A 72,089-nucleotide genomic window follows, 5' to 3' on the forward strand; every position below is an offset into this window, starting at 1 on the left:
AAGCCAGCTTGGTTTACGCCATGATAGTTCTACTCCTTATTATCCTCAAGCAAACGGTTTGGTTGAATCCATCAACAAAGTTCTAGTTATCATGATCCGACGAATCATTGGTATTCATCGGTCGAATTGGCATAACATGTTATTTTCAGCGCTTTGGGCGTACCGAACCTCAGTGAAAACATCAGCAGGGTTCACTCCTTTCCAACTAGTTTATGGTTTGGAAGCAGTGTTGCCCATTGAATGCGAAATCCCATCACTTCAAATGGCTATCGAATTCCTCCCAGCTACTTCCGAAGAGGAGAAGCGTCTGTTATACTTAGCTAAATTAGATGAGACTCGACGTGATGATGCTTTACCAATCGAGACTCACGCAAAAAGGATGAAAGCTCAGTATGATCGTAACATGACCCCTCGTAATTTTTCGGAAGGAGACCTAGTGCTATTATATGATCAAGCTAACGATAAGTTAGGTGCTGGAAAATTCGTTCCCATGTGGCATGGGCCCTACATTGTCAAGCGAAAGCTAGCAAAAGGGGCCTATGAGCTGGTAGATTTTGATGGGGACTCTTTGGGTAAGCCCAGAAATGGACTTTACTTAAAGAGGTATTATGCTTAAATGGTGGGTATGGAGATTCAGTTAGTTTAGTTAGGTTAATTTTTCTTTCTAGCTGGTACGTTTGCTTAGTTTAGACAGTGTGCTTAGCTTAGAGAGTGTGTTTTTCGTCGTTATTCTGGCTTATCTTGGTTTTACTCTTGATATTGCAAATGTCGACGCCTCTCCAAACGTACATTGGATTTGCTGATGGTGCTTGTCGTAGTACACGGAATATCTCTTCCGCAGCTTGGGTTATCTATTCGCCCTCTGACGAGTTAGTTTCTATGCATGGGGTGAGCCTCGGTCAAACAACGAACAACATTGCAGAATACAGTGCAGTGATTGAATTATTATCTGAGTCTATTTCATTTGGGATTCGGAGTTTGATAGTGAGGTTAGATTCTGAACTCGTTGTATTACAGCTTAATAGAGTCTATGCCATTAGAAATCCAGTGTTATTAAGATTGTTTTTGAGGGTGCGTCTCTTGGAACGTGAATTTGATTACATTGAATATCAGCATATTCCAAGGTCTTTAAATACATTAGCAGATGCAATGGCGTCTCGAATGTTAAATAGACATTTGTAACAATCATAAATGTAAATTTATAAACATTTCATCACACATGTTTAACAAAATAAGCCGGTAATAATGATATATATAGATAGGAGTGTGTCAAAAAATATACATCGTCTTCGATCATAGGTTGAAAAACACCTTATGATCGGCAAAAATGATAAGTACAAAAAACCAAAAATGTCACATGTGTCTACAAAAGTGACTAGCCAATCACTGGTGGTGCTCTCTATACGAGACCACTGCCCGTGCTACCCTACACAGGAACCTCCTGAAAGGTCCTGGGACTGCGACCACATAGCGTTGAAGTCGAATAGGAATGTCATCTATAGTGGTCTCTGTTATACCCGCCGTCAGACGCTCTAGATCCTGTTCCATCTCGGCTAAGGTCTCTGCGGCTGCATCCTGTGGGGCTGGTGCTGGTATAGCTGGTACTCTTCTCTCAAAGGCCCGGAGGTTGGCTGGACGCCGTGGACCTACATCTGCATTTTGAAAATTTGTCACTGTCAGTTTTGAGACGATATATAAAAAACAAAAAAAAATAGATAATTTGAAAAACTTGTGAAAAATGAAATACCTCTGTCGTCCCATTGTTCTCCCTGTGGAAGAACCATGTTCGGATCATTGCGAAAATCTACTCCGGCATAAGGAAAATCCTGAATCGCAAAGACCTGGCCCTCCAGCCAGTGAAAGTAACCATCAGGAAATCGAACAACTGCTGCTCCCTCATCAGGATGTCGGGCCATTACCGCAACCCATCTCGTCAACTTAGGCTCCCGAGGAGGCCCAACTGGAACTGTAAGATGCTGGGGGATCAGCATTGGAACTCTCTCTAGGGCAAAGCTCACAACTAAAGGCCCATATCCAAAGGTCTTCAGTTGTCCGTTCTTTGCCCTGGTTAGTTGGCCCTTCATATTGGCCAACACAGCATCGTACCAGTTGAAAATGGTGCCTCGGAAGCAATCTATAGCCATCCGCATTTGGGAACCAGTGGCTATGTGCAAAGCGGCAGCACCGCAAAGTCTGGTAACTTTAAAGGCAATTACCATAAGTTCAGGTCGGGATATGTATTTGATTTCTATCCCCTTCTCCTGGTTTTGATTGTTGCACCACTCTAGCCGGAGACTAGCAAGGGATTGGCCACCCAGTCTAGTCCCGAATAGAGAAAGTTGCTCACCCCTGTTAGGCAAGCCAGTGAGAAAATATATGTCAGAGGGCTCTATCTCGAGCTGGTGCTCTCCGATGTAGAAACATTGATCCTGAATATTCCACCTTTCAACCAGCCACTCTAAGAATGGCACCTGGGCCCTCATGCCAGGTATGGCCCAGTACTTGTAGAGACCGCATGCCTTTAAAGCATCAATGGAAGGTTGATGACCTATTGCGGCCAAATCGACATCTTCGTGTTCTCTTTCACGCCAATCTAGCATGGTGGGCAATCTACACACCAAAAAACATTAATTAGAATTCATAAAATAAAATTTTGATGGTTGATTTTTGTGTTTAGGGTTTGAAAGTCCACTTTGCGCGGAGTACGCACCCCGCGTTTAGAAAACAGAGCGGCGGGACGCAACTGTTCTGAAGGTGGGCTGCGTCCCCCGACCATTTTCCCATATACGAAAATGTCGGGGTACGCAGGTCGCCCTTGGGCCACTTGCGTCCCCCGAAAAGCATACCCTAAAACCCAAAACCCTCCAAAAAATCAAATTAGAACTTGAAATGAAATTCTAAACGGATGAAATTGAAGAGGAGGATGTTGTGAAATACCTGAAAGAGATGGCACTCGATTCTGACGGTCGGATTCTCCGCAAAGTCCACGGGAAGTTTCTTGTCAAAAGCCCTTTTCTCGACCTCAACAGTAAAATGGTAAAAATGACATGGTAAAAAGTCTTTTTATAGGTTTTTTGGATGAATGAATGCTAAGTTTGTTTATTTTTCACCATGAAAAGATATTTTTCAATGTATTTTTGCCCATCTTAAACAGGTATGAGTAATGTGTTGTTTTTGTGCAGGACAAAAGGACTTTAGGGTAAAATCATCATTTTTTACGAACCAAGACATCAGAGTCATCTTTTAAGCCCTTTTCTGACTCCTAAAAAATGAAAAGATTGCCGAGCGTTTCTTTTACACTCGTTAAAACGGAATTAAAAGACGGTCCCCTTATAGCTCTTTTCTGACCGTAAAAACTAGAAAAGATTGCCGGGTTTTTGTCGTTTCAAACTCGATACGGAAATAAAACGACGTGTCCTTGATCGCTTTTTACTTTTCAGGTCAGAGGCACTAATCATGAAAGTACTCCTTGGTCGCAAGACTAAGCGATTCTCTCAGGTATTATTTTATACTTTTTTCGGGCTTAGGAGACACAAACTTACGAAAAAGTTCACCTTGGAGTCTTCTTTAGTTTTTTCAGACTCTCTAAAATTGAAAAACGCCGAGTTTCTCCTATACTGGACTTGTTAAAATTTCACTGTAAAGGACCTGTTCGATTACAAACAGGAACGAACCACTCCTTCTTAGGGTCCGAATCTAAACTAAGTTGGACTCATCCGAAGGATGAGCTTATAATCAAGCATATGTTATCCTCCTCAAGCTTGTAAAAAATAAAGAGGTACTTGCCAGAAATGGCGGGGGAAAAGAGAGAAGAATGAACCTATTTGTTATCCTTTATTACAGAAGAACCTTACCACCGCTCTTGAACACGACACTTTTCATTCACCTGGGTTGGGAAATCCTTGCCTTAAAGCTGATAAAACCACTTTGAAAGTCTTCAACCATTTCTGGGTATTAACTTTGGGTCAATCGTCACCAAGCCATCTGTCGTGTTGTTATGTGTTCAAGAGGTCTCTGCAAATAAACCATTCATATGCAAAATACTTGTCATCCATTTGACCATCCCTGAGTCAGTCCTTACAGCAACATTTCTTCAACTTGAACAATGATTTCGTGTTGTGAGCTTCCCTGCAACGGGTCGCTTTCTATCAACATCAGCACATTATCTAGAAAGATGACTTAGAAATCATCAGTACCTTGAAGTCTACATGCATCAATGGCAGGTTTCTCGCCTTTGACGACTGTTTACATCATTGACTTTCGATCAGAGGATTCCGTGACGTGTTCGATATCAAACCATTTATTCACATTTCATGGATTGTACTGGGTACTTTGAGAACCACTGACATCACTGGTGGTTTCTCTCACACTTGTTAACGGTTTACATCATTGACCGATAATCAAGTGGTTTCTACCATGCTCGACATCAACTCATTTTATTCGTATGGATAGAATCGTACCAATTCGGGAAGTAGAAATGAAGACCCTGGATCTAGTTTCCACCATCCAGGCTGCGAGGAGTTTTGTATTCATTATATAGTAGACTAATCATAAACATATGGCTGCGTCCATACTGTGTCTACAAAAGTCTATGATTGTAATGTACTGCAAAATCATTCTTATATCAGAGCAGTAGTTAGATTGTTAGTTAAAGTTTTCAATCTGAGTATGGGAATGCCTACCTCAGCGATGATATCATCTTATATATGTATTTTGTGTTGAATATTTGTAGGTTCTGACCGGGTCCTCCGCAAGATACTCCTTGAAATGATAAAGTACTTCACCCTTCCTAGATCATAAAAACCCTAATCTACTACAGGCTTCGCACTTTAGGGGGCAATCTGTTACACTAAAAAATGTCACCATGACTATTTGCAGTTAGTATGGCTCCATCCACTGTCATACTATCCTCCTTGGCAAGTCTCATGCCTCTGCTCTTCATGTAAAACTTCAAGAAAGAAGAGAAAAGTCATTTAAAGTCAATTATCTCTGGTACGCAGTTTCTCTTAGCCTTACCTGCGTGTACGCGATCCAAGTTCACAATACCTGCGTACTTGTACGCTCTGTATGTAAAGCAATGGGTGTGTACTCCTGTAAAGGTCAAAAGGCGCAAGTTTCACTCCAAAAAGTTACTTGTGGTCATTCCTAAAGCCTTCTAGAAGCTTGTTTGACGTGTATGAAGCGCCTCCAGATGGTTCATGTATCCCTACCAAAGAGGAACTTATCCCATCAATAGGGGGGCTATCACATCCAAAGAGGGGCTTATCCCATTGATGGTGGACTTGAATAACTTCCTCTAGAGCACTATAAATATAGGCATTGGGCCAAAGGGAGGAGAGGTTGAAAGCTGAACATTCCTAAGGGTAGATGCTGCTGGAATTAGGACTTCCTTGTAGAAGCTTGTGAGGAGAGATTACCATCTTTACTTGTTTCCATTGGGAGGTGGGTGAGCTGATCAGAGTAAGGGAGAACTCTTGTGGACCCTGGGAGGAGCTTGCACAACACCAAGGCTCAGGTTGTAATGGTTCCTTTTGTTACCTTTTAATACAAATTAGTCCATTCTTCTCAACAATTTGTTATTTATGAGTTGTTTCATATACTCCTTGGTCTATATGTTAAATATGTTTTATTTTATGTGATATTCAGGTGCTATTTAATCATTTGATTGTTAGTGAATGCAGGTTTCGAAGTGAAGGAGGAGCTCATTCGGATCAACGGAGCTGGACTACTACAACAGCGTTGGATTACAGGTAGGATCTAAACACTTGATTTCTCATATTGTAAAAGCATATTTAGAGAAGGATTGCTCTTATTTGTCTTGTTTGTCATTAGAAAGTCTTAGGCTTCTAGGAAGGTCGGTTGTGTCCGCACTAACGACACTTTCCGTGTGACACCATGTAGCATAGGCTCGGAACTCGCCCAAGGATAAGCGAGCAAGGTTTTGTATGTTTGGATACTTATTGGATGCAATATGTGCACAACAATAGTTCCCTGGCATGAACTAGTCATGGACACTATGAAAGACTGTTGTGAATGTCTATTTCAAGTCGCTTTCATAATGCAGTTATCGAGGAGTAATGGCAAGACTAACTAACCACTTTATCATCTTTCTATACAAGCTTATATTTGAACAAGATCCACCTTGCATGTCCCAAGAAGAAATGGAGGCGATAGTAGACATTGTAGATGGTATGCCTCACCAAGTGGCACCTTCATCAGAGTGTTTGGTGGAGAGAAGCCTTCGCATGTCGTACCAAGGTATGCCACCGACAAACTGATCATGCAAGAAGTATCATACCATCTCGCTACAGGGTTGTTAGTAGCACTGCATATGAAGAAGAAAGCACCATGAACCACTCTTACTTTGCGGATCGGATTATACAAGATAAATAAATTGAAATTCACAGATGTCGAGGCTAAGTAGATAGATAAATTCAAATTCGGTGCTAAGGCCTTGCATATGTATGATCCCCACAGTATTTGCAAGGACCATTGTATGAGAGGTTACTTTCTGTGGATCAGTGGGGCATTTCATTGACCAGAGGAGGATACTTGGAGGTACTGCTATAATGCCTCTAGACTCAATGAGCCATTCAGTATAGCAAGGATTTTAAAGGTTGTTCCATAGACAGTAACAGTTCCGGAAGAAACAACAGCAAAAGGAAGCAATCCCGTGTAGGACAAGGGAAAGAGGAAGATTGCTGACAGTCCAAACAGAGAGAAAAGCTGCAAAATGAAACCATATCCTCTTATCATTAAGGAAACTTTGGTGGAAGAAGAAAAGAGGAAGCAAAGGATGCAGAGAGTGGAGTGGAGGAAGAGATAAAAGTAGAGGTTGCAGGAAGCAAAACTGAAGCTGCATGAGACAGAGAAGAAGTTGAAGGAAGAACAAGAGTTGAGGAGGAGAGAACGAGAAGAGAAGAAGAAGAAGGAAGAAGAAAAAAGGCAAGGAGCGATGATAGAGGAAACAACGTCGATACAGGTTGAAGATCCAGAAGAACCGGCAACTAAGGAAGAGGGTGAACAAATGCAAGATCGAGAGCTTGCTCAATAAATTGAACAATTGATCGAAATGACAGAATGGAGTTGGAACAGCAGTTGCAACATGAAGATGTTGACCTGATGTCAAGAGAACCACAAGTCATCCCTGAGTCTCCACCACCTCCACAGCTGAGCCAACCCTGAGCAAGCAAAGATATGTTGCTCTCCTTGATGATGATCCGGTCATGGATGTGTACAATTTATCATTTGATGAGTTTTAGAAGAGGATTGTACAAGCGCGGAGGAAGCACTTTTTCTGATGATCATGCTTCACCTGCAGTCATAAAAAAAATGGTGATAGTTTCAGATACCAGGAAGAATCCAACTACCATTGTCGAAGCCAAATTGGCCTATGCAAGAGATACAAGATCAAATGTTCAATATTTGACGGTTGAGAATGAGGAACTAGAAAAGAACTTGCAGGCTACCGGGAAAGAGGAAAAACAACTCCGAGAAGCAACACATAATGTAGTTTTCTCATTGGGGGAGATGATAGCAACGATACTTGCTAAAGTATCAACACTTGGAGAAACCATGCCGAAGCTTTATGATGAGTTTGTCATAGTACATAAAGTAATTCTCCATTTGCATGGCCTACAACAACAAAGCAAAGAGTTTTTTAAAACTCTCAAAAACACACATGCTGCCATCGCCTATGTACATGATTGGAAAATGTGGTTCAAAGGGGCCCCTCTTGAATTAGTAAATAAAATGAAGCCACAGGTAGAGCTAGAGAAAGCGAAGGTTCGAATGTTGATTCAAAACAACAAGCAGCTCGCCTCATTCATTAGTAGCACACATGCCTCATATGTGTGGTTTTCTAGTATTTTGGATGTCTTGGTGAGAACACACTAGATCCTATCAATCGGTTCCCTCACCAAAACTAAACCCAAGAACCAAGTTTGGCAAGAGGTCGAAGAGTACTTGGAACAGCTAGGACAGGAGTCCACAAGGGAAGAATTGGAGCTGAGCACACACAACATGTAGAAGTTCATCGATGCTCCTATCCAAGTCAAAAAAATGTTGCTCATGCTTTAGAACGAGTTGGACATAGGTTCCAAGACAATGTACCCAGATGCCATGGAGGCTAGAGTCCGCTTCCAGTAAAACACCATTAAGCATTTTGGGGACACCATCACATAGTACCAATCTTAGCACTAATATGTGACTGAGAAGCAGCAAGTGGAGGTTGTTGAGCTAGACTTCTCCCAAACTCCAACATCATAGTGTTGTGTCTTGTTAGGCTATCAACTTGTCTCTACCCTATTTTTTCTTATATGGGTACAAGTGGACAATGTAATATTATTTGTAATTATGCTATAAGTGTAATTATGTTATGTTATATTGGAATATGAAGAGTCATCATGCAATGTAATTTTCTATTTTGTAAAGAAGTTTAAGAGTCATGAGGGTATTCGAAAGGTCACAAAGGGGAGTTGAAGAGTTAGCCCCTTTTGTTATAAATAGAACATCATAACTCATGTAATAGGATTTTGGGAGCCAAACATTTGGCTAGTCTTAGGCTTAGAAAGAGATTGGGAGTATTTTGAAGAGCCTTGGCTTGTCCATAGCGTACGGTGAGTATACTTATTTGGAGGAGCATGTGTTCTTGACTGTAATGTTCCACTATTGGGGCTAGTGGTCGTCAATGGTGTATGTATGGATGGAACTTTCACTTATAATAATAAAATCATAGACAACATGCTTGCATGCATATGTTGTTAATATAGTAGGACTATTCTTGTTTTATTATAAATGTGTGTTATTTAACTTACACATATGCTTATGAACTATTTTGTTTTCATTTGTATGAATCTTGTTGAATGCGTGTTGTTGGATTAACTCATCACTTTAACTTGTGGAATATTATGCGTCTTATCTTGTGATGTCATTTTTCTCGTGTGTTCCTTTCAAGATGTGTAATATTACAGGCTTCCAAGGGGCACACTTCCTTTTCCCTCCATGTGTTGGAACCTTCATGCATCGCACTTGACTCTCCACAGGGTCACACAATTACTCTTACCCAAAGTTATCATGCTTCCCTTTGCGCGTTTCTATGGTCAAGGCATAACATTACCACCCGCTGTTCAGACTCCTACTACAAACAGTGTGAGTTCTAGTTGGGACTTCATATCGGGGAGATCGCCTGAATGTTGGCGGGTCCAGCCCCGTCAACATTTCTGGTGCTAGAAGGAGGGCTAGATGACAAGCTGAGCCCTTGAAGTCTATTTTTAATTTCTGCACACATTTGATGACTTCTCACCAAATCATAACCCCAACATGTTTTTCTAACTTTGCAAATTTGAAAGTTCTGGCGAGCATTTTAAATGACTTGTCCAAATTTAAGTTCAATGGTGAGGGTGGAACAACCTTGCTCAGGCACACAGTTTCTTTTCTTGGTTTTTGTGACATGCATGACATCCAGTCTAAGGATGTTTCCTGTGGGTTGTTTTCTCTCACGCTCAAAGGGTGTGCAAAGCAATGGTGTTACACATATCACAACCTCCATACACTCCTTCAAACAATTTGTTGTAGAATCATGTCATGCTTTCATTCTCTATGATCGTAAAGCCCTTAATAAGAAAATTTTAAAATTGTGAAAAACACCTAATGAATCCCTTCAGGATTTTCACGATCATTTTATTCATTACTGCTTTGAATTTCCAGAAAATGAAGTTGATTGGGAGTTCTTGGCTGGAAGATTTCAATATCTTGTTCACATTTCTGAAAATACGCATGAGTTAGAATATTTTGAACCTCTCCCAACATACCTCGATGTTAGAGCTTCTAAATCTAAGGAAGACAAGGTTGTTGTTCTAAGTGACCCTCTGTCCCCTTCTCATCAAAAAAATATTGCTCTGCAAGATGAGGTGGGAGAACTTAAGAATTCACTTGTTGATCTACCACGATCTCCTCCTACCCCACTTACTCAAAATTTCATCACAAAGCTGGGTTGTGACTCTGATGGCTGTGATGAAGTGTTATGATCCAGGTGGATATTGGTGGCCACCCGCCTATTCCACTTGGACCCCCACCTTCTTCTTTTTTTCCAGTTTCCTTAATTTTACCACAATTTATTATTTTTGGCAGTTTTTCGGGTCCTGAACTTCTGAAGACGTTTTGAGGCCCTAAACGATGTTTTTTTGGCAATATTCCTCTAGAAAATTTCATTAAAATCCTGTTTTTGGTTGTATTCCTCGGAGAGATCTTTCCAATGAGGTATCATGCGCATCAAATAGAGATAATATGACCAAGTTACGACCCTAGGAAGTTGGTTACCCAACTAACCCCAATGGGGCCCATAAACTCTTGGTGTTACATCTCCTCCTGTTAGGGTTTTATCTTATTGTTCAATAATAAAAAGGCCCTTGAGCCTCATTGTAACTCAGTTCAGAGGCATGTAGCCGCCACATCTCTTCTCAGAGATAAGCTACCATCACCCGAGCTAGTCTCATTTCCATTCTGTTTGTAAGCATATTTCATTATTTGATATTAATGAAAGGAATTGTTATTTATGCTGCATCTTAGTATTTATGTTTATATCTATAATTTTTTGTGTTCCTGCTTAAATTTGGATCAGTGGTATCAGAGCGGTCTACTCTTTCTCTATTTTTCTTTGCATGTCCCCAATGAGGTCGAGATATAAAGAGTTAGGGCTCGAACTGGCTGAACCTTTGCAAGACCAGCCTCGTAAATCCTGATGGCCTCCCATGGGGGGCAAAAAGAAAGACGAGGGAGCAGGAGATCCTATCAAAATATTGCTCGAGAAGGCCCTCGAGAAACAAAGGATAATGACGATGGATAACTTTGCCTAGATCCTTCAACGGTTTCCCACTGGTGGCACATCCACATTCAACAGCCACTCCGGAGGATCCACACCTTTTAAGGTACAAGTAAACTTTGACATTACCATCTTTGAGGGCCAAATAAATGTAGATGTCGTAGATAAATGGTTGAATCTGTTAGAAGGATATTTTTCTTTTCATGATTTTCCCAACCGAGAAAATATTACTTTTTCTCTTCTCAAAGCCGCCCCCCATGTCAAGGATTGGTGGGAAACCTATTGTGAGCAGAAGGATGAAAATACGACCTCACTGTTTTCAACTGCTCCCACTTGGAATTCATTCCAGGATGCCATCAAGGAGAAGTACTACCATGTCAGAAGCTATGAGGACAAATACATAAAGTGGACCATGTTGCAGCAGGGAAGGGACCAAGATGTGCCAGAGTTTACCAATGTTTTTCATAGCCTTCACACAAAGTTGGGTATTAAGGATTCTGAGAAACATTTGGTACTCAAGTACCATGGCTTCCTACATAGATACATCCAGGATGAGATGGAGTTACTGGACATCTCCTCGCTTGGCATGGAAAACTGATACGCCATCAAGATCGAGCATAAGTATAAACAGAAGAAGCGAGACTTTGGATCTACAAATCTGAAGCAAGGGAAAGGTGCCCCTAGACTACAGAACAAAGGACAAAGCCAAGGCGGGATGGCCCAAGACAACCTGCCAAGGCCACAACCAAAGGACAATACTGCAAAGCCAAAGAAGGAGGAAAGTGGTGTGAGTTCCATAAGAGATCCACCCACAACACAAGTGAGTTTCAGGCCAAGCAGTCACTAGTGTTCGAGATGAAGGCTTCAGAATCAGATGCATGTTTCGACTCTGAGTCGGAACCTGAAAAGGGGAATGACAAAGGGAAGCAGATTAATGATGTGGAGCCAACGCCACTTTCGCCACCACAAAGATCTAGAAGGAGGAACCCGAAGATCCAGAGGAGGAGGAGCTTCTCTCCCACTCCCAGATGTGGGTAAAGGGTTGCCCACTACAGTTCATTGTCGACAGCAGGAGCCAAAAGAACCTCATTATAGAAGAGGTCATGAAGCGACTAGGCTTACTGACCACAACACACCCACAACCATACATCATCGGGTGGCTTCACCAAGGATGGGATCTGCGCGTGAGCCAACAATGTCGCCTTCCATACAACATCAAGCCCTTCACAGATGAGGTATTATGTGATGTTGCTCCCCTTGATGTTTCTGATGTATTATTAGGCCAGCCATACTTGTGGAATTGACATGTTGTGTATGATTCAAGGCCTCACGTTGTTATTGTTACATTGGGAAATAAGTTGTACAGGATACCCGAGGTAGCACCCCTATCACCATCTCTCTGGTTACTACAAAACATTGTAGTAAGCTCATTTCAAAGACCGAGAAATTTGTTTTCCTAATGATATTCCCTCAAGGAAAGAAGAAGACGGTGGCCACGACCTCCAGACAGGGCCCCTTCGCATGACAACAATAGATGGACAAGGTCGTGGAGGAGTACGAGGATATCTTCACCTCCCCCGCAGGGGTGCCTCTACACTATCAGGTCAAGCAATCCATCGATCTGACCCCAGGTGCATCATTAGCCAATGGACCATTCTATTGGCACTCTGCTCTGGAGAATGATGAAATCAAGAGGAAAATTCAGGAGCTACTACAGAAAGGTCACATTCGGTTGAGTTCATCACCTTATGGGAGCCCGATCGTGTTGGTACAAAAGACGGATGGGACTTGGAGACTCTATATTGACTATCGAGCATTGAACAAGATGATTGTCCAAAATAGGTACCTGATCCCATGGATTGATGACTTTCAGGACCAACTCAATGGGGAAAAATATTTCAGCAAGATTGACTTGAAGTCCGGATATCACCAAGTACCAATCAAACCCTCTGATGTGTGGAAGACTTCCTTCAAAGCCAAGGAGGGCCTTTTCGAATGGTTGGTTATGCCGAGTTGACAAATGCTCCTGCGACCTTCATAAGGTTGATGGGTGACATCTTGCGACCATTCACCAACTCATTTGTAGTGGTATACTTGGATGACATCCTAATCTTCAGCTAGAGTTGGCAAGAGCACCTCCACCACATCCAACAGGTTCTCCAAACACTGTGGCAACACAAGTTGTGTGCCAATTTGGAGAAATGCACTTTCGACATGACCCAGGTTCAATATCTGGAATACATTATTGATGAACGGGGGGTGCATGTGGATCCAGCCACGATCCAAGTCATTTGGGATTGGCCAGCCCTAACCACTGTGACAGAGCTCTGCATCTTTGTGGGTCTTTCCAATTTCTACCGCAGGTTCATGTTGGGGTTCTCTCATATTCACTTGGTTCTTGAGTCAAGTCACCAAAGGAGGAGTGAAAGCAAAATTCTTTTGGTCTGAATCTCAACAGAAGGCATTCGCAGAGTTGAAAAATCACCTCTGCTCTGCGCCAGTGCTCACATTACTAACAACCATTTGAGATAGAGACAGATACCTTTGACTATGCTATTGGGGTAGTCCTTACTCAATGGCGGCATCCAGTGGCATATCAGAGTGAGACACTTTCAGACAGAGTCCGGAAGTATTTCACTTATGACAAAGAGATGTATTCCATTGTGCAGGCCTGCCCACAATGGAAGCATTACATTTTGGGGAAGAAAATGGTGATCCACACAGACCACCAACCCCTGCAGATCATACATACGCGACAGAAGTTGTAGAATGATCACCATCATAAGTGGTCCACATACCTGCAGCAGTTCCATTTGAGTATCAAGTACAAGAAGGGTGGCACAAATAGTGTTGCAGATTGCCTCAGCCGACCAACGATCATGGTGTTAACCACTGTGCTCAATTCTTGTGGGCACGAGACTTCTGATTGGCCACTTCTCTACAAAATCGACCTAGAATTCGGCCACACATACCATACGCTCTTGGAGGGTCAGCAAGTTCCATATTTTCACCTTCAGGATGCTCTGTTATGCCACCTAGGACACCTTTGGGTTCCTTCAAGTGAGCATGCAAAGATGATTTGGGAAACGCACTACAGTCGGGCTGCTGGGCATTTTGGGGTCGAGAAAACGGTGGCAGTACTACAAAAGTATTTCTATTGGACGAATCTTCGACAGGATGTCGGGAAGTACATCAGATCTTGCACTACTTGTGCCATTGCCAAACCGACCATCAAGAAGCAAGGTCTCTATACTCTGCTGCTTACACCTAGTCAACCTTAGGAATCCATCTCCATGGATTACATGTTAGGCCTTCCTTCTACTAAGCATGGCAACGACTGTGTTTTTGTGGTCGTCGATAGATTCTTGAAGATGGCCATTATGACGGCCTACAAGAAGAGTATCATAGCAGAAGCCACTGCTAAACTCTTCTTTAAACAAGTGTGGATACACTTTGGGATCCCACAATCTGTCATCTAGATCGGGACAAAAGGTTCCTCAGTACATTTTGGTCCAGTCTCTGGTCGATGCTGGACACCAAGCTCACTAAGTCCTCAACTTTCCATCCCGAAACTGATAGCTAGACAGAGGTCGTCAACAGGATTATCGTACACATTTCGCACATGTACAACTCAAAGCATCCATGAACATGGGATGAGAGCCTCCCCTATGTCCAACACAACTACAACTAGGATCTCCACAGCTCAACTGGCCACAACACTTTTCAGGTGGGCTTGGTATTCCAGCCACTATGTCCCAATGATGTGGCCATACCATTTGCAACAACTCAGGAAAATTCAGCTCATGTCGAGTCCAAAGCCGACAAGGCAAATAGCTTCGTTGAGCACATTCAAGACATCCACCAACAGGTCCATGATATATTGGACAAAACCAATGCTAAGTACAAGCAGCAACATGATCAACATCGGGTGCCACACAAGTTCCAGGTGGGTGACAAATTTTGGCTACATTTGCCGAAGGAGTGCCTCGTTAAACCCCACCACAAGATTTTCCTACTTTGATATGGGCCATACACCATCACCAAGGTTGTGGGAGATAATGCTTTTGAGCTCAACATTCCCCCATTCCTTGGCCTGCACCCAGTGTTCAATGTGGATTGCCTTCGGCCATACTTTCCACCATTACTGGACACATCCGACATTGCAGAACAACTCACACCAACAAAGTTAAATCCAAATTGCATGGAACAAGCTACAACTGATCGGATCATGGACATGTAGATCAAGAACACTCGGTAGTAGAAGATCCAACTATATCAAGTTGTCAAAGCCAACCAACTCCTGCACCAAGGAAAATGGCTCACTAGGGACCAAGCTCAGTAGAAATTTCCTCATCTCATGGAGGAACTCAACGGAATGGAGATCGTTGCTTCCTAAGGGGGGAGAAAAGATCTAGGTGGATATTGGTGGCTACCTTACTATTCCACTTGGACCCCTGCCATTGTTTTGTCAGTTTTTTTTTTCAATTTCCTTAATTATAGCACAATTGACTATTTTTGGCAGTTTTTGGAGTCCTGAACTTCTAGAGCCATTTTGAGGCCCTAAACAACGTTTTTTGGCAATAATCCTTTGGGATATTTCATTGAAATTGCATTTTTAGTTGTATTCCTCGAAGAGATCTTTCCAATGAGGTATCATGCACATCAAACAAAGATAATATGACCAAGTTACGACCTTGGGAAGTTGGCTGCCTAACTAACCCCAACGGGGCCCATAAACTCTTTGTGTTACATCTCCTCAAGTTAGGGTTTTGTTTGTTTAGGGTTTTCTCTTATTGTTCAATAATAAAAAGGCCCTTGAGCCTCATTGTAACTCAGTTCAGAGGCATGTAGCCACCGCATATTTTCTCAGAGATAAGCTACCATCACCTGAGCTAGTCTCATTTCCATTATGTTTGTAAGCATATTTCATTATTTGATGTTAATGAAAGGAAGTGTTATTTATGTTGCATCTCTGTATTTATGGTTATATCTATAATTTGTTGCATTCCTTTTTAAATTCGGATCATGTTACCTCCTCATCCTCCATCTATTGGTCCCTCTGATCCTCTGGATTTTGGTGTGTTGTGTTCACCTATTTCAAATCTCTCTTGTGATGTTCATGAGGATCAAGTTCTAGATGGAGTTGGTGTTGAACAACCAACCTGCGATATCATTTTTGATGAGTATGTGTGGGAGTCTGAATAAGAATCTATGACGAAGGATGACCTCCTTCTATCCACACCTCTTCTTCTTTATCCTAACATTTTCCACAACTCTATCATTCCTGTTCAATCTTGTGAAAATTCATTTTCGGATGTTTCTACTTTCGATCATTCACAAAACACATGGAATGTTAGTTTTTCATCTGAATTTGGAGAGGCCAAATCTATTTTCCTTGATCCTCCCAGTCTCTCATCTTACCTTTCTGTGAACATAGAGGGTGAAATTTCTCGTTTTCCATCATCCCCTCTTTATGATTCGTCAGATCATGAGGATGCCCCTGTTCATGATCTTGAACTTTCTGATCGTGGCTATCATGATATTTTCATTCACTCATCTGATCACGATTCTAATTCCTCCACTATTGATCTTTCTAAGCCACTAATATTTCATGATCCATCTTCTGATGAATTGGAACCACCCCAAGTTGTCGAGACACTTCAGCCCAAGCTGATGGTTATGTTAGGTTCCCATAGTCTTGAGTTCAACTCCACTTCTGATCAGAAATGTGTTGGGTGTCTCTAGGCTCCTCATCACTCTGTTGTTCATGTTGAAAATCAATCTATCTTACCATTTTTTCATCCTTCCTCTGTATCACACGATCCTATCACTCAATCATTGGAGGAGTCGTACGTAGCAAGAACTGTTGCAAAACTGAAATTTTCCTCTTTCTTCATGTTTGATCATTTTTCAAGTTCGAAAGTGTGTACCTGCTTGTCTTCGACTTGCAATGTGTTAGGAAACCATGGTACATCCGTAGAATGTCTTTCATGCAATTTTTATTTTTTTCTTTTCTGTGAGTTCATTCAAGCTTCAGACATTCTGGTTTGTATTATCTTATCTTTCTTGTTTTTTGGTTTGCTTGTATATACTTCTTGACATACATGCTCTCGCCTACATGGGCCAACCAATGTGTCGATGCCTGCATTGGAAGTATCACTTTACGTAAGTTGGCCTATATTTTGCTTAGGTTAGGAGTAGGAGAAGTTGTTTGATTTTCTTGTTTGTTTCTTTAATTTGCTTTACCTTGTTTTGATTTTACTCTGCTTCTTTCTGTTTGTTTGTTTTTCATTTCAGTTGTAGGTTAGTTTCGCAAGAAACAATGTTTGGCCTCTTAGACAAGCAGGGTGAAGTTAAAGAGGAACTTGTACTGACATCAACACTTTGTTATATGTCGATTCCCTCTCTATGTCAATCTTGCATTTCTTTTAGTCGATGATACCCTGATGGAAAATACGTTCCTTTCGAAGAGAGTCATGGTGAAATCACGATGTTTTCACTTTTAACTAGTACTGCCTACTCTAATCGGTTTTCTATTTTTGGTTAACCCTTATCAACTAAGTCAAGTAGAGTAAGGAGAGGGGGAAAACCTTAACAAGTATGTATGAGGTGTATATAAATATCCTTCTCTTAAGGGACACCCTCTTCTGCTCTCAATAAGTAGGGATCCCTCTTTTGCTTCATGAAATAAAAAAATGCCTATGCACAGTTCTTTGAACAAATGAAACAAATGAAATAAAGGTTGAAAGAGATAAAGGCTTCCTACACAGATAGGTGACGCAAGTAACTCCCTGAGGTACTATCCAGGGTCGCTGGCAACAGAGCAATGTTTGTTCTCCTGAAGTGACTCAGCTAGGGCACTATCTAGGCCTGTTGGTAGCGGAGCAATGTGAGAGATGAAACTAAAACTCTGACAGTCTATTTTACTTGTGCATCTATATACCCCTCATCCCCAATCGAAACAACTCAGTTTGACCTGGCTTGATGTTGGGTCTTGAAATTTTCATTCATATTCCATTACACTTTCACTATTATGTCCATTATATCACCTTCATTTCACCTTCATTTCACTACCATGTCACTACATTCATCTCACTTTCATTATGATTGGGCCACATTTATGTTTCTCAAAACTTTATTAATTCTTAGCATTTTTAAGTGAATTTGTGGTTAAAAATTAGAAAATAATGTGCATATGTTTATACCTAACAAGTGGTTGAGATTGTTGACATGTGTAGGTCAAAAAGATGCTTCTAGAAGACCTTTATGTGGCACCCTAAGGCCATATTCGAATTTGAGTGGAGAGGATCATGGGATCATGAGGATATGTGTCACATTTCCTATTTGTATTGAAACTCTAAGAAGACATGTGTCTTATCATTTCCTATTTTGATTAGAACTCTAGAGGTATATGGAGAGATTCATGGACTCTCATTAATGAGATGACTTCTCATCTTTTTGTATAAATAGGAGATCTCTCTCCTTCATTTGAAAGCTTTTTAGTTTTGGAAAGTTTTTGGAAAGCCTTGGAGCTTTTGGAAAGCTTTGGAGAGCTTTGTAAACTTTTGTAATTTTGAAGAATTTGAATAAAGCTTTGATGTTCTCAACATGGAAGGAGATGTGAAGTAGATGTCATGGAGCATATTAGAATGTAAGGTAGATTAGATTTTATTTTGTAGTTTTGCTTTGATTTTATTCAAGTATGTCATTTTATTTTTTTTAGGTTTAATAGTTTAGATTTTCCATTCATGCAAGTTTAATTCATGCAAGTGTGTTCAACCGGTTGATTGTAGATTTATCTAACTGTGTAATCTATGCTTAGCAAAATAGTCCAAGGAAGTATTTCCCAATTGGTGATTGGAGCATTAGAGCACATAGTAGATTAGTTTTCCTTTACATGTTTTGTATTTGCTTTCCATTTCAAATTAGATTTGATGTTAGTTTAATAACTCATATTGTAAGTGAATATTTCTGAAAGCCCTTGGTTTATCTTAAAGCTAAGTGGTGAAGTATTTCATTTATGAATGAGTCTTTCTCTGCCTTTTTATGTTTACTTTTTTCTTAGAACAATGAAGTATTGGATCCCTCCAAATGCTATCACAAGGAGGTAGTTCTCCCAAAATTGTATAGTGAAGTGATAAAACACTTCATTTAGTTGTTATAGTAGATTAGTTGCAATTTCAGATTCATGCTTAGTCTTTCATTTAAATTTCATTTTCAGTTTTAGAACAATGAAGTATGGAGTCCCTCAAAAAATGCTATCAAAAGGAGGTAGTTCTCCCAAAATTGTGTAGCAGAGTGACAAAACACTTCATTTAGTTACATGCTTTGTATTTGCTTTCCATTTCAAATAGCATTATCATTTTTTCTTTCATTTCATAGACATTTTTCCGGCTTAGATTTAGTTAACCATTAACATTTAGAGATTTTCACCTAGAAGAATAACTTTTCTTTCTTAGATTAATTTCCTTAAGAATAAGAAACAAAACCCCCCAAAAAAACATAAACTATAAAACAACGAAGTAAGAAAAAGGTTAACTAAGCACATATAGTGCACCACACTTCATCAGTTTACAATACCCGGATTGATAATTTATGTAGAGCAATTTAGGACACTAAATTGACTAGACACTTTGTATGTGTGTTGCCAATAAAGAGAATGGTAGGGACTACATCTTTAACTCAAGCTAAGTGAAGAAGCTATGATAATTGAAGCACTAAACAATACTTCTGAAAGAGTTAGACTTGCTTTGCATGAGACAAGGTCCATACAAAGAGTTGGAGTTCTACTAGTGTGTCACCAGTGTTTTAGCGGCTACACCACCCTCCAAATTTTTTCATATGCTTCAATTTTGGAGCCTCCCTTCTTAACCACAACAACTCACCTCGCACTGATCCAAGTATTCATGCTTCAACTGAGATTCATCTTTTTATTTTAGCTTGTGTTTTCTTACTTAGTTGATTTTCTAACTCATAAGCTGACCTCCTAGGTCCCATAGTAGTTCTAGGCTTGCCCCCAGAAACTGTGCAACCCTTGAAGGCAACCAACCTTGATGATGGGAATTGTGCAGTCCTGACTTGCAGTGAGCCTTGAGCTTAGAAAATGCATAGTCATGAGGAGGTAGCCCAACGCTGAGCACAAAAATTGTGCAACCCTCACTGAGCTCAAAAACTATGTAGTGCACTGAGACGAAAAGTTGTGTAGTTCCTCGGAACTACATAGGCTTTCCCAGCGGTGTGCATGGTAAGTTTCCTCGAAAAATCAAACAAGAAAAAAAATAATCCCTAAAAATAGGTATTAATTTTTAGTATCCTGAAGGAGGCACTTGCGTTACTTTTAGAAACTTCCGCCAAGTGTCGTTATTTCCTTTATTTTAGGCATGCATATCATAAACCCTAATTTGTCTAATCTATTTACTCAATGCTTGTAGAGATAATTTTCACAATCGATCTTGGAGCTCTAGCATTCCCAGGGAGATCAAGGAACCTTCGGTACGATCGTCGTCGCTTTTCCGGGTGAGTTTTTCTTTTGTCGTCTTTTGTTGCTTTTTCTGTCACTTTTTGTCGTTTGGCTTGTGTCAGTGTTGTTTCACTTGTTTCTCTTCATGGTTGTTGGTGTTTTAACATGTAGAAGTGTTGTTTCAAGTTATCGATTTCCTTTCCCAAGTGTTGCATTAGTTTTCTGGTTTTTGCACTATTGGTCATCGTTGCAGAAACTCTCCTCACTTACTTCATTTTCCTTCCATTTGATCAATTTTGCACTTGATTCACATGCATTTACCTACACTTAGTCAAATCTTCACTCAGCTTCACACTATCTCTCAGATCTGCTTATTTTTCACACTTCCTTTGGGCAGATCTGGGTTTCCCTTAGCCAAATCTCACTTTGCACAGCTAGCACTGTGCAATCTAGAGGCTCAAGCCACAAGCTTGGCCTTTGGAATTTCACAGTGCGCAGTTCAAGCTAGCTCCAACTACACACTACGTAGTTCCAAGAGCCATTCTCTCAGCTTCGCCACTGAGACTGCACAATGCATAGTCTATCCTAGGCTAAACTACGCATTACATAGTTTCGACTAGTAGGCTTCCAACTTTGCAGCTAAGACTACGCAGTACATAGTTCCCATAGGTAGCCAGTCCCCCCTATTAGGAAAAATTGAGAAATCCTTCCCATTTAGTGCCCAGTTTGCTTCTTAAACTTGCCTCGTAAATTCTTCTGCTTTAAACTGACATTTGCTTGCCATGAGTGCCCTCTATGTCCCACAGGTACAACAGTTGTTGAGAACCTCTCCAATAGTCAATGTTACCATGTCATCTAAGAGAGATGCATAAAAGGAAACCACTAAGATTAGTATTGGGGAAGTAGTTGAGGAGACATAAGTTGATTTATCGGTGTATGTAGATACTCAATTGTTTATAGAGAAGGGAACAACACTGACATGTAAACAGATCAAAGACACTTTTGCAATGACTTTGAGGCAGATTTAGAGGACTGACAAGTTCATCTCAACATCCGGTAGTTAGGGCTATTCAAGGTTGCATGCAGATATCCTACCTTCCCGTGTGCAGACATCACCAGCTGAATTGTCTCACATACGGATGAACAGAATATGACATTGAGTAGTGCCAGTGGGAAGAAGCTTGCCACCTTTAGGGCAGAAGACTTTCAACATATGTATCACTTGCCCGAGCCAGTAAAGTGCATGGACTCACTCTTTCACGCCCCCATAGTTACTTAACACAAGAGACATTATCAAACATTGGGTGAAAGATCCAACAAAATTTCGACAGACACCCACCCATGTGTACAAGATAAAGCCCCTCAGAAAGGTTTCCTAGCTCTTGATTGTCTCTGCTTGCAGAATCCATGGTCAAGAGAGCTCATAAACCTTTCTTGAAGGGTGGGCAATATTATTAGATCAGTTGTCGAATGATGGGAGGCCATTCAACTGGTCAGATATGTTGGATCAAAAATTGAAGTCCCATGTAGCGCAGGACAGGAACTTGTAGGTTTTAACCCTGTACAGAAATTACCTGCATACGAATTCTAAAACATAGAAAATAAACAATGCGAGAGCATAACACATATACACAAAGATTTTCCCCTAGATCCCAAAACCAGGACTACCAGCTTGATTTTTTATTATGTTCCTTTCAATGTTACAATACATATTTATAAATTCCAAAGCATCCAATACCATGGACTGAAAACCATCGTGTCCAAAACCATGGACCGAAAACCATCGCGTCCAAAACAATGTGAGAAAATCATGCACAAAACCATAGGTAGGTCCGCCCAACCTAATATAGGGTCCAAAAACAAAATTTTCCAGGGCGCTACCCCGGACCCTATAGAGTGGGGTTACTTGCACCCCTCAAACCCCCTATAACCCCCCCCCACGCAATCGGCGCAACGAAGGGGAGGGCTCCGCCCCCCTTCTAACCCCCCGGTTAACTATGTGGGCTAGTCGTGGAAAGAATATAACACAACCCAACATTCTCCCACTTGTTGTTTTCTTTCCACAGGGGGCCACAAGAGAGCTTAGTCATTTATCCAGCCCTGCAATGCCCATTGTTTCTCTACACCAAGAAAACTTCTCAGAGCTCACAGATTTTTTCAATGCATCTGCAGTATTCTTCAAAGTGTCCACCGTTACCAGCAACACCTTTTTGTCTTCTATATATCCCTCAAAAAGTGATACTGAACATAAATGTGCTTTGTCTTTGAATGATATGCAGGGTTCTTTACCAAGAAAATTGCACTTTCGCTGTCACAGTCTATCCTTATAGCTCCCTATACTAACCCCATACTTGAACACAATCTTTGCAACCAAACTGCTTCCTTGCTTGCATGAGTGGTTGCCATGTATTTTGCCTCTGTAGTTGATAGTGCCACTACAGATTGTTTCTTACTCATCGAACTGACTGCACCTCCAAATAGGTTAAACACATACCCACTTGTAGATCTTCTTTGATCCAGATCTCCAACCCAGTCTGCATCAACAAATCCATGAATATCCAACACTCTGTCCAATCCTGGTCTTCGTTGGTAGCACAAACCATAATCACTAGTGCCACGCAAATACCTGAAAACCCGCTTCACTGTTGTCCAGTGCTCCTTCCTTGGTTTTGACATAAACCTGATCAATACTCCCACTGCATGTGCAATGTCTAGTCTAGTACAGACCATCGCATACATCAGGCTACCAATTGCACTTGCATATGGAACACGGGACATGTCCTCTTCCTCTTCTTGTGTCTTGGGACACTGTTCAGCAGATAACATTACACCTACAGGAATAGGAACCTTCACTAGTTTACTATCCTGCATATTAAACCTCTGCGATATTGTCTTGACATACTTCCTCTGGTTTAACCAGAGCTTCCTCTTTTCCTAGTCTCTTTTAATTTCCATGCCCAAAATATAGTTTGCAGCACCAAGATCTTTCATGTCAAATTTGGAGGACAATTGGGTCTTCAAATCCTGGATGATTTCTTTGTCATTTCCAACCAGCAACATATCATCCACATACAAGACTAGATAAATAACACGGTCACCAATTAATTTAAAATACACACAGTGATCTGCTTTGCTTCTGGTGAAGCCAAGTCCCCATATAAATGTATCAAATTTCTGATACCACATCCTTGGTGACTATTTTAACCTATACAAAGACTTCTTTAACTTGCATACTAGTTCTTTCTTACCCTTCACCACAAAACCTTTAGGTTGCTTCATGTTGATCTCCTCTTCCAGATCCCCGTGAAGAAATGTTGTCTTCACATCCATCTGTTCTACCTAAAAATCAAAAGCAGCAACAACAGATAAAACTAATCTAATAGAAGTTACCTTGGCAACAGGAGAAAAAATATCACCAAAATCAATTCTCGGCACCTGGGAATAAACTTTTGCTACCAACCAAGCTTTGTATTTCTCCACCTTTCCTTCTGTATTTGTCTTTTTCTTGAACACCCATTTTCTGCCAATGGGTTTCCTTCCAACCGACAACTCCACCAGATCCCAAACCTCATTTTTGTGCAAAGATGCCATTTCATCAACCATGGCCTCTTTCCAAAGTTTTCCATCCTCTGAATCTACTGCTTCCTTCATAGTTCTGGGATCATCATCAGTAATAGGTAAAGCAAAATTTGAACAGAAAGCAGATGGACTATACCTTTTTGGCTGCCTTCTTTCTCGAACTGATCTTCTCACACCCAGAGTTTGTGGCTCTTCATCTTCTGATTCCTCCTCTACTGTAGAGTCTGATTCTTCCTCCTTTAGCTCAAACTCTATCTTCTCAAGTTCCTTTGATGGGACTTCATGTTTAATAACTTCTTTCACCTCTCTAAACACCACATCTCGGCTGTACACAACCTTCCTTATCACTGGGTTCCAAAGCTTATAACCCTTTAAACCATCCTTATACCCAATAAAGATGGACTTTTCAGATTTACTATCCAACTTGGTTCTTTTCTCCTTTGGAACATGTACATATGCATCAAATCTAAATACCCTCAGATGTGAAAGAGAGGGTTTCTTACCAGTCCATACCTCTTGTGGAGTCTTATCCTCCAATACTGATGAAGGTGATCTGTTGACTAGGTAACATGTTGTCTCCATCGCCACTGCCCAGAATTTTTGTCCTAACTCGGCACCACTAAGCATGCTTCCTTCCCTTTCCATCAACATCTTGTTCATTCTATCTGCAACTCCATTTTTCTCAGGTGTATATGGAGTAGTCCTATGTCATGCTATACCACACTTCTTACAGAATTCTTCAAATTCCTTACTACAAAACATTCCACCGTTATTTGTCCTCAACACCTTTATCTTCTTCTCTATCTGGTTTTCCACCAAGGCCTTAAATTCTTTAAACCTGTCAAAGACTTCATATTTCTTCTTAAGGAAATATATCCATGTATTCCTTGAGAAGTCATCTATAAATGATACATAGTACATAGACTTACCCAGTGATGGAACCTTCACAGGTCGAAACACATCACTGTGCACAAGCTCTAATATTTGTTTCGCCCTCTTACCACCAGGGGGGAAACTCACCCGATTCTGCTTCCCATATACACAATTTTCATAGAAATCAAAATCTAGAGAGATATTACTCATACCTTCTACCATACCTTTACCGTGAAGTATTCGAAGGCCCTTCTCTCCAATATGTCCAAGCCTTTGATGCCACAACATGGTCTTCTCTCCAGAGACCACTAGATTTTCTACTCCACTTTCAGGAACCATAGAATTGTTGCACCCATCAATAACAATGCTACCTTGCAACTTGTACAGAGTTCTAATCCGAACTCCCCGCATCAATACTAGTGCTCCTCGAACCATCTTGCAAGTATCCTTCTCGAACACTATTTTTACACCTGCGTCATCCAACTTGCTTACGGAAATCAAATTTTTGGCCAATGCAGGAATATGCAGAACACTCAGAAGTGTTCTAACCCTTCCACCTTGCAAATTCAACTTTACTTTTCCATGACCAATGATTCTAGCCTTCCTATCATCCCCCAAGAAGACAAAACCTACCATCATATTTCTCATACTCGCAGAACCACTCTCTATGGGGAGTGAAGTGAAAGGATGCACCTAAGTCAATCAACCATGCCTCATGATCTACATGTGTACTTGAAGAAGCCAAGTACACATCCCCACCTTCATCTGAGGTGGTTTTCGCCTCTACAGAAGGAGCATTATCAGATCCATTTCCTTTATCAGGAGCTTTAGATTTATAGTCCCTTTTGTAATGCCCTTCTGTTATAGAAATTTTTGGGCACTGCAACCCCAATCACATATGTCCATAAACCAAGGGCTTCTAAGTCCCTAAAAGTGTTGTTTCATACCCTAAAGGAGCAAGGTCAGCTGATTACATCATCTCCCAGAAGTTCTCCATGAAAAACCACTCAGAACTGGTCAAAACAGGACCATACAGACTGCCCAGTGCTAAGGGTGCGATGCATCTCACCTACACATGCAAAAAGTGCGAAGCATACTGGAAAGACCTTCTGTAGGGTGCGATGAGCGAGAGCAGACAAATGGCACAAGCAGTTTGCTAGGTGGAAACCTTGAGAATCTTCTAGAAGCTTCTCATTTGACACTTGCCTCCCTGAATTCGCCCAAGCATGAGTAAGAGATCATGAAATCTCCAAGTGGAACCAAGAATTATTAGAGAGATGACACTAATCAAAATCCCAGAAGCTGACTCACCCCCTGCAAATATCTATATACCGATCCCTCATCCTAGAGATCCAAAGGTTGGAATTTGGTAATTTGCAAAGAAGTGTTGTTGGTTTCTCTTTGAAGACATTGTTGGGTGATCTTGCTTGGTATGAGGTGAAGAGGGCTTTCAAGCTGGGAGGATGGCGTTGGGTCATACCAAGTGGTTGTAATCCTTTCTTCTGCTACTTTTATCAATAAAGCTATTTGAGTTTTCCTCCATATTCTTGTGTATATCTGAATATTGTGTTGATATATGCATTTGTATGGTCAATATATATTTGATCCTATATTTTTTACAGTGATAGATCTCTATGCTTTGATGGTATTACTTTGTTGTGGTTCTATAGGTGTTCTTTGAAGCGGGACAAGTAAGGAAGCAGTGGCGAGATTCTATCGAAGGGGAAAGGAAACGAGCAAGGAGCCAAGCGAAAGACTGAGGTTGGTACTCTCTGCTTCTTTCTCATCTATCTCTCATAAAGGAAGCACAAGTGACTTTAGTTTGTTTGTTTCTAAGATAGCTACCCATCTTAGTGGGACTAACAGTTCTGAATAGACGCTATTTTTCCTGGTAACAAAATGGCGACTCCGCTGGGGAAGCATTAGTTTGATTGCTTGTCTCTATTTGTTTGATTCATAAACCATAGACGGAGCCTGAAGTTAAGCCAGCTAGCCTTCGAACTGCATTTGCTATGCAAGTGCAAAGTAGATCAACGTTGCTTCAGTCAATCTCCGGGTTTGTTTATGAACTAAACAATTGACTCACAAACATCCTAAGTGCCCTAGAGGTAGCTCAAGTAACCTCATTAGATCAGCCCCTATACTTTGTATTTACTGACTATCATTAGCTCGGCCTAAATCCCTGAACTAAGTTGCAAACTGTGACCAAAAACCAAGTTAAAGTCTCGTCCCTGGACCATCGCACCTTCTCTTCTTGGCAATCTGGATGCATCACACCTCCCATGTGCAGTAGGTGAGATGCATCCATGTTTCCCTGTGTTATAGGTGTGATGATCAGATAAGACTGTTTCTGCCTCCAGATTTTGGTTTTTTCTTCACTGTCTTCAGCTTTATTCAGGAGTTTTTCTGTCTGTGATCAGTAGACCACTGTTGAAACCCCCTTCCTTTGCATCATCTAGCCTCCATTGTACAAAGATTTGTGAATGTTTTTTATGTATTTTTCGCCATTCACAGTTCTCATTTACAAAATGGTAGCTTAATCGGACTATCGTCTTTTGATTTGAAAGTGTCGCAAGTGTCGTTTTCAGTCAAGGAAAAGAATCCTTCTCTTTTTGATAGTCGATTACATTGTTACTCTTGTATTTGATCTGAATTAATAGTATTTCAAGTGTCGAAAGTAGTTTTCAATTCAAAATCGCAAAGTGTCGTCTTGTCTCCTTTCCGTTTTTTGAAAAGAAAACCGTTAGTATTGTCACTTTGAAAGAAGATATAATTCAGATTTGTAGTTAGCATTCTTTTTGTCATTCACACATTAAGAAAGCGGAAAACAAATACATGCATGTGCATTTGCATTTAGACTTCTTGTTGATTTTGATTTAGGATAGTGCATCTAGTGTGTGCTCTCTGCTCTATGTTGAAAGGATTTTGTTTCTCTTTCCTTAGTAGCTAGGATTTTCATTGCAAAAAGAAGAGTAAATGACTGTTTATCATATTAGATTGCATATTTAGGAGTTGTATATCTACATCACGCGGTGAACCTTAAAGACAAACTTCTTAAGAAATATCAACTGTAAAATAAATTCAATGAACATAAAGACGCTTTGGAACCTAACACACAACATCTAGAAGTCTAGGCTAGAGACGTATTCCAGCGTCGTAAAGCCTAGTAACTGTCGCTTTCATTGTAGGTTGGGTGATTCCTCCTCTTTGAGATGACAAGTGCCAGTACGGACTTGTGCTCCGACATACCATCGAGTATATATTGGGAGACCACAGTAGGCTACATCCTTTATCCTTAGGAAGCCGTGTCTGCCGCCCTATCGATCGCAATGCACTGAACACAGCATTTAGGAAGATTGACTGCCGTACCGTAAAAAGTATTCTACAGTTTTGTGATTGGTTTGGTAATCCCTCTGTCTAGATTTCCAGAGTAGTCTCTTTCGTTCCTTTTCAGACTCCTTAAAAGAAAAGGTCCATCTGAGCACTTGTCACTTCAAGCTCATTAAAAATCGAAGGCGACTAGAGTCAGATTTAGCTTTTTCTCGACTCTTAAAAATTGAAAAAGCAAGTTGTGTCAAAGTGTCTAAAATTCATTTAATTCGGAATAACATTTTCCCCTCTTATTTTGAGTTGATCAAATAATCCGCAATCGTGGAAGAAATTCAATCAAAACCCTGTCATTCGCGGAGACTGACGAGTCAGCAATCTTTGACTCCGGAAACGAAACCATTCCGGGCCAAGCGAACTTGTTTAACTGGGTCAAAGTCTCCTGGTTTGTTTGAAACTTGTGTTTCAACATCCTCTAAGACTCCAATTACTCCTACCATTTCTGGCATCCTTGCCTCTACAGAAGAAGTTCCGCAGTTACAAGAGGACATTAGAACTGATCCTAGTGTAACAGTAAACACTTCTATTCCTGAACCAGCTCCATCTAGGGTTGATTCAGAAGGTGTTACCCCTCCAGCATCTGTCGCTGCAGAATCTATACCTTCTTCGGCACCAAAAATATTTTACGGACCTGACAGTCTGCCTCTTCCACTCGGATTGATTGCTATAGAAGAGATTACGGAGGATCTTCCATCTAGTACTCCATCGCATTTTGGAACTGGGATCCACCTATATCCTTCTACTTCAGAAGTTAGAACTCCTTCATCGCAAGTTCCTGTAGAATCACTGGGAAGTCTTTTGGATAGACTCGATATGTCTGGACAACCATCGACATCTAGGACTGTGTCGTCCGATACAGCAGTAGCAGAACCTCCTGCCACCACTCTGACAATGTTCGCTGGTATACCATCTGTCCCAACTAGCTCTCAACCGCTAGAGGGAGTCCACCCAGGGACCGTTTCAACAGTATGGTTTGTTCCCATTTGTTCATCCGAAATAGTATCTAGAATTTCTTATGTTGAATCTCAGCAAATTGATCCTTCACAACAGTATCAATTTGGGTAGTCTGGTCTCCAAAGACCGATCATTCCTTTGAGCGTAGGATTGCCGTCGTATGGGGGGCACTATACCCTTCCATTGTTCCCTCCGGGAGAACAACCATATGAGAGTTCACAACTGAATTCGGGTCAAATTGGAATCACATCTAGCGGTTGGGTGCCAATACTGCCTCAACAACCATGAGTTGTATACTCAGTGCAACCGAGTCTACCTATGTTGAATATCCCCACTACACCAGCTATTGTGACAGTGTCGCAAGTACAAGCATTGCTTGTTGTATGCCAGCCTCAAGTTTCTCAGGTCGTAGTACAACAACCTCTTGTCTCCACGACGCAACCGCAATCGCCAATTAGTGGCTCCTTAACTGGAGCGACTCAAGCTCAAACGGGTACTATTACCCCTCATCTTGGTCAAACATCTAGTATTGGGCAACAGCAAATGGTTTCACAACCATGGCTAGTGCAACATCAACAACTACAATTCCAACAAGCTTACCAAGGACCTGAGCAACAAAGCTTTGCAGGTAATGGGTAGCCGTATATTCAAAACGGTTATCATCAATCATCCCAAATTGGTTATGCCCAGCAACCTTATCAAAGTTATCAGCATCAAATGCATTATGCTGGTATGCAAAGACCCACTGCTCAGGTGATCCCATCTTATCCTGGGTACGCTTCGCTGAACTTGAATCAACAGTTGCCCTTTGTGGCGACTTTAGAGTTACCAGATCTAAATCGGCTAACGAATGATCCAATCACTTATGCCCCTTGGTGGCCGGTGATTCCTCATAAACTTCCATCAGATATTCCTAAATTCAATGGAAATATGGGTGAAGATCCGTCGAATCATGTGATGACCTTTCATCTATGGTGTTCCTCCAACACTCTAAATGATGATTCGATTAGGCTTCGCCTTTTTCAGCGAACGTTAACTGGTCCGGCAGCAAAATGGTACATCGAATTTCCTAGAGCTTCATTTGATAACTTCAGCGCCCTTGCCACCACCTTTTTAACCCATTTTCAGTTACCAATAAGGTACGAAACAGGAACAGAGCTTCTTACCAATTTCAAATAGATGACAGCCACTCACATATCTGATCATATTCATGAATGGCGACGTCGTTGTAGAATGGTAAAAACATATGTCCCTGATCAGCTACTAGCTGAATGGTTTATTAAGTCTTTGTTACCTTCTATTACAGAAGATGTGGAAAAGGGAGGAGTCGTCACTGAAGAGCAAGTCATTGCTCATGCACAATATCTAGACTTGATCTATACTCAGTCTGGCATGCTCTATGACAAAATCCCTGATGCTCCAAGGCCAGAATTTTCCATTCCTCCTCCTCCTAAATCAAACAAGGACTCTCATGCCGGCGATGGCATGATAGGTACAACAAGCACAAAATCGACAAAGGTTGTGTCTAAGAAAGCTTGTAAGGTTTTTGGTAAAAATGCAGATGAAGAACTTCTCGCCTTGGAGGTTAATGCTGTGTCTATCGACAAAGGCAAAGAACCGAAGCAACCAGGGGGCAAGAAGAAAGGGAAGAGAAAAAAGAAGAAACATGATGATTTGTCTCCTGAAAAATCTTCTGCAAACCCTTCTGGGCAAAGGAAACCTAGTCAGCCATGCCTCATATGCGATGAGGATCATTGGACGAGAGATTGTCCATATAAAGCTGAAGTTAAGAAAATCTTTAACAATTCAAGAACTTCAGCAGTATTGATTGACCCATTTTCGAACTCAGGAACCAATCCGGTTGCTAGTGACAATGCTTCCCCATCCCAAGTGCTTATGCTGTCCATTTCAAAACAGCAAAATGATGCTTTGACATTGACAAGGAATAAAGATTACGGGAATCCATAGCTGTTGAACAACAAGGCTACTAATCAACCTAGTAGTTCGATAACAACTTCGACAGAAGTTGTGCCACCCATCATTCTTGAGCTTACGATAAAGCTGCCAAAGGGAGTAGTACACAAATCGACATTTAATCCTCATGCCAGAGTGGCACAAAATTATAATATAGTAGAGGACCTGGCCCAATCGCCATCTGCTATGTCGACACTTGAAATACTACAAAATTGCCCCTCCCACAAACAGGCTCTATTATCAGCAATAGGTGGGATTGACCCAGCGGATTCCAATCTTGTGGCCTTTAATCATAAAGGATATGAACCTCAGTTACCAGCTCAACTCGCTTTCCTCATTCAAGTGAAGGCCCTCAACAAAAATGTTCATCGAACAATTATTGATGAGGGGGCATCTACATGTATTATGTCAATGAGTTGCTGGAAAACTTTAGGATCACCACCCTTGTCGCGATCATCAACAACGTTAAAAGCATTCAATGGACGAACATACACTCCATACGGGATTTTGAGTAACTTACAAGTTGAACTGGGGGGCAAAACAGTAGAAATTGATGTTGAAGTTATCGATGGAAATCTCGATTATAACATCCTACTGGGAAGGCCTTGGATTTATGCTATGGCCGTTGTTGTGTCAACGTACTTCAGGAAGATTGCATTTCCTTTTCAAGGAGGAATTACAATCGTTGACCAACAAACCTTTCTCCCCAACAGTTCACAAGTTACGGGAAGCATCCCGATGATCCACGGAAGCTCTCAGTTGCTTCAAAATATTGGAGTAGGCCTGCTAAAAGACCCTACATTGATGGGTACTTTTGCCCTACCGCCTCCAAACAACTTGGCGGAAGTGGCCACAGTAGGAACCTGCAATAGGGTATCCTCCATTCATAAGATATCCAAACACGATGTTAGCATGGATCATCACCAGGTATTGCGTCCAAGCCCAATAGAAGTATTGTAGCAATCAATGTTCTCGGCATGGGAGGCAAACCCAAATGAACACTCATCAAGTGTTTGGGTAGATAGGTCTAAGGAGTATGGTACCTCTTCAGATCCTTGGTCGCATGTACATTCTACAGACGAAGGAATTGTTCAGTCAATGAACATAGAGGGGGCACCATGGGAAGATTACCACCATCGTTCCCATCTTCTGGATTACAACGAAGATTACTCCGACAACCTTAATCATCCATTAGTCTTTGATTTTCTATCAAATAATGTAAATACAGTGGATTATGAGGATAGTTCTTTTACTGTGTCAACCTCATTAAAAAATGAAACAACTCCCTTTCCAAATCGAGTCTTTGATTACGATCTCGTAAAATCCAAGTCGAGTCTTTCAAAGATCTCGAAGGTAAACCTTCATTCCAACCACCTCGTTGAATGCAATGAAGCTTGGGGGGCATGCATCTCGATTTGCGTCACTATGCTGGGGGCATGCGAACTTATAACAAGCATAGTTTCTCGTTTCAAGCTTGTGTAAACATGAAACTGAATCTGAGCATATGTTGTCACATGGTTCAAGCTCATTAAAAAATGAACCAGGCCATGAGCAGTGTTACCGCAGGGTTCAAGCTCGTTAAAAAAAAAACCCTGCCATGAGCAATTTTACGCGAAGTTCAAGCTCGTTAAAAAATAAACCTAGCAATGAGTAGTTTTACGCGAAGTTCAAGCTCGTTAAAAAATAAACCTAGCAATGAGCATATGTTCCACTAGAGTTTAAGCTCATTAAAAAATGAACCCACCTTTGGTAAATAACCATTGCGATCGCATTATCATCAGCTTTTGAGCCTTGGTCGTGTTCTTACCATCACCTCCACTCTTTTTTAGCCAATCATACGCCTCCATTTGATTGTTTACCCCTTTTGAGGAACAGCTACGACGAGTGATTCTGTTAGCCATCTTCTTTACACTGCCGTGATTGAAAAGTTCCAAACCTTACCTGGAACCAGCTGCTATCCAAAATCATCACTCGTTCCTCAAAAAATGAGTCTTCTTTAAGCTCTTTTCATTTGACTCGTAAAATATGAAAAGATTGCCGAGCAATTGGCCTCTCCAGCTCGTTAAAGAAATCGGAAGTGCTATCCCTCCTCTAGATTTTAATCTTTTTGGACCTGAGGGATTATTACACAAAAAGATCCAGCTTTTGTCTTGTTCAGCTCGTTAAAACTATCGAAAAGTCATCCCTTTCGCATTGTTTTATACTTTTTCGGACTTAAGGGATTATACTACAAAAAAGGAATATTGGATTTTCCTTTCCGTCTCTTTTCAGACTCTCTAAAAATTGAAAAGGACCAAGTTATCCTTATCGTTAAACTCGTTAAAAAAATAGCGGCAAACTTGTCCATTCAGACAAGAGCGAGTTTCACTGTCGCTAGGCTCATTAAAACATAGCGACGGGTTTGCCCGAAGGGAAAATTATAGAACAAGCATATGTTATCCTCCTCAAGTTTGACAAAAATAAAGAGGTACTAGTCAGAAATGACTGGGGAAAATTGGGAAGAAAACTTGAAGAAACTTTATTGGTAGCAGGTCGCTCTTGAACATGACACTTTCACTCCATCACCATGATTGAGTCGGGTTGGGTTATTCCGTTCACCGGTCATATCACCATTGGTCCACTATACCATCCACTTTTGGGGTTAACGCTACAAATCCATTTCAGTGTCGCTGATATGTTCAAGAGAAGTCGCTCAGAGAATTCGCCTACCCAGCTTGTGTCTCATCCGCTGCAATACCTTCACGCTTCATTCTTTCATGACCGCCACCCTGAACCTTGTATGATCAGATGGTTTTCACCTCTACAAAATCATTTGCTCCGTTCTGTGTTGTAGATGTGGGATCCATCAATGCCCTCCTATGACGGGTCACTTCTTGTCAACATCAGCTCATTATCCAAGAAGCCGACCTGGGAATAACCCTTTCAGTACTTTGAAGCTTGCATGCCTCAATGGCAAGTTTCTCACTTCTGGCGACAGGTCTACATTAATGGCCTTCGACTGAAATATTTTGCGTGGTGTTCGACATCGACTCATGTATTCACACCACATGAATTTTACTGCAGTACCTTGAGGATCATCATCATCATCGGTGATTCCTCTCACGCTTGTTAACAGCTTACATCATCGGTTGGAAATCAGGCGACGTCCTTCCATGTTCGACATCAGAACATCTTTTCACATGGATCAACTTGTACTTTCGAGTGAAGATTGAATGATTTTTGAAGACCACGAATCTAGTTTCATCCATCCGGGCTGCGATATATTCATGAAAATAAAGACATCAAATGTACATCATTGCTGCACAGATAATCATCCAAACTAAGGGGTAATGGCTCTACCAGAATCATCAGTCTGCACACGGACGGTTTTCTGTCCTATGTACATGAAAATGAATTTATCAAGTTGAGCATGGGAATGCCCACCTCAGCTAGATCATGAAAATATTATAAAGATAATGTATTGTATTGTATCTTATTACAGGTCACCTTCCAGTTCGAAAAACCTCGGATCCTCATTATAAAGCATTTAACTTGACATCAAAAGATTTACGACCTCATGCTTTAGGGGGCGACTGCTATAGACATATTTGGGCACTGTAACCCTAATCACATCTGTCAATAAACCAAGGGCTTCTAAGTCCCTAAAAGTGTTGTTTCATACCCTAAAGGAGCAAGGTCAGCTGATTACATCATCTCCCAGAAGTTCTCCATGAAAAACCACTCAGAATTGGTCAAAACAAGACCATACAGACTGCCCAGTGCTAAGGGTGCGATGCATCTCACCTGCCACATGCAAAAAGTGGGATCCATACTGGAAAGCCCTTCTGTAGGGTGTGATGAGCGAGAGCAGACAAATGGCACAAGCAGTTTGCTAGCTGGAAACCTTGAGAATCTTCTAGAAGCTGCTCATTTGACACTTGCCTCCTTGAATTTGCCCAAGGATTAGTAAGAGATCATTAAATCTCCAAGTGGAACCAAGAACTATCAGAGAGATGACACTAATCAAAATCTCAAAAGCTGACTCACCCCCCTGCAAATATCTATATATGGATCCCTCATCCCAGAGATCCAAAGGTTGGAATTTGGTAATTTGAAAAGAAGTGTTGTTGGTTTCTCTTTGAAGACATTGTTGGGTGATCTTGCTTTGTATGAGGTGAAGAGGGCTTTCAAGCTGGGAGGATGGCACTGGGTCAGACCAAGTGGTTGTAATCCTCTCTTCTACTACTTTTATCAATAAAGCTATTTGAGTTTTCCTCCATATTCTTGTGTATCTCTGAATATTGTGTTGATATATGCATTTGTATGGTCAATATATATCTGATCCTATATTGTTTACAATGATAGATCTCTATTCTTTGATGGTATTACACTGCTGTGGTTCTACAAGTGTTCTTTGAAGCGGGACAAGTAAGGAAGCAGTGGCGAGATTCTATCGAAGGGGAAAGGAAATGAGCAAGGAGCCAAGCGAAAGACTGAGGTTGGTACTCTCTGCTTCTTTCGCATCTATCTCTCATAAAGGAAAGCACAAGTGACTTTAGTTTTTTTGTTTCTAAGATAGCTACTCGTGTTAGTGGGACTAGCAGTTCTGAATAGACACTAGTTTTCCCGATAACACCTTCCTTTTCGCATTTCCAGCACACCACCTTTACAGGTTTTCCTGGAGATTTAGATCTCCCACGCGATGACTTATTTTTGTTTCTGTTCTGGGACCGTCCTCGTACAGACAAGGCACCACCATTCTAGCTCTCCATATTTTTTCGTCTCATCTCCTCCGTCAGCAAGGGTGAGACTATTTCATCAAACTGCAAGGCAATTGCATTACTACCTATTGCAATAACCAAAATATCCCATGAATCTGGTAGAGAACACAACAAATTGATGCACTTATCTTCATATGAAATTTTAATATCAACAGATAATAACTGACTTACCACAGTATTAAATGCGTTCAAATGTTCTGTCACCAAGTCTCCATCTTTCATCCTCAGGTTATACAGCTTTTTCCACAGGAACAGTTTATTCACCAGAGACTTAGATTGGTACAAAGTCCCTAACTTGTACCACAAAGCCTTCGTCGTAGCTTCCCCTGATACATTCAACAATACTGAATATGAGACACATAATCGTATTTTGCTCTTTGCCTTCCGATCTAACTTCTTCCATTCTTCATCGGACACTCCCGTTGGTTTAGTACCCAATCTACCGCGATCCACTGATCTTTATCCACCAACAGATCTTCCATCTTGAGTTTCCACAACTCAAAACTCTAACCATTAAATTTCTCGATCTCTATCTTTCCACTGCTCGCCATATTCTTTCACCACTAGAATCGATCTCGCAGATCTCCCACTGAACAAGGTCTACCACAAGCTCGAGCGAAACTCCTCAGCAACAAAGGCGTCCCCTTGAAGCCAAAACAACTCTGATACCAAATGTAGGTTTTAACCCTGTACAGAAATTACCTACATACGAATTTTAAAACACAGAAAATAAACAATGCGAGAGCATAACACATATACACAGAGATTTTCCCCTGGATCCCAAAACCGAGACTACTAGCTTGATTTTTCATTATGTTCCTTTCAATGTTACAATACATATTTATACATGCCAAAGCATCCAATACCATGAACCGAAAACCATCGCGTCCAAAACCATATGCAAAAATCATGCACAAAACCATAGGTAGGTCCACCCAACCTAATATAGGGTCCAAAAACAAAATTTTCCGGGGCGTTGCCCCGAACCCCATAGAGTGGGGTTCCTTGCACCCCTCAAACCCCCTGTGACTCCCCCCACTACACAACGAAGGGGAGGGCTCCGCCCCCCTTTTAACCCCCCAGTTAACTATGTGGGCTCGTCGTGGAAAGAATATAACACAACCCAACAGAACTAGCCCAAGGATGAGTGAGCAAGGTTCTATATGTCTGCATACTTACTGGATGCAATCTGTGCACAACAGTAGTTCCCTAGTATGAACTAGACATGGACACCACGAGAGACTGTTGTGAACATCTATTGCAAGTTGCTTTCAGAATGTAGTTATCAAGGAGTAATGGCACGAGTAACTGACCACTTTATCATCCTACTATACAAGCTTATATTTGAATAAGATCCACCTTGAATGTCCCAAGAAGTAATGGAGGTGATAGTAGGCATTGCAGATTGGTATGCCTCACCAGGTGGCACCTTCATCAGAGTGTTTGGTGGAGAGAAGCCTCTGCATGGAATACCAAGGTATGCCACTGACAAACTCATTATGCAAGAAGTATCATACCATCTCGCTACAGGGTTGTCACCAGTGCTACATAGGAAGAAGAAAGCACCATGGCCCACTCTTCCTTTGCGGATTGTATTATACGAGATAAATAACTTAAAATTCATAGATGTCGAGGATAAGGAGAGAGTGAAATTCAAATTCGGCGCTAAGAAATTTAATATGTATGATCCCCACAATATTTGCAAGGACCACTGTATGAGAGTTTACTTTTCGTGGATCAGCGAGGCATTTCATTGGCCAGAGGAGGATCCTTGGAGGTACTGCTATAATGCCTCTAGACTCAATGATTCGATTTTTATATCAAGGAATTTAAAGGATGCTCCATAGACAACAACATTTTCGGAAGAAAAAACAACAGAAGGAAACAATCCCATGTGGGACAAGGGAAAGAGGAACATTGTTGATAGTCCAGAGGGAGAGAAAAACTGCAAAATGAAAGAAAATCCTCTTATTGTGAAGGAAACTTTGGTGGCAGAAGCAAAGAGGAAGCTAAGGATGTAGAGAGGAGGAAGAGAGAAAAGCAGAGGTTGCAGGAAGAAGAACTGAAGTTTTAGGAGACAAAGAAGAAGTTGAAGGAAGAACAAGAGTTGAGGAGGAGAGAACGAGAAGAGAAACAAAAGTAGGAAGAAGAACATAGGAAAGGCATAATGGCAAAGGAAATAATGACGATACAGGTTGAAGACCCGAAGCAACCAACAAGCCGCCACATGAATATGTTTACCTAATGCCAAGAGCACCACAGGTCATCTCTCAGTCTCCACTACCTCTAACAGCTGAGCCAACCCCGAGCAAGAAAGGAGGTATTGTTCTCCTTGATGATGATTTGGTCATGGATGTGTATAATATATCATTTGATGAGTTCCAGAAGAGGATTGTACAAGCGCGAAGGAAGCACTTTCCAGATGATCATGCTTCACCTACATTCATCAAAGAAAGGGTGATAGTGTCAGACACCAGGAAGCATCCAACTGCCATTGCCGAAGCCATCTTGGCCTATGTAGGAGCAACAAGCTCAAATGTTCAATATTTGATGGTTGAGAATGCACAACTGGAAAAGAACTTGCATGCTACCAGGCACGAGGCAGCACAACTCTGAGCAGTAGTGGAGAATGCAGTTTCTGCATTGGGGGAGATGAGAGCAATGATACTTGTTGAAGTATCAACACTTAGAGAAACCATGCAGAAGCTCTATGACAAGTTTGTCACCGTACATAAAGCAGTTGTTTGTTTGCATGGCCTACAACAGTAGAGCAAAGAGTTTGTTAAAACTCTAAAAGAAGTGCATGTTGTCATCGCCTATGTACAAGATTGGATAATGCAGTTCAAAGGGGCCCCACTTGACTTAGTAAAGAAAATGAAGCCACAGGCAGAGATGGAGAAAGCGAAGGTTCGAATGTTGATTTAGAATAATAATAAACTCGCCTCATTCATTGGTAGCACACATGCCTCATATGTGTGGTTGTACAGTAGTTTGGATGTCTTGGTGAGAACACACCAGATCCCATCAATCGGTTCCCTCACCAAAGCTAAACCCAAGAACCAAGTTTGGTAGGAGGTCGAAGAGTACTTGGAGTAGCTAAGATAGGAGGCCACAAGGGAAGACTTGGAGATAAGCGCACACAACATGAAGAAGTTCATCAGTGGTCTTGTCAAAGTCAAAACAATGTTGCTCATGCTTCAAAACGAGTTGGACACAGGTTCCAAGATAGTGTACCCGGATGCCATGGAGGCTAGAGTCTGCTTCCAACAATACACCGTTAAGCAGTTTGGGGACACCATCACATAGTACCAAGCTTAGAACCAATATGTGACTGAGAAGCAGCAAGTGGAGGTTGCTGAGCTAGACTTATCCCAAACTCCAACATCATAGTGTTATGTCTTCTTAGACTATCAACTTGTCTGTGCCTTATTTTGTCTTATATGGGTACAAGTGGAAAATGTAATATTATTTGTAATTATGTTATAAGTGAAATTCCAAGTTTCAATATTGGAATATGAAGAATCATCATGCAATGTAATGTGTCTTTTTGTAAAGAAGTTGAAGAGTCATGAGGGTAGTCCAAAGGTCACAAAGGGGAGTTGAAGAGTCACCCCTCTTGTTATAAATAGAACCTCATAACTCATGTAACAAGCTTTTGGCTAGGCATAGGCTTAGAAAGAGTTTGGGAGTATTGTGAAGAGCCTTGACTTCTCCATAGCGTAGATCAAGTATACTTCTTTAGAGGAGTAGGTGTTCTTGATTGTAATTTTCCAATATTGGGGCTAGTGATCATCAATGGTGTATGTATGGATGAAACTTTCACTTATAATAATAAAATCAGAGCCAACATGCCTTCATTCATATGTTGTTAATATAGTAGGACTATTCTTGTTGTATTAGAAATGTATGTTATTTAAGTTACGCATATGCTTATGAAGTATTTTGTTTTTAATTGTACGAATCTTGTTGAATGTGAGTTGTTGGATTGACTCATCACTTTAACTTGTGGACTTTCCACATCTTCGCTTGTGATGTCATTTTGCTTGTGTGTTCCTTTTAAGTTGCGTACTATTACAGGCTTCCAGGGGGAGCACTTCCTTTTCCCTCTGTGTGTTGGAACCTTCATGCATCGCACTTGACTCTCCGTAGGGTCACACACTTGCTCTTACCCAAAGTTATCATACTTCCCTTTGCGTGTTTCCGCGGTCAAGGTATAACATTACTACCCACTGCCGGGACTCCTACTCAAAGCGGTGTGAGGTCTAGTTAGGACTTCATATTGGGGAGATCCCCTGAATGTTGGCAGGTCTAGCCCCGTCAATAGTTTCCTGGCAATCGAATATATTTTGGGTCCTCCTATCTTTGTGGGTTTTCTGTAGATTCTCGAGACTCGTTGTTGGGTGAGAAAAGAAGGGGTTGGTGGTGGAAAAACGATCCGAAGGTGTCTGCGATGACTAGTTATCAGGTTGGGTTTGTATCTCGTATGTTTGTGCCTAGGTGTCACATCTTTATGTCTGCAACTTTGTTCTTAGGGGCTTCCTCTGGTAGAGGCAACGACAAGGTCTCAGTCTCGTTGGTGTATTTCTTATATGTGGTTTCTCTTGTAACTCCCTGAGCTAGCGAGAGAAGGTTGACAATTCTACAAAGTAGAAGACTGGTGGATAATTCAGGGTTACCTGTTGCTCCCTTGTGGTTCACGGTGCGTCGGGAGGTGCTGCGGTTCATTGTTGTTTCTGTCCTAAAGGAGTATCCCTAGGCCCTTACCATGTAACCCATGCCGCATAATTCCTACTCCCAATCTCAAAGGAGGGGAGCTTCGACTAGTTAGCGCAGGTGCAACGAAGTGTCAAAGGTGGCATTGGCGGGATAGGCTACTAAGTGTCCATCGCTGGGCAGTCGAACCGCTAGTAGCTTGATCAGGGCGATGTCAATGGGGCTTGTGGTGGCAGGGTTGGTGCAAGAGTAGTATGTGGTGGTCGCATAACTGGGAATGGAAAGAAGGGTAGTGTGGCCCGTGGGGTAGGAGCAGGGTGCGAGGTCGGAATCGTTAGTCAGGGTATGTAGGGGTTGCTAGATGACAGTGATGCTCTGAGGCCTGTTGTGACCTATTCCTATCCGTTCTGGAGTGCCTGGAAGCTTACAATAGGGCCAGGAAGGAAGAACATGAGGATGTAATTTCTGCGCTCAAAAAAATGCACTACTTTCAATGCCATATCAGAGAAAGAATTGTGGTGGTTTGGCGTGGACAAAATTTACTATCTGAAAAGGTGGAAAAGTTGGAAATGTGGATGGCTCACTTCGAGCAGCATGATCAGTGTGCCTATCGCAGACAACCCCACGTCTAATACATCAGACGATTGAGCATGGTTATAGGTGTTCTTCTAGTTTTGTTTGTCTTTTGGTGCTTTTGGTTTGTCAAGCTGTGGACCGTTCCTTTAGTTTTGCTACTGATTATTTGTCATATGTTTCTAGCTTTAGTCAACAAACCTGGTTGCGGTGAGACTACGTGCATTTTGCTATCTACGTACTCTACTTTTGATGAGTGAATAGAACCTTGATTTAAATTTTTTTTTTTTTAATAAAATTAAAATTAAAAATATTTCTACATATAAAAATATGAATTTTATATAAGCATAAATAATATTACTAAGAAATAACATAGATCCATCTTTAATTCTAGATCTACCAAGTGTTGAGAGGAATCAATCTTTTGAGATGCAAACATTTTCTCAAGTTTTTGCATCTTGAGAAATTTGATCTCTCTCTGTAATTGGTAGATCCCGAGTTAAGATCAATCTATACTTGTAGGAAAATTATGATAGAGGTTTTCAGTATTACCCTTACAAGTTAAGAGGTGTAAATCACTATTTAAATCTCTTGGTAATCCGTAGATCCCAAGTTAAGATCAATCTATACTTGTAGGAAAATTATGATAGAGGTTTTCAGTATTACCCTTAACATACATGTTAAGAGGTGTAAATCACTATTTAAATCTCTCTGTAATTGGTAGGTCACGAGTTAAGATCAATCTATACTTGTAGGAAAATTATGATAGAGGTTTTATGTGTTACCCTTACAAGTTAAGAGGTGTAAATCACTATTTAAATCTCTCCGTAATTGGTAGATCTTAAATCCGGAGTTAATATCGATCTATACTTGTAGGAAAATTATGATAGAGGTTTTCGGTATTACCCTTACAAATTAAGAGGTGTAAATCACTATTTAAATCTTTTAAGAAAAGCTTTTGTTGAAAAACATGTGTCTTTGATTCTCACAATTCTCTTGCACTACGTGATTTTTGTGCATGGCAAAGTTTCAAGTTAACGTTAAATGTTTATGATCAGAGTCAAGGTTTGGTCATTCACTGAGGTTAAAATTTACAATTTGATTGGAAACATAGATATAAGATATTACATAAACCACAACACTAACACTAACTCCATGAATATGAACATAGATATTGAATATCACATAATCCAGGACACTACTACCAAGCCCATAAATACAAGTCATTTTGTTGGAATTTCACCACTTAATTATGTCATTACAAATTATAAAATCTTAAGAATTACAAAACTTTACCAACTCAATATCAAATCTTTACAATTTCATATAATAATTAAAACAAATATTAAAATTATAAAAAACTATCAATCCAATCTTTACAATTTCATAAAATAATTAAAATAAATATTAAAATTATAAAAACCATGCAATTTCATATAATAATTAAAATAAATATTAAAATTATAAAAACCATGATCTAATTCTTCAACATACAGCCAAATTCAACAACCAAATAATAATTAATTAAAAGACAGAATTAAACACATTTTTAATCAATAAAACATAATTTTAAATATTACCTTATTATCGATAATAAAAAAAACATTATCCCCTATGATAAAATTCCCTTTCCCAAATTTAATTCTCTTTCTAACCGCTCTGAACACTAAGGAAATTGCGACTCAATCCACTTTTATAAAATGACATCCACAGATTCTGTAGAGGCTTCAGTGCAACGTTTTATTTATTAAAAAAAAATATTAAAATTTATCGTCATACGGTGCCCACCGTCTGGTGCAATGGGAAATAGCGTGTTCCGGGGGAGGCTGCAGCCGGGCGGCGGGCGGTTTAAAGTTTACATGTCCGGACAGAAATTTACACTACTTACTGACGCGATCAAGGGTCATTCACCTCGGTAAGTTTAAAAATTTACTGGGGTCCGAGGCCCTTTAAAAGGAGGCCAGGGCTACATGGTTGATGCATTATTTGCTTTGGTCGTCCATTTGAATGATCAAATCCATGTTCTTGTAAGCAAGACTCTGCCCTTTTTCCTTAGGTTTGGGTTGTTGGGCCATCCCGAAGCTCCCTTCTGGTTATTAGACGTCTCAGGTTCGATTCGCTCTTAAGCCTTTTCTTTCAGAGATGCTTTCCTAGAAAATTTATTGTGCTCATGCTGTTGTTGTGTTTTGCAGATAAATATGGCGGATAATGGAGATTTTACTTTCGCCAACGGGAGCTCAGCTGGTAACGGTTTGGCCAAAATCCAGACTCACAAGAAGCAGAATGGCATTTGTCTCGACGACAGTGCTTTGCCTGTGAAGGCGCAGACTCTGAGCGAGCTCCATTTGCTGCAGCAGAAGAAATCTGCGCCTACTTCTCCCATTAAAGAAGCTCAGTGGGGGTTTTCTGCTCAGTTGTCAGAGCAAGAAAGGCATAACCAGCAGCTGCAGTCTATCAGGTTTTGTACGAAATTGTTGTCAGTGCTGCTACATTCTTGAACAGAGAGAATGAATTTGCCAGGAGATTAATTGTTTTCTTTTGTGTGTGCAGTGCTTCTTTGGCATCCCTTACCAGGGAAACGGGCCCCAAGGTTGTGAGGGGTGATCCTAGTAAGAAGATCGAGGTTTCGAAGTCCACTAACGAGATTCCAAGCAGCGTGCCTTCCGCTAAATTTACTACTAGTGACAGCGCTTTGAAGTTTACACATGTTCTGCACAACCTGTCACCCGCTGGTTAGCTTTTATTTCTGGGGTTTCGACATTTGTTGTACACTTCATGTGTTGTTTAGAGTGTCATTTTATGCCAGTACCTAATAGGCCATGAGTTTTGATCCTGTGCTTAGATAATGTAGAAATGGAACTCTGTGACTAGATGCATGGCACGGGATTTGATCTTGTGTCCACAGGATGTAAATTTGGGTTTTATGTGACTAATAAAGGTCGTGAGATTTTATCTTTTGTATTTATGTTTTTTCTTTTTCCTCTGTTTTGGGGGGTTTTCCCCTGCGTTTTGTGTTGTATTTGATGGCTTAAATTTTGATGTTATTTGGAACTTTTCTTATCAGATTCCAGTGTAGATCGAAAATTTTCATTTTTTTTATATATATTTTTATTATTTTCAAGATTTCATTATCGAACAGGGATTTGCCACTGCAAATAGCCTGGTTGATGTGATTCTATCCTTCACATCTCAGGTGGTTTTGGCATATCGGTATGTCGTTACCTCGTGGGTGGTTTGGGCACGTCAGTATGCCCTACCTTGTGGGCCATTTTTGGGTTGTGATTATGATCTATCTGATGGCGCTGTTTCTATTTTAGGCATATCCCTATTTGCTATTTTGTTTCACATTAATGCTGCTATTTTAAATCTTGTCCCTGTTAGAATGGAGTTTAGGTGTGTGAGGTTGGGTGTCTGGAGGTTAGGTGTTAGGTGTGGGAGGTTGGATGTGTGACTTTGTCAACTTGGAAGCTTTCTTTGCCATAGCATTCTTTGACACTCTCTGATACTGACATCCCAGGAATGTTACAACCTATGTGCTAGAGTTGCAGATTTATTGCAGTGGGAGCTTCCTTTGAAGAGATATCGTTTCCCATGAATGAATACTTGTTTCATGGGAATACTTGTTTCATTCTGTGGTCATTGTCTTAGTGTGTAGTGTATAGAAGTGGCAGATCCATAATTAAGGATATCGTCCTACATGAATATTTGGTTCATTCTGTGATCTTTATATTAGCATGTAGCGTATGAAAGATTAAATTTCAGAGAAGATAAACGTTTGGATTTATTTTTCCTCATTTGGCTTTGCCGTATTTTGTTGTCTGGATGTAAAAAAATTTCAGAGTTATACGAGCAGGCCAATAAATATGAGAAGGGGTCGTTCATTACATCTACGGGTGCTCTGGCTACGCTTTCGGGAGCCAAGACTGGGCGTTCTCCCAGAGATAAGCGTATCGTCAGGGACGAGACCACTGAAGACGAATTGTGGTGGGGCAAGTAAGTATCGGCCGTTTTTGTTTTTTGTTTTTGTATTCTATTATGACAACAGAAGTTTAATTCGAAGTCGTGGATGTCGAGATTGTGATTGTTTCGGCGCTGAATTAATTATTGAAAACTAATCATGCATCCCTTTTTTATCCTTTTTATACAGGGGATCTCCAAATATCGAGATGGACGAACATACTTTTCTGGTCAACCGGGAGAGGGCTGTGGATTATCTCAATTCTCTGGACAAGGTGGATTAATAGATTCATTGAATATATCTTCATCTTGGAATACACTAGAAAGAGCGTATGGCCCTCTTGTTTTAATATGCAAAGATCTGATGGCAGGTGTGTATTTTTTTGATGACAGGTGTTCGTAAATGATCAATTCCTGAACTGGGATCCTGAGCACCGAATCAAAGTCAGAATTGTCTCAGCGCGAGCATATCACGCTCTCTTTATGCACAACATGTAAGTATTAATTACTGCTATGCCTCCATACTCACTGATCGTGATCACAAAGCCCCAACCCGGATAAGTATAAGGCCCAGATAAGTACTCTGTGACGTTGATTGGTTTGTTTGATATTTGGTCTCATCTCTGAAAGAACGATCCGATCCTAAAATTTGACAATAAAGACAAAAATATATCCATACACGGTCTATATATACATGTAGTTTCCCTAGCCCTTGAGCCTATATATATATGTATATGAATGTAGTGGGGATATGATTGAGATAGCATTGGAGGGATGGTGATATGGGTGGCAGGTGTATCCGACCCACCCCTGAAGAGCTGGAGGACTTTGGCACTCCGGACTTCACGATATACAATGCTGGCCAATTCCCCTGTAATCGATACACTCACTACATGACATCCTCCACCAGCATAGACCTTAATCTCCGTAGGAGAGAAATGGTTATTTTGGGTACGCAATATGCGGGAGAAATGAAGAAGGGTTTGTTCAGCGTGATGCACTATCTTATGCCAAAGAGACAAATTCTTTCCCTCCATTCTGGCTGCAATATGGGAAAGGACGGGGATGTCGCCTTGTTTTTTGGATTATCAGGTATTGTGAATCGACCACGAGAACTGCAAATCTCGTGAGATTCACAAAGTGTGTTTTCTTTCTGCCCCAGGGCAAATATATATTAATCCAAATTTCACCCATTGCTGATGCTTCAATATTTCTCCTCTTCACAGGTACTGGTAAGACCACTCTGTCAACAGACCACAACAGGTTCCTGATCGGCGATGATGAACACTGCTGGAGTGAAAATGGTGTTGCCAATATTGAAGGAGGTTGTTATGCCAAATGCATAGATCTCTCCGGGGAAAAGGAACCAGACATCTGGAACGCCATCAAGTTCGGCACTGGTATGATAAAACAAGAGCTGTGTGTTTTCAAACACAACGTATATTAATTAAGTATATCTCAACGGGTTTGGGTTGTTTTAGAAATTAAAATATCAAACTGACCTGTCATTTACACCATGGCTTTTCCAGTGTTGGAAAACGTGGTATTTGATGAACACACAAGGGAAGTTGATTACGCTGACAAATCAGTAACAGGCAAGACACTATTCCTTTTGTGAATTTTGTGTGAATTAGTGGAAGGAAAAACCTAGGGCCCTACCCCGGAAAAGTGCAGGACTGTGAAATCTAATGCAGTGTCTTTCATGGTTACTGTATTTTGCAGAGAATACGAGGGCCGCCTACCCGATTGAGTATATACCCAATGCAAAGATACCGTGCGTGGGACCTCATCCCAAAAATGTGATATTGCTAGCTTGCGACGCCTTTGGCGTTTTGCCACCAGTCAGCAAATTAACCTTACCCCAGACGATGTATCATTTTATCAGCGGATACACAGCCCTGGTAAATATTATCGATGACGCTTTGTGTTTGTGTATATATTCTGATCGTGATGGTGTGTATATATTAAGATATTGTATTGGTGACAGGTAGCAGGCACAGAGGAGGGCATAAAGGAGCCTCAAGCCACGTTTTCTGCCTGTTTTGGGGCTGCCTTCATTATGCTACATCCTACAAGGTATGCTGCCATGCTCGCTGAGAAAATGCAGAAGCACGGCACAACAGGTTGGCTCGTCAACACTGGCTGGTCAGGCGGCAGGTACACTCATTCTCATCCTCCATCTCCTTTGCTTTCTTCATAAACAAGTAGTTAAGTAAGATTTTGTTGTTGATATTCATGTGTTGCTTGAGCTTGCAGCTATGGCGTGGGGCGAAGAATAAAATTGCAGTACACTAGAAAGATCATTGATGCCATTCACGATGGCTCCCTTTTGAAAACCCAGTACTCGGAAACCGATGTATTCGGACTGGAAATCCCAGATGCCATTGATGGCGTTCCCTCTGAGATTCTTCATCCAGAGAACACGGTACGCTGCTGGCTGCTGCTTCTGTCTTTCCTGTTTAATATTAAAAACCATCGGAATTTGGGATTTTGAGTCGGTAGTGTTTTGTATGGTTGCAGTGGCCGGACAAGAAAGCGTACAGAGACACGCTGCTCAAGCTGGCTGGTCTTTTCAGGAACAACTTTGATAAGTTTGTGAATTATAAAATTGGAAAGGACAGCAAGCTGACCGAGGAAATTCAGGCAGCAGGTCCTCAGTTTTAGTTCCATCAAGTAATAATCAGTCATTCCAATAATGAAGAATAGCAAGGTAACATAATGCAGCAATGGAGAGAATGAATGGATGGGCAGTTTCCTAGGTTTATCATTAGGTAGTAGAGGTGCCTTTGTTCCGATCAGAATATTGAATGAGACACTCCAACAAATGCTCCCATATTTATGAAGAGTGATATTATAAGTAATGTGTATTTTTCCGTATGTAGGAACACTGCATGTTTGCAAAAAGTGCAATGAAGAATGGTAGTGGTTTTTATATCACATTTTCTGAGAATTTTACCATTGAATTACATTTTTGGATGGAAGCAGATAGTTGTTATCATGTCATTACTTGGTTTTTATGCCATTATTTGGTTTCCATAATTGCAATGAAGATTGATAATGTTTCATATTTCAAATTTGGTGTGTAACCAAGAATGATAGTGGTTTTGGAGCGGAGAGGCTCATTCTACATCAACCCAGTATGATGGAACTCAGTATAACGTATGATCTGTAAGGGTGTCCATCCCTTATCAAAGTTGAGAATTTTTGTTCAAGTTGACTAAAATAAAAAATTCAAAAAATCTAAAAATAAAAAATAAATAATTATACAAAACATTTAAATATTTTCGTTGCAAAAACAATGTAATATTCATAAAAAATTACATCCCTTTCGGCTCATGTTAAATCAGTAAAATAATATAGACTCATGTCATTACTTGGTTTTATTTGGTTTTCATAATTGCAATGAAGATTGATAATACGTCATATTTGAATGAAGAATGACAGTGGGAGGCTCATCCTACAGCAACCCAATATGATATAACCCAGTATAATGTATAATATGTAAGAGTGTCCAGCTCTCATCAAAGTTGAATTTTTGTTTATTTTGACTAAAATAAAAAAATTTAAAAAATCTAAAATTAAATATTAAATAACCATTCAAAACATTTAAATAATATGATTACAAAAATGATGTAAACTTATAAAAAAAAATATGATGTAAACTTATAAAAAAAAATATGATGTAAACTTATAAAAAAAAATTTACACAAAAAATTATATTTTTTTTTGGCTCAAAATAAATCTTTATATCACTAATTGCTGCCACTCTTTTTGAAAATTGTAAACGTAAAATCAAATTTCCAAATGGAAATCGGAGACGACCTACCTTTCCACTCCACTCTAAATTTGAAGATGGAACGCATGATTTGAAGATAGAACTCGGGAATCAACTCAAATAACTAAAAAAATTGAATACCTCTTCAAATAAAAAACAACAATACTAAGAGTTTGCATAAGGAATGAATTGTAGATTATATTATGACAATAGTTTAGACATTTCTTGCATTGAAGAGAGTGGAGAGGATCCTGGCTGAAAAAAGTTGTTTAGGACTATGATTTATGTTTATTTGGTGCAGACATTTGCCTTTCGTCAGAATGTCACTTTAGATTAAAAGCAATAGAGTACGTTAACTGCAATATATAAATATTTCACGTGGTGTGCATCCATATTACATCATGCAAACACATCTTTATAAAATTTAATAATAAGTCCGCCTTTTAATCAACAATATTAAAGTAACTCGTAATAAAATATTTTTTTATATATAATTTATTATTATATTTTAAAACATTTTTATCAAAATTATATTATTAATTTCGTAAGCAACTATCATTTGTGGCTATTACTATAACTTTTAAGTGTTTATTAGGTATGACTTTCTAATTAATGCAGGTTAGTCCAAAAAATTTTGAACTTTGAATTTTTATTACATAACCCAACCCCATAACACAATTATAATAGCCAATTGAACTACACTACGGATAATATATATTTTTTTCACTCACAATTATAAATAAAGTATTTCATTGTATCAATAAAATAATAGAAAATAAAACAAAATTTACATTTTTGTTTTTCTTATTTGTATATTTTTAAAAATTATTTTAATAGAAATTTTAAATATCCATGTGATATATATCTATATCTATCTATATATATATATATATATATATATATATATAGTTTTTCTAAGTGGTTGGCGACTGGTACAAATATTTGTATATTTGTACTAGGCAGACCACTCAAAATATTCGTATTAGGCAAATCCCCTGAAATGGCTAGCTCAACCATAGACCCTGACCTTGAAGGTGTTCAGAGAATTGAACCTAGGGTCTCAATAGAACTCCATATATCTTTTTATAAAGAGAAAGTAGATTTTTCTCTCTCATGTCTTTTTCTTATATCATTTTATAAGGAGAGTAGATTTTTCTCTCTTTGTTTTAATGTTGACCATAAATAAAATATTTTAATATCTATTTTAAACCACTAAAATATTTGAATATCTATATGAACTAGATATTAAACTTCATATATATTCTTATAAAGAGAGAAAGTAGAATATATATATATATGAGAAATAAAATATTTCAATGTCTATATATATATATGAGAAATAAAATATTTCAATGTCTATTTTAAGTGGCAAAAAATAAATATGTTTAGCTATTAAGGTGTGTAATTCATTAATTTTTAAATATGAAATTGATATGTGACATTTAAAAAATATTTCAACATGGTCATAAATAAAATATTTTAACATATACATAAAATTAAATATTTAAGTAAAATACTTCACTATCAACAATAAATAAATAAAGCAATATCAAATATATAAAGAGAGATATTTCCCACGATAAGGGAGACATGTATCTAAAAATACATTAATAACAAAAAAATATTTTGATATTGACAATATAGACCATAAATAAAATATTTCAATGTTAGTAAAATATTTTAATGTCAACAATGTATATTATATAAAATAATTGAAAAAAAAATTCCTTATGCTTAAAACATTTTATTGGTGTGTTGGTCAAAATGAAGAAGATGCCAAAGAGCATTGGAGTCCATTCAATGTAGTCCATTCAATGTGTGTGTGTGTTTGGAATTAGCGTAATCTATCTTATCAAATCTATTGAGGTGAAAAACATTGAAAAAGGTTTGTGCCTCAAAAGATTTGATTCCTCTTAGAACTTAATAAGTCTAATGTTAAAATGTGTTTAAATTGATTGTATTTTTATTTAACACAACATTTTTATACAATTTATCATTATATTATTAAATTTTTAGAAAAATATTGCCATTGTTAAGTTATTTTCTTTATCTATCTCATAATATGTTTGGTTTCATGTGGCAATTGACATTTTAATTGATACAAGGGATATTGTTAGATCCTCATGGATGAGTGCCCACATGCGCTTCAAGCGACATCAAGATGGAGTGCACAGTGGAATGGTCGTTGTAAGAAATGTGACATTTTGTGAGGTTTTGGGGTTTCCACCCAAAAGCTGAGCAACTTACCCATCATGCGAACTAGAGCATAGAGGAGTCGCTAAGTGATGTGGGTGTTGATGAGCCAAGCATGCCCACAGTGGATTGAGCGAGTTCCATGTTGAGAGGCGAGCATGCCTAAGGGAGGCATCCACACAGCATGAAGTGGCATGACTAGAGATCGTAGGAAGATGCATTTAATAGAGTGGGAGATGCCAAAGCATGTTGGCCTAAATTGAGTATGACTAGTGCATTTAACTTAGTGGAACTAAACGAGGTGCACAAGCATACATGTTGGTGGAGTTGTGAAAACCCATGGGTTAGCTCGAGTAGTCGAGGGGTTGTGACAGTTTAACACCCCTCATTGTAGACAAGTATATATTGCTGAGAGTGGATGGGTGAGAGACACACGACAAAACCTACCAACAATTCATTGGACAAAACCGAAGAGTACAAAGCCAAAGGAAGGAGAATTGAAGGGAACAAAGAAGAGAACCAAGACATGCTATGGGATATGCTCAACTAAGGTTAAGAATCAAGGTCGCTTGGGGTGATGATTTGTTGACAAAGCTAAAAGAGAGCATAGTAGTCCATAGTAAAAGTCCAAGTTGTAGTTTTAGGGTACAATCCGAAGGTGTAGGCCAAGGTATATGTCTAAAGTTTAAGGCTAGGGGTAGAGTATGCCACCCGATGGGTGAACGAGTCGGCTTAATCCTACCTTAATGGATCACTTGAGCAACATGATGTCTGCAAGGGTTATACCTTGGGGAAGTATGTAAAATCCACATTCCATGATCGAGACAACAAAGCAAATACAGTCTTGGAGAGAGTCCACTCTGATGTTTGTGGACCCTTCTTGATAGCCTCCATTGCCAGACATAAGTACTATGTTATTTTTATTGATGATTTCTCAATAAAGTATTGGATCTTCTTCATGTGGAAGAAGGATGAGACATTCTCAAAATTTGTAGAATTCAAGGCACTAGTTGAGAAAGAGACCAATAAGAAGGTGAAGACTCTCAGGAGAGACAACGAAGGTGAGTATGTTTCGAATGACTTCAATAACTTCTGTGCCAAAGAAGGAATTTGAAGAGAACTGACAACTCCACGCAACCCACAACAAAATGGGGTAGTTGAGACGAAGAATCGAAGCATTGTGGGAGCTGCGAGAGCTATGCTACATGACCAAGGCCTACCATTGCATTTGTCGGCAAAGGCATATAACACAATAGTCTACTTGCAGAACCAGAGTCCTCATCAGATTCTTGGTATGATTACACCAGAGGAGGCTTTCTCGGGGAGAAAGCTGGATGTGTCTCATTTCAGAATTTTTGGAGCCTCTGTTTAATGCCATTTCTCCAAAGATTCGAGGAAGAAACTTGAGACGACAATAGAGTTGGGAGTTTTTTTGGGTTACACTGAAACTCAAGAAAACTATGGGTGTACTTATCTTCTCTCATAATGACAGTTGTGCAAAGGGATGTAAAGTTTGATGAGGAGAAAGCAATGAGATGCTGTCTTGAGAGGGAGCCACAAATCCCACTAGAAGAGGAGATTTTAGCTCCAAAGGAGGAGCCAGAGTGTTGTAGCTCTGATACCACTTGTTGTATATCTAACCCAGAAATACTATAGATCTGATATGAGAATACAAGATAATGCAAATATACCGAGAAACAATAAGATAGACATAGATAGAAATGTTGCTTTATTGATCAAAACCCTTATGGTAGGGCAACACCATACATTCACTCCTTAAGGAAGGAGAACACTCCACAAGCCATATGCCTGTTCATACAAGAATACTTCTCTTCATCTTCATATCTCTCCATGTGGAGTCTCTAGCCTTTATATAGGCCTCATACATACAATACCATGCATTATTACCATGGTTCCCTCATACCATCAACTAATACCATGGGCCCATTACATTATTATTAACTACTTGTGGTCCCTTACATGACATGGGTTAACCACCTTATTTATTACTATGGCCCATCCCATTATTACATTATTACCTTGGGTACCTCCCTTGGTACCCCATATTATCCCCCCTAGATATATAACATTCCACCCCCCTAAGCATGTTTCGTCCCCGAAACATGGGAAGAACACAAATAATAAGATATACTCAAAAGAGTAGTCCACTGATACCATGCACGTGCATCTAGCCATCCAAGAGAAAGGTGAACCCTCGATCTTGCTGGTGCCTCGCTCGCTTGAGATGGAAGTTGACCGTGGCAGCTCTTCTGTGTTGATGTGTAGTGGGTGGATCTTCTCTCCTCGCTATCCGTCATGTGACTACTTGGTTTCCATCTTGATGGTTGTCTTGCGGGGTGATGATATGTTGAAGTTTTAACCCACGATGGCTTTTGCTTGACTTCACCCTGCTGTGGTGCCTGTTGTGGTGTCTTCTTTTTTAATATGACTTCAGCCACTGAGCCCTCCTTTGATGTATCATCACCTATAACCTTTTCTTCTGCAGCCTCTGTTTGTGTTTGATTGTCGATCATCAAAGGCTCATCATCTGATATGTCAGTCCCTTGAACATCTTCTGCTTCAGCCTCCATGTGCTCTACCTGTTTATGGATGGAAATATCCTGTAATGTAATTTTCTTCTTTTTATACCATAATTTCAGGAATTTCTTCTGCACATTAATATTGATAGTACCCACGGATTCTATCCAAGGATATCCCAAAACAACATCCATATTATCCATCTCTGAAGCATAAAAATCACCATGCAACACATATTTATCCATAGAAATCTTCAAATCCTTGTACACTTGAACATCCTCATTATCAACCTGTGTATGTTCAATTTGTTTTGCTGGGACTTGCAATTTTTTTGCCAAATTAACACTGATAAAATTATGTTTACAACTAGGATTGATAGAAACAATGATCTTCTCTTTCTGAAGCAATCCATGAATCTGCAATAAGGATATACCTGTAGGAATTAACCCCTTATGTGTCTCATTCTCCTTTTTCCTAGCCCGAGACCATTTGTCCAAAAAGAATTTTTCAAATTCTGCATTTGAAATTTTGTTCAACCAGTCGTAGTCAAGTAATAATTTCCATTTTTGAGCCTCACCTCTAAAGTTAGACAGCATTTGAAACTTCCAAAAACAACCTGTTGTCCCAAATTTGGACTTGTATATTTGTATGAATTCTTCAATAGTAGGACCATCATCTTTTCCTGTAAAATATAGATCCTTGCTAGAAGCCATGAATGGTTTGGAAAAAATTCACTTACTTGGCGAAAATGTGTAATTGTCACAGTTTCGTCAATATTGCTCAGAATCCTTATTATGACCTGTTTTTAGAAATGGGGCAATCATTCTGCATCTGCCCATGTGATAGAAATCCTGATCCAGGCACTAGAATTCCAGATTTGCGCTGCTACTCTCCCGCCGTCACCCAAAATTTCTGCAAAAAGAGCTGATTTTAAATCAGCGATATCTCCCTCATCCGGACTCCGATTCGACTGATTTTTTTTTTGAAGTTGGGTATTTTTTCCCAAAGAATCCAGATCTGCAATTAGATTTTGTAGATCTTGTACCAAGACGTCTAGATCTGCGCCGCAAAGTCGCTGCCCTGAAAATTGTCTATACCCCCACTGATTTTTAGATCAGTGATATCTCCTTCATCCGGACTCCGATTCGACTGATTTTTTTTTTGAAATCGGGTGTTTTTTCCCAGAGAATACAGATCTACAATTAGATTTTGCAGATCTAACAACAAAACGTACAGATCTGATCTGCAAATTCGCCGCCCTATAAACCCTGCAAAAATGAAAAAAAAATTCTCCACTGTTTGCCCAAGAAAGTGCTCTGATACCAATTGTTGTAGCTCTGATACCACTTGTTGTATATCTAACCCAGAAATACTATAGATCTGATATGAGAATACAAGATAATGCAAATATACTGAGAAACAATAAGATAGACATAGATAGAAATGTTGTTTTATTGATCAAAACCCTTATGGTAGGGCAACACCATATATTCACTCCTTAAGGAAGGAGAACACTCCACAAGCCATATGCCTGTTCATACAAGAATACTTCTCTTCATCTTCATATCTCTCCATGTGGAGTCTCTAGCCTTTATATAGGCCTCATACATACAATACCATGCATTATTACCATGGGCCCATTACATTATTATTAACTACTTGTGGTCCCTTACATGACATGGGTTAACCACCTTATTTATTACTATGGCCCATCCCATTATTACATTATTACCTTGGGTACCTCCCTTGGTACCCCATATTACCCCCCCTAGATATATAACACAGAGGAAGTTGTGGAGCAACCACAAGTGGAGAAGTAGAGAGGAAGCAGAGTGGAGATATCCACTAAAGCAAAAACATCCACAAAAGTAGCCTGAAAAGAACCATGGAAGTTGATAGATTGGTGTAAGATGTAAGGGAGAATGTGGGAGCTCCTTCAAATTTGCGCAGGCAAAGGAGGTCACCTGAGAGGTACTCTAGCTACATAGTGTTATACAACAAATTGACCTCCTCATCAACTCAAAGGGGAAAGACATGATAGCTGAAGCAAAGACCAAGATCACATGCCTTGTTTCCACACTAACGCTGGCTATGCACTAACAACCTGCTTTATAAAGCTTCTCTACAAGCCTAAGGGTGCATTAGTGACCCTACTAACTCAAGTTACTAGTATGGGAACAATGTTAGTGAATCCTAGTGAAGTTCTAAGGGTCAAAGGAACGAATTGACTCATAAATATCTAGATATTTGTTCCTAAAATTACTCAAGAAAAGCAAGGAAACATCCAAATTCGACCTATTTGGAGGATTTCTAATCCTAAAGAAGGAGGCAAATGGGAAAGAGCTGAAAAGCATGGCAACTTCATTGCTTTTACCCTAGGGAACTCAAGGAGGAACTTGGAAACCCTAACTCAATTGCTACATAAGCAAAGCTAGGGCTATGGTGATAAAGGTCAGAGCATTTGAAAGGATAGCATACTTGATTTTTGAGCATTGTCTCAAATCTTAAGAAGTTAGTAAGAAGGGAGAGAGAGAGAGAGAAGTTGGAGGGGTAAGGGAAGGCTAATACAACAGATGGTTGTAATCACTCTTCCAACATTAATATAGAACTACAGTTGTAATGTCTACTTCGTGGTGTTGCTACTATCATTCATTCAGTTGTTTGTCCAATATCTTTTAGCATGAGTAGCTTAGTTATGTGTAACTAGATGTTCTTTTATGTATTCATGTATTAGTTATCAGAGTTGTATGCTGTGATTATGCTTGTCTCTTCTATGTGTAGGACTTGATCTAGAGCCGGCTCAGGGGGCTTCCGCCTAGCTGCATTGTGCTCTCTAGCAAATCTACACGGAGGCTTGAGGTAATCTATTTCTCCTACTCTGATAGTTAGCTATTGTTTATGAACATGTATGTAACTTTGTGACGGTTGCAGATAATCTTACAGTCTGCCGAAGGTCCCGGGAAGACCTTTGAGGGTATCTTCATTCTCCATACACCGTGCATTTTATCCTATAGCAGAATTGGCGACTCCACTAGGGACTATACATCTAGTTCCCAATTTACCCGGACAGATCTCAGTTCTCTCCTCCTTCTAAGACCTCCCTATACTTCTACATTCCCTTTCTGACCCACCAAAAACCTTGCTGCATCTTGCCTACATATATTCATCACTGAATCTGATCTAAGAAGCCATATTTTTTACTGTTTTACCACACTAACGCAGGTTAGTAGACTACACAGTTCTTTATAAAGCAATGTGTCTGCTCACAGGGAGCGTTAGTGGGCCTATTAACTCTCTGTGGCCACTGCTACAGAGTGTTAGTCTCCCAAAACTTTGATTTCTAGCTGTGTCTGCAAACCAAAAGGGATAGGAAGCCTGCTCACAGACTGAAAGAGGATCTGTTACTACATTTTGTCAGCAAAATAGGTGTCCTAAAAGTTTTTTGTTTAGGAAAAAAGTTTTGTCTTTCTTTCTTAAAAGCATTTTTTTTACGAAAGAAAGATCCACATTTTTAATTCATCCTTCTGTTTAGCTGGTTAAACGCTGCTCTATTTTTGGTTTCAAGTAGTTGTTAAGAAACATTGGAAAGAAGTCCTTTGGTTATGCATGTGTTAAATGACTAAGATGCATGGAAATAATATGAATATGTGAAAAAATCTCACTTGTAGAATACAACTTGTTTTCATCGAATTGAATTTTTTTTAAAGTATTGTCTTGTGCATGATTTATTGAGTCAAAGTCTCATCACATTTCATACGTCAACTCCCCTACCGAAGACAATAATCAAAGTACACATAAAATTTACCTAAAATCAATCAGTAACTCTTTATTGAGCAAACAAACATTAGTGCAGGCTAGGATCTTGGGATAGGCAGTGTGAGTAAACTTCCCAAGATCAAAAACCAAACTAGTGTCATTAAAAGAGAGAAAAATTCCTTCTGCACTCATACTACCGGGACCACTCCAATAAAAGCAGAGCAAAATACGAGACAACATCGAACTGTAAGTGAAGGTAGCCCGCCTTCTCTTACAACTCCTTTGGGTATTCTGTGTATTGGGGATCCCTTCGGGGATTTCGGAGCTGAGTCGGGGACTCAGGTATCCTGCCCACACAACGTACTGTCTACGACTATGTCCCCCCCAGTGGTGTCTGTGATCTAAGGTATCTTTAGTGGCCAAAATTTTAGGGACTTACACAAGGTGACTAGGGTAGGCTGCCCTGGTACCTAACACAGATGGACCTACTCTGTCTTCAGCTTTTGGGAGGGTGCTCGTCTTCACAAGAGTACTTGGCCCCTCAATCTGAGGTTCGGGCAAAGCTCTAGAGTAACCGTAACTGTACATCTAGCCAGCCTTCTCTGTTATTCATTGAGATACTGGGTTTCATCTCCAGTGATCGGTGTTTATCAGACAGGGTCATTTCCCTCTGTTTGTTGATTGATCAACTTAGTGTATTTTTTATATTTTTTTAGGCACCCGAGTGTTATCATTTTGAGACTTTAACAAATATCACGATAAAATTTATTGATAAAAATTAATGGTCACCATGGCTACATCCAGCCCTCGTTGTCAATCTAGACGATTGCTAGGACTTCCTCCACTCATTGTGGAAGATCCGCTGAGTTCCAATGAACCAGATTCCCCATCTTCGGGGAATCAGTCTCCCAGATCTCACACAGAATCTGTTTGGACAACTGACAATTCAAGTTTGCCGGAGGATTTCTTCACCGAAGGATTTCTTCCTCACTTTAACCCTCTGCTCACGAATCTGTTGGACCCAATCTTGGCTCCCGTGGTACTTGTACTTCTTGCTTCTGTAGTTGGAACATTTCCATCCATCCCGTTGATGACTAATGGGTCATGGAACTTTGCGGACACTTTTGGTCCTCCACCACTTCCCCAGTTGACAGTCACCACAACACCGTCGATGGCGAACCCCGCTATCCCATTTGTCCCAGGTACAACCACTCACATGACACCCTCTACAAGTGGAACCCAACCAATGTCGGGTTCCACCCCTTTAGTGTCAAACTGCATACCTTTGACAAGTGCCACATACAACGCTCCCTATAATGCTCAATATGGCACTATGGGCACGGTTCCCATCCACCAAAAATATGGTCGGCCACCATTGTACAGTTCAAACCCCCAGATTCAAGTATCTGGGGGCATTCCCAATATGCACATGTCTAACAGTTCCCCTTCCATTCTCAGGCATGCATGGTCAGTCGCTAATTGACATGAGCGTTCCTTATGTCAATCAAGGACAAATGGTTAGTTCTGTGACGGGCAGGAATCCTCAAGGAGGTCCCAACCAATCCATGGGGGCACCCTACTCACAAATTCAAATGAGTCAAGGGGGCACCGCTTATCCTGGGGGAAATTCTATACCCCAGTATCAAAATCCCCATGGAAATCCACACTACAACGCCATACCTCAAGGAAACTACTATACCACGCAGCCCATGTATAATATTGGGACTCAAACGATGGGAGGAGTGCAAGGCTCCTCAAGTCAGATGTCATCACCTTGGTCTGAGTCGGGGGCACCACACTCTCTGCCTTTCTTGGCAACGTTGGATATACCCGACTTGTACAAACTCACAAATGACCCCATCTACCACAACTTACTTTGGTCGCCGATCCCGCATAAAATACCAACGGACATTCCCAAGTTCGAAGGAAAGCAAGGGGAGGATCCGGGCACCCATATCACCACCTACCATCTTTGGTGTGTTTCAAACTCCATGGTGGATGATAGTGTCCGGTTACGTCTTTTTCCCCACACCCTCACTAGAAACGTAGCTAAATGGTACATTGAGTTACCATGCGCATCAGTAAACACCTTTGACGCTTTAGCGATGGAATTCCTAAAGCACTTCCAGCTACCTATCCGCTATGAGACTGGGACAGAGCTCCTCACTTCATTACGTCAGGATACCACCACCCACATCTCCGATCATATACATGAATGGAGACGTAGGTGGAGGTTAGTTAAATCTCCCCTCCCAGACTATCTCTTAGCGGATTGGTTTTGCAAGTCCTTACTCCCACAAATCTCTAAATATGTCGCTTTAGGTGGTGCAGTCACAGAAGACCAATCCATATGTCATGCCCAACACTTAGATCTGATATATTCGCAGTCTGGCACTCTTTATGACATAATCCCCAATGCCCCTCGTAACTCCAATGTTTCCGCTACTCAACACCCCGAAGTGCACGCCGATGGGATTGTCAGTGCAACCTTTGGGGCTGCTGTAAAACAAATCAGCGGTCACATTGCCCAGATGTCAGTGGACCCCTCTACCAAATCAACTGCTCTTCCTACCACCACGATAAAATCTGTGCAGTCTACGCAAAAAACCGGTGGTAAGAACAAGAAGAATAAGAAAAAGACCGCTCCTTCTGAGGAGCAGTCAACAAAGCAGCCAAACCCAAAACAGAAGGTCGCTGTGCCTCCTGACGATGAAAAGGATAAACCTGCCATATTTCCCTGCAAAATCTATGCTGAAGACCACATGACCTATCACTGTCTGTGTCTTCAAGAATGCACAGAATACATTGCTAAAAAGGATACTGGTAGGACCCCCGCTGTCCTCAAAAATCCTTTTCCCGCTCAGCAGCAGTAAAACCTTATTGCAAACCAACCCCAACCCCTGCAAGGGGGCAACGATGGTTTGCAACATCCTTCAGCTGGTGAAGGATCTTCTACCGTTTACACCTTTGAAACGGTAGATCTACAAACAAGAGCCAAATCTTATGGAGCTCCTGTCGCTCATGCAGAGGAACCTTCCTCAAGTCAAAACCCACCGCCGCCCAATGATTTGCATATCGAAAGTCTGGTTGCTGACCTTGTAATTTGCCCCCCCAAAGGGGCACTTCAACGCACAACACACAATACATCTGCACGTGCCGCCCAAAACTACAGCATTGTAGAAGACTTGGCGCAAGCGCCATCGGCTATGTCAGTGCTCGAAGTATTACAAACATGCCCAACACAAAGGAAAGCTTTGCTTTCGGCTATTGGTGGTATTGACCCACAGGATTCCATGCTTGCAATTTTCGACATGGAAAAGTGTAAACCTCCCCTTTCTCATCAGCTTGCATTTCAAGCGCAAATTTTTTCGAAAGGTAAAAGTATACACAAAACTGTCATTGACGAAGGTGCTTCAACCCGCATGATGTTGGCTTCATGTTGGCTTGCCCTGGGTTCTCCAACCCTATCCCCACCATCGAATTCCCTTAAAGTTTTCGACGGCCACACTTTCAACCCAAAAGGCTACCTAGCTAGCTACCCCATCACTTTGTATGGGAAAACAATAATGGTGGACATAGAAGTCGTAGATAAAAAACTTGACTATAATCTCTTGCTGGGTCGTAGTTGGACATATGCCATGACGACCATCGTATCTATTGTCTTTTGCATCATCCTATTTCCATTGGATGGAAAGGTAGTTACAGTAGATCAGCTGTCTTTCTGCACCCTTGATTATTCCCCATTACCAAGCAGCTCCGTACCCCTAATAGGTGGTGTACCTGACTCTTACGTCAATCTTGGTACCGGTCTATTGAAGGCTTCTTCCCTCATGGGTTGTTTTCCTCTTCAGCTGCCCAAGGTTCCATAGATGTTCAACATACTTTCATCTATTCCTCATGAACAGACCGATCCATGGATCCTACCGGCTCCTTCATACCTTGACACATACGGAGAACAAATGCTGCTGTCACCAGCCGAATTGGCCTACCAAGCCATTCAATATGCATCCGCATACTTGGTCACGCTGGTTCTGGCCAATGGTACCACTGCCCCTCCCATAAACACTCCTTCTTTCAATCTACTCAATCAATTCCTACCTACAGACGAAGCTATTCGAGAAATCATGAGTTTAGAAGGACGACCTTGGGAGGATTGGCACCATCGTGTTTCGATATCTGATTTGGACACGATGCCTCTTCAAATCCTGTCCCCTGACATACCAGAAATCGTTTCCTCACCCTATACGACCATCCAAACTTTGGAGGCAGAAGGAAACATGGGCAATATTTCAAAGACATTGCTCATCGATATTTTTGTCAAGACAGGCATCGTGGAAAACATCCAGATTGGAGCCGATTGCAATCTTAAGGAAATTGCAAGCTTCACTTGCCTATTTAAGGAATTTTGCAATGTATTTGCCTGGTCTTATGAGGAAATTCCTGGCATAGATCTGTCTATCGTCGAGCATGAGATCAAGCTTTACGACAATGCAAAACCTATCCGTCAAAGACTTCGACCGGTCCATCCCCGCAAAACGGCAGCCATAAAAACCGAAGTAGAAAAATTGTTACATGCTGGTTTCATCTATCCTGTTCCTTTAACAGAATGGGTTTCCAATCTAGTTCCTGTCGATAAAAAAAAGGAACCATCCGCGATTGTGTTGACTATCGAGACTTGAACGCCGCGTGTCCTAAGGATAACTATCCGACACCGTTCATCGATGACTGCGCCGGTTGTGAATCATTTTCATTTATGGATGGATTCTTAGGATACAACCAAATTGCTATAAAACCCAATGCCCAACATAAAACCGCCTTTGTTTGCCCATGGGGCGTCTTTGCCTATCGAAAACTCCCATTCGGTTTAAAGAATGTTGGAGCAACTTTTTAAAGAGCCATGGACTACACATTTCACGATATCAGGCATATCATTCAAGCTTACTTGGATGACCTTCCAGCCCATTCCAAGAAATGAACGCAACACCTAAACCATTTAAGAGCATTCTTTTTAGGCACTTTTTTCTCGCTCATAAAACTAAAAAAATCTCGAGTTTTGTCTTTAGGCTCATTAAACATTTATAAAGATGACCTGAGCATTCTTTTAGGTAATTTTCTCGCTCGTTAAACAAAAAAATCCCGAGTTTTTGTCATCGGGCTCGTTAAAAATCTATGGTAGCAACAAGAGCACTTGCTTTTTGGGACCATTTATTGCTCTTAAATCGAAAAATCCCCGAGTTTTTCCCCTCCTTCGGGCTCGTTAAATCTACGAAGGAGGAATGAGCAGTTCTTTTACCTCTTTTTCCTCGCTCACTAAACTGAAAAAGATACCTTGAGTTTTCTTCATTTGACTCGTTAAAATTTGATGAAGTCATTGATTTTGTCGTCGCATGACTCATTAAAAATTCACAACAAAAAACGAGTTTAGTCCATCTCCTCGTACTCGTAACAAAATGAGGTCGACATCTATTGAACATAGGTTTCTCTTTATCCGGATTCAATAGATTAACTCACGAAAAAGTAACCGATCCGGGTATACTATTAACCTTTTGTTGCACCCGGTTAACAACTATGACAAAGGGACCACCATGGAGTTGCTCTTTACGATCTTTTCAGACTCTCTAAATATGAAAAGACCACCAAGTTGTCTAGTCTGGACTCATTAAACTACATAGACAAGATATAGAGTTGCTCTTTTTACGATCCTTTTCAAACTCTCAAAACATGAAAAGATCGACGAGTTTGCCTGCCTGGACTCATTAAACTAATCAGATAGGGCATAGAGTCACTCTTTTCGCGGTCCTTTTCAGACTCCTAAAAAATGAAAAAGTCGACGAGTTTACCTGTCTGGACTCACTAAACTAATCAGAAGGGGAAAGTGGACATTACAACTGAATTCAGTATTAGAAAGCATGGTTTGGCAGCAGTTGTTCCCTTGAACATGGCACTCCCTCAGATAAACCTTCCTTGTGATGGCCTCTCAATATGAATCCTACCATCCTATTAGTTTAGCCTATATACCCCGATGTTCTTGCATCTGTGTATCCTAACACTCTTTGGTGTTCATGAGTCTAGTGCTGCATGGTTAAAACCGTTGTCATGCCTTCTATTATTCAAGGGTTAACCTTTTGTTTCCTCCATCAACCCATCAAGCATATCCTTTCATCATGCCCTCTGTTGTTTAGATCCAATGCTCAAATATTCCTCAAAAAACAAATCATTCTTGTCCCGTTTCGTGTCGATTGATGTAGGATACATTATTGCCTACCTTTCAACAGGTATCTTCCTATCCACTTCAAAAATCTATCTAGGAAGACAACCCAGAAACACATTTAGTGCCTTGGTACTTGTAGACATTAGTGGTAGGTTGCCTTGTGTTTGATCAGGGGTTCTCATTATTGGCTCCTGGTTAAGCGATTCTATGGGTGTTCAACGACAAAACATCTTTCACACTCGTTAGATTGTACTGTGCATCTTGGAGACCATCACCATTATTGGTGGCCTTCCTCGCATCTATTAACGGTCTCCATTATTGACTGGTAATCAGATGATTTTGTGCATGTTCGACATTAGTGCATATATTCACATGTATCGATTTATGTTGTTTGGTGAAGCGGAAATCAAGACCTTGGGTAGAGGCTTGCATCAATCAGCTTTGTTTCCTCTCCCAAGTTGCATATATTTCTTTTGGAGACAACTTATTAGGATGATTCTATTATGACACTGGATCCGCATTGTGCTTATCGGCGGCCAGCATCGTCATATCTCTTTGGAGAAAATTACTCTGACATAGCTATTGAGTATGGGAATGCCCGACTCAAGACATGATTTTAGTAGTTTTATATATATGTGTTGTATCAAGTTTCCCGTACCACCCGAAGCTCCAATCCTCTCTCTCTTTTTGAAGGAAAATTACAGTTAAGTAAAGTATTTCGGCCATCGTCGCAGCCTCTGAATCTCATACTTTAGGGAGCATTTGTTATACAACAAATTGACCTCCTCATCAACTCAGAGGGGAAAGACATGATAGCTGAAGCAAAGATTCACATGCTTTGTTTCCACACTAACGCTGGCTATGCATTGACAACTTGCTTTGTAAAGCTTCTCTACAAGCCTAAGGGTGTGTTAGTGACCCTACTAACTCAAGTTACTAGTATGGGAACAGAGTTAGTGAATCCTAGTGAATTTCTAAGGGTCAAAGGAATGAATTGACTCATAAATATCTAGATATTTGTTCCTAAAATTACTCAAGAAAAGCAAGGAAACATCCAAATTCGACCTATTTGGAGGATTTCTAATCCTAAAGAAGGAGGCAAATGGGAAAGAGCTGAAAAGCATGGCAACTTCATTGCTTTTACCCTAGGGAACTCAAGGAGGAACTTGGCAACCCTAACTCAATTGCTACATAAGCAAAGCTAGGGCTATGGTGATAAAGGTCAGAGCATTTGAAAGGATAGCATACTTGATTGTTGAGCATTGTCTCAAATCTTAAGAAGTTGGTAAGAAGGGAGAGAGAGAGAGAAGCTGGAGGGGTAAGGGAAGGCTGATACAACAGATGGTTGTAATCACTCTTCCAACATTAATATAGAACTGCAGTTGTACTGTCTACTTCGTGGTGTTGGTACTATCATTCATTCAGTTGTTTGTCCAATATATTTTAGCATGAGTAGCTTAGTTATGTGTAACTAGAGGTTCTTTTATGTATTCATGTATTAGTTATCAGAGTTGTATGCTGTGATTATTCTTGTCTCTTCTATGTGCAAGACTTGATTTGGAGCCGGCTCAGGGGACTTCTGCTTAGCTGCATTGTGCTCTCCAGCAAATCTACATGGAGGCTTGAGGTAATCTACTTCTCCTACTTTGATAGTTAGTTATTGTTTATGAACATGCATGTAACTTTGTGACAGTTGCAGATAATGTTACAGTCTGCTGAAGGTCCCGGGAAGACCTTTGAGGGTATCTTCATTCTCCATACACCGTGCATTTTATCCTATAGCACATGGCTCTAATGACTAAACTTGTAGAGACTAAGCCATCGTCTTTTGCGGAAGAAGTTGAGCAATCAGTTTAGGTTGATGCTACAGTGGAAGAATATGAATCCATCATGAAGAACAATTTTTGGGAAGTGGTCCCAAGACTGACATAAAAATCAATTGTGGGTTCGAGACGGATCTTCAAGGTTAAGCATGTAGCAGATGAAATCATAGAGAAGTATAAGGTCATATTTGTGGCCAAAGGATTCTCTCAAGTTGAGGGAATTGACTATGAAGAAGCCTTTTCTCCCATAGAGAGGTATTCATCCATTAGATCAATTTTTGCACTGACTGCGTAGATGGGGTGGAAGATCCACCAGATGGATGTAAAAAAAATATTTCTCAATGGTGTTATTGAGGAGGAAATGTAAATATAGCAAACAAAAGGTTCTGAGACATTTGATCGAGAGTCTCATGTGTGCAGACTCAGGCAAACATTGTACGGTCTCAAATAGGAACCCTGAGCTTGGTACACTCGGATTGATACTTATCTCACTTGGATTGGGCTTCACCAAAAGTGAAGCAGATGTGAACCTCTATCATATTATGGTATAAGGTAAATTTCTTATCACTATTTTATATGTTGATGATTTAATATTGACAGGTGATGAGAAGTTGATTAACTCTTGCAAGGAGGACCTTGTAAGGGAATTTGAGATGAAAGACATGGGTCTCATGCACTACTTCCTCAGGCTAGAAGTATGGCAAGGTGATGGGGAATTGTTTGTGTCTCAAGGAAAGTATGCCAATGAGATATTGTAGGGATTTCGCATGGAGAGTTTTAAGTCCATGGAGACACCTCTAGTGACCAAATGGAGGAAGGAGAATGCCACTTCAGATGAAGAGGTTGATGCTACCATTACCGGAAGTTAGTGGGTTCACTGATGTATCTTGTAAACACACGAACAGTTGAGACAAGCTGTGGTTAGGCCGACCAAATTGCATTGGAAGGAAGCTAAGCATGTTTTACAGTCAGAGGCACTACCCAATATGGATTATGGTACAGACGAACGAAGGGAGTGAAGTTGTGTGGCTACACAGATGTAGATTGGGAAGGGAGTCCATTTGATCGAAAGAGTACATCAGGTGGAATATTCAGTGTTGGGTCTACAACAATTTCTTAGTACAACAGGAAGCAGAGGTCTATGGCACTAAGCTCATCAAAAAGTTAATACATGGCTACAAGTCAAGCATCATGTGAGGCGATCTGGATGGGAAAGATACTTGTGAGACTATTTGGTTGGGAGATGAATCCAACTATGATTTATTTTGATAGTCAAAGTTGCATTAAGCTCTCTGAGAATTCGATAGTTCACGACCAATCCAAGCATATATATATCTGGTATCATCATCTACAAGACTGTGTGCAAAGGAGGATAATGTTACTACAAGACATTCTGACAGAGGAACCATACAATGACATATTGACAAAGGCTTTGTCAAGAGGGAAGTTCTAATTCCACATATGCAAGATAAGGGTGGTTGATAATCCATTTCTTGCTAAGAGGGAGTGTTGAGAAGTATAGCAAGAAAGGCTAAATTTGACTTAGCCTTGGTCAAATTGAGAAAATTCAAAATTTCTGCATCAACAGACAACTTGGAGGTAGTTAACTGAGGTGACATGGTTCTTGTCACTCATTTGGCTCAGAAATTTGAGTTAAGGGCTTGGAGTTTAGTTTGCATGTGTTGATTGCTAATTTGTAGCAATCCAGTTCATTTATTTTCAGTTGTATTCAGTTAAACTAGTTCTAACTATTGACAAAACTAGTTGGAGGTCAATTTTGCAGTGGAACCACAATCTAACTCAGAAATCATCCAGTTAACTGATCAATCAACCAAGAATAGCTCATGCATGAAAGGAATTCAAATTTCTCAGCTATGGTGGAGATTCCAAGGTGGTGTAACATTAGTTGTAGACTAGTTTTGAGTGTATAGGTGTTGCATGCAATCAATGATCAATCCCTAGGAATTGCGCATTCAATTAGAGGAAAATTCCTAAAAAATAGGGGCCTAATTCCTCAGGGTCTGTGTAAGGAAATAGGAGCTCAAGAGGAGGAATAAATTGACTAAGTCTAGGTAAGATATTTTCATTGAGTAGAGAACAATTATTCACTTGTAGGTTGAGCTAAGAGCGAGCAAGCAATTGTAATACATTCTCTATTCATTTTATTAATGCAAGAAGGCTTAAGGGGTTTTTACCAATTGGTTTCCCCTAGACAAATCTATGTACTTCAATGTATGTGATTGATGCATGTTTGCAGATGTTTTTATAAATTGTGAATTAATTTCCACAGACCAGTAGAGTAGAATTGTGTCTCTAATTTAGATTAAATTTCTTGAGCAGTTGCAATTATATCACCATATTTTTACAAGGGCTCTAGAGCTAGGCGCTCCTACAAAGAGAGGAGAGGCTGCAGACGTCCACACAAAGATCAATAGGCTGTGAGCCCAGGCAGAGGCTTATGATTATAGGAAGAACGATGCATGGGAGCGAATGATAGACTTATTGATGGGCATGCTCAATGCAGGATGGGAAAATATAGGAGAGGATGTCACTGAGAGGACAATGGCACCAGATAGGGCATGGCACTCAGCTCCCCCCCGAATAGGAGTGGCAGTGGCCACCACACAACCAATTTTGGTTCGAGGATAGGGGGAGGCAAGAGGACGTCTAGTAGGTGGTGTAGGGGGCAATGAGCCCAAGCCTTAGATATAGGACATTATGTACCAGGGCAAGTACCCATTATGAGGATTCTACCCTTTTTGGATGGCTTATTTTTTTGGCGATGACTAGCTAATGCACTATATATTTTTTGGATGATATATATATATATATATATATATATATATATATATATATATATATATATATATGAGCTCTCTTTTGCGACTTTCATGATGTGTCATAATGTGTGATGCTTTTATACATATAATGTACTTGCATTTTATTGATGGATGGATTATGCTTATTCTTTGTATGTCCCGATGATGTCTTATATGTAATGCTTTATAATCTAGTATTTGATTAGCAATGCAGTCAATGACCTAATTTTGAATTCTTGGTATATGTAAAAACGTGATATGGTTAAAACCCTGTGCTGATCATTGTGCATGCATGTATTTACGGAAAATGAAAGGATCATTAATGTTGAAGGTTCGATTCAACTGTGATACGACGAGCTGGGAATCAAGGAACACATGTAGGTGATTGATGCCTAAGTGAGAGGAATCAACTAATAAACCTATGACATCATCATATTTTGCTTGATTGTTAGTGGCTGACCCAATGCAGGTGCCATTCTGATGGAGAATCGTCTGATCTGGGGATTAAATGGCCTAGGCTGCTACAACCAGATTCTACAACCATCGAGAAGCACTGTCAACGAAGCCATGGTGGTAGGTTGTCAGATAATCCATCTGTGACACATGATGAGCATATAGTTTAGAGTACATCAAATGATGAAGTGGTTACTGTAAAAAATAAATCATGGTACATAATATTTACATCATAAGGCCAAACTAAGGATTATGAGAATTTTTTTGAGGTAGGTACAAAGTAGGAGGATCTTATCTTAGAGTGCACAATTCCACGATTCTTTAGACCGGATCCCATTGACATGATCTTTGAGGCATGTTCCATATGGCTCTTCCAACACGTAGGCACCCTTTAATAAGTAATGTTTGATAATTTAAGGTCATTTCCATAGGGTTTCAAACTTGCTAGCTCCCAAGTCTTCCTTGGTAATGGCATATCGAAGTACAAGATCTCCCTCGTTGAATGGGAAAGGGGTGATGTTGCAATCGTAGGAGGCTTTGGTTCTATTTTTATGGGATTCGTTATGTTGAAGGGATTATTTCCAACTTTCGTCGACCTATTCCAATTTTACAAGCCATTGTTCTAGTGGCAAAGTGTCTGGGAAAAGCTTGATGGCCGTGCGTAAAGTAGTGATCTCGCACTCTATGGGGGGTATGGCTTTGATGCCATATACTGGGTGGAAAGGATTACATCCTATGGAGTTTTTGAATGACGTCCGGCATGCCCACAAGGCAGAGAATATCATGTGATGCAAGTTGGTTTTATGCTTGTTCACCATACGTTGCAATGCTGTCTTAAGGACTGTAACAACCTCGGTTAGAAATCCATGTAATAAAGTTAATAAAGGAAAAATAAGACCAAGGTCATGGGACACATATTCCAAGACAAATGTTGGGAAAAAATATAGTGATTGTTGAAAATAACAACAAGAAATGTTAAGAATAACATTAAGAAAAATCCTAATTTAATTTGTCCTTGAACTAAATTGTAATTCTAATTCTCATAGCAACTAGTAACAGTTAACTAAGTTAATTGGACTTAGTTGGCTCAGTATATTCGAGTTGGGAGTCTATCTAGAGTCATGTAGAGTGATACCTAGATTTTAGGGGCTTAGGTTGAGTTATTATTGAGTCATAATTATTTAATTCAATTTAATTGAGTTAAATTCAATTAAACTAGTTCTAACTGTTGGAGGAACTAGTGAGTGGTCAAGTAAATTAAATTGGATTTAACTCACATGTAGTGATCAATCAGATAACTGATAATTCACTCATAAATAAGTCATGTATGTCAGTTTAGAGGAAGACCCGGTTGAGATTAGAGTTCATGGACAATGTACTATCAGTTGTAAAATCATCTAAATTAAACCGATGGTGCATGCAATAAGAGGATGGCCTATGGATGGATTGCACAATTACGAGTGAGGAATTTCCCAATTAAATATGGGAGAATTCCCTAGGAAACTGCGCAAGGAAGTAGGAGCTTGGCAGGCAAAAGATTTGGGTAAGTATTTACTTGAGATGGTTTGTGAAGTAGTGAGAGAGATTGTACTTGTGCAAAGATTGTTCGGGTTGAACAAGCATTGTATTTTCTTCTCAGATATTATGAATAATGCAATATACAGATAACAAGAGTTTTTAGCTGTGGATTTCCCCATAAAATTATTGTGTGATGTGTTATTGAAAATCTTCCTTTTCTGCTCTGTGATTTCATCGATCAATTTTTGTTTCCGCTAATGAGTAGAGTAGATTCAAATAAATTGTTTTAGCATATTACAATCTGCAATTTGAATCTACAATAAAATTCTATAGTGATGGGGATCACTAGTGATTAATTAACAACTATCGAATTTAGCAAAGACATTGACAAAGGATTTGGAAAGGCAAAGAGGCAATAATTAGCATTTTATTTATGAAAATAATGAAAAATAAGAGAAAAGGAAGGTGATGGGTCACATAATCGCATCTGAGGAAAATTGAAGGAAAATGAAGGAAAATGAAGAAAATGGAGGCCTCAATAATAAAAAGGCTCATGAGGATCAATTCATAGCTTTTGCTGGTTTAATTTTTGTTAGTTCAAACTTTTGTTAGTTTTATCTTGGAGCTCTCTTCCATTCTCTCTCTCACACTCGTTCACATTTAGAGTTTCTTGGAGCATTGTGGCATAATATGGATTTGGGGAAAGAAGGAAAACGAAAAGTAGAAAAGCACAAGGCGACAACAGGACCAACAACTACAATTGGATTTCTTTGCAGGTATCGATTTTCATGTATGCTTTCCTTGCTAGTTTCGACATGCATGGTATATGCATGTGGTTATTTGATTATGATCTCTCACTGGCATGTATGATTTATTAGATTGACAATGGTTTTACCTAGCCTTGCCATTTCCTGGATAACCATGGTGTTGTGGTTTTTCCCACTTGATTGTTGTGATTGGTGCTCATGTTCCTTATGGATGTGGGTTGAGTTACTAGTTCCTAGAGCCTTGGTTGGAAAAACTCTTTGGAAGCCCTAGAACAACTCAGGTTGAGTTACTAGTCCTAGAAGACTTCGTTGGACAAGTGCTATGGAGCCCTTGGTGGGTTGAGTTACTAGTCCTAGAGCTTTGGTTGGACAAATGCTCTGTAGCCTTGCAGCAATTGTGGGTTGGGTTACTAGTCCTCAAGATGGGTTGGAAAAAACACTCTGCAACCCTAGATAGCTTGGGTAGAGACCGATCTGGTGATGGCTAGTGATGTCCGACTGTGAGGTGGGATCACTGGTTGAGGGCTGAGGTGGTTTGGCTTCTGGAAGATTTGGTTGGGTTTTTCTTGGTTTATTCCATGGGATCCCACATTCATGCTTGGAATATGGCATGGGGGTGATTGGCTGAAAGAAATATTTGGTTTAGCCCAATCTATGGTCGAGTGGTACATGGAAGTCCCTAACTTGGTTGGATTGTGCATATGTTAATAAGAGTTATTTTCCTCTTGTATTAATTTATGAGTAAATGTACTTTTTATTATGTGGCTTTGATGGTTGTTCTATCATTGTTATTATTATGGTTATATGTTGGTTATAAGCATGGTTTCATGACAGATACTAGTTATGGCTCTTATCATGTTTTGATTGGTAAATGATTGGATTTTGAATGCATGACCCAATAGATGTTATTGCATCTATTATGAGAGGGCATTAGACCTTCTCGATGATTTTCAGATTAGTATCATACCCTATGTTTAGATATGCATTTATGACATTTAGATTACATGTTCACAATGCATTTGATGAAATGTTTGTCATGGTCGGGCCTGGTTAGGTCAAGTTCTTGACTAGGTTTTGCATTAATGGCTTTGTCCTTGTGTCATTCATCATTTTGGAAATTTCTATCAATTTTTGGGCATAGGTCTAGATACTAGCCCTAAAAAAGTGGCTCAGATTTCAGGGTC

The 72,089-nt window shown here is 40.2% G+C and overlaps 1 protein-coding gene across 1 annotated transcript; it reads left to right on the forward strand.

The window, feature by feature from the left end:
* Positions 1 to 43,055: 43,055 nt before the first annotated feature.
* Positions 43,056 to 47,989, forward strand: LOC149261949 (phosphoenolpyruvate carboxykinase (ATP)-like). Its single transcript, XM_089423138.1, has 13 exons — positions 43,056 to 43,204; positions 43,288 to 43,553; positions 43,646 to 43,827; positions 44,935 to 45,088; positions 45,243 to 45,327; positions 45,446 to 45,546; positions 45,846 to 46,144; positions 46,279 to 46,452; positions 46,582 to 46,647; positions 46,775 to 46,953; positions 47,040 to 47,209; positions 47,309 to 47,477; positions 47,573 to 47,989. Exons 2-13 carry the CDS (start codon positions 43,294 to 43,296, stop codon positions 47,714 to 47,716), a joined length of 1,983 nt encoding a protein of 660 aa, XP_089279264.1. The 5' UTR covers positions 43,056 to 43,204; positions 43,288 to 43,293; the 3' UTR covers positions 47,717 to 47,989.
* The last annotated feature ends 24,100 nt before the right edge of the window (positions 47,990 to 72,089 follow it).

This window comes from Pinus tabuliformis, chromosome 6, assembly GCF_031772625.1.
Source record: "Pinus tabuliformis cultivar Carrire ecotype Pingquan chromosome 6, CPIR1, whole genome shotgun sequence".
In the NCBI taxonomy this organism is placed as follows: Eukaryota; Viridiplantae; Streptophyta; class Pinopsida; order Pinales; family Pinaceae; genus Pinus; species Pinus tabuliformis.

Bases quoted from the DNA above. Each gene is read 5' to 3' on its own strand.
- LOC149261949 (XM_089423138.1), top strand. From the start codon at position 43,294: ATGGCGGATAATGGAGATTTTACTTTCGCCAACGGGAGCTCAGCTGGT. The intron at 43,828-44,934 runs GTTAGCTTTTAT...AAAAAATTTCAG, and splicing joins GCACAACCTGTCACCCGCTG to AGTTATACGAGCAGGCCAAT. The intron at 46,453-46,581 runs GTATGATAAAAC...TGGCTTTTCCAG, and splicing joins CGCCATCAAGTTCGGCACTG to TGTTGGAAAACGTGGTATTT.